The sequence below is a fragment of the Dermacentor andersoni genome, chromosome 11 (assembly GCF_023375885.2).
Source record: "Dermacentor andersoni chromosome 11, qqDerAnde1_hic_scaffold, whole genome shotgun sequence".
NCBI lineage: Eukaryota > Metazoa > Arthropoda > Arachnida > Ixodida > Ixodidae > Dermacentor > Dermacentor andersoni.
In genome coordinates this window covers 115604111-115676199 of record NC_092824.1, presented here as the reverse complement: position 1 = coordinate 115676199, position 72089 = coordinate 115604111, and the positions used below count along the sequence as shown (strand labels likewise).

The 72089-nt window shown below is 44.6% G+C and overlaps 1 protein-coding gene and 1 long non-coding RNA gene across 2 annotated transcripts; one reads left to right on the top strand and one right to left on the bottom strand.

The window, feature by feature from the left end:
* The first annotated feature begins 15799 nt into the window (after window positions 1-15799).
* On the top strand, window positions 15800-48769 carry LOC129386948 (uncharacterized). Its single transcript, XM_055075456.1, has 7 exons — window positions 15800-15872; window positions 22059-22127; window positions 25033-25428; window positions 31163-31352; window positions 34320-34345; window positions 37430-37833; window positions 46079-48769. Exons 3-6 carry the CDS (start codon window positions 25047-25049, stop codon window positions 37456-37458), a joined length of 627 nt encoding a protein of 208 aa, XP_054931431.1. The 5' UTR covers window positions 15800-15872; window positions 22059-22127; window positions 25033-25046; the 3' UTR covers window positions 37459-37833; window positions 46079-48769.
* A 5511-nt stretch (window positions 48770-54280) lies between these two features.
* On the bottom strand, window positions 54281-69707 carry LOC129386947 (uncharacterized). The gene is made up of 3 exons (XR_008614292.2): window positions 68982-69707; window positions 58776-58965; window positions 54281-55992 (listed from the first exon to the last, which is right to left on the bottom strand). It is a non-coding gene; the product is annotated as an uncharacterized lncRNA (long non-coding RNA).
* Between the last annotated feature and the right edge of the window lie 2382 nt (window positions 69708-72089).

The following is a 72089-nucleotide window of genomic DNA, read 5'->3' as shown; positions in this document are numbered from 1 at the left end:
ATAAACAATGTTTAGAAAATCGTTCCGCGAAGATTTTAGGAGCACGAAAGCTAGCAAAACGTGTTTCCTGGGCGCTTCGCAGATACCGGGATTGGGATGTACGCTGGTGCGGCTCACCGCACCAGCGTGATAACCTTCGCCTGAGTGATAATAGAGCTTAATAGAGATCAAGGCTAGACATACAATAATAACACGTTAAATATGTACGTTACGTATCGACAGTGTTCAGAGTTGACTCGCCTCCTACTTCGATCGTGGGCAGAGCTGCGGGAGCGCCTCTAGGCCCGTCGCCGTTTGATATTGCGGCTAGATCGAAGCTAAAAGCTTAGTGATGACCACGTTTTGAAGTTTCGCATTCAGATCAACTTGCTGACACCTCTAGGGAAGTGCGAAAACTTTCTTCTCGTCGTCGACAGCGCGTTCGCCGTGCACTCTGCATCGCAATCTCACATACCAGCATGGCGCCGGACAACAGACGGCGCTGTGATCGCAAAATGGCGATCAAAAAAGAGCATGAAAGAGAACCGGATGGAAAAGGAGCTGGTGCTGATAAATTTCAACTGGAAGAAAGCCTAAGAAAATTCCTAAGCGCATAAGAACAGGGCTAGACGAGGTTTCCGTTAGGCTGATTAATGAACTAGGACCAAAAAGTAAGGAAGCTCTGGTGAGAACAGTGGAAAAAAACTTTAAAAGATAAACGAATACCAAACAGTTGGCGACAAAGTAGAATGAATTTAATTTGTAAAGGTAAGTGGGTGAAAGATAGAATTCACCCGTATAGACCGTTGACCATTACATCGGTAATAGTGCCGATGTAATGATACTGGTAATGATAAATATTATCGGTAATGATTGCCTGCATCGGCTAGCAATGCAGGCAATCAAATTAAAGCTGCAAGCATGGGCAGAGAATAATGGAACTTAGGGGGAACTTAGAATGGCTTCATAATAGGTAGGCGTTTGGATGATAACGTATTTGTTCTTACTCAGTGTATTTAAATATCTAGAGTAGAAAGCAGACCGTTATATGTGGCCTTTTAGACATGACAGGGGCGTATGACAACGTAGACCGCAACATTTTGTGGGATATTCTGGAAGAGGAAGGCTTAGGTGACAACTGTCTACAGCTTTTGAGAGAGATTTACCTAGAAAATACCGTTTGCGTTGAATGGGAAGGGATGAGGAGCGAGGAGAAAGTCGGTATCAACAAGGGACTGAGGCAGGGGTGCCCTTTATCCCCACTGCTGTTTATGATGTACATGGTGAGGGTGGAGAGGATGCTAGAAGGAAATAATATCGGGGTTAATCTCTCATACAGACAGGCGGGTACAGTAACGGAGCAGCAGCTTCCGGGTTTATTTTATGCGGACAACATTGTGTTGCTGGCTAACAAGCAAAGTGAATTGCGACGTCTGGCTAATATCTGGACAGGAAGGCAAGAATTTGGGTTTGAAATTTAGCGTTAGGAAATCGGGTGTTATGGTATTCAATGAAAACAGTGGGCAGTGGCAATACAGAGCCAGGGAATACCTCGGGTAAGAGAATATCCTTGGTATATGGATAAACGAAGGCAATAGATACATGGAAACACAGGAGAAAACAATAACAGTAAAAGGGAAGAGAAATTCAGGGATAATGAAGCACAGAACGCTATGGGGATACAATAGTTACGAGATGCTCCGGGGTATGTGGAAAGGTGTAATGGTTCCAGGATTTTCTTTTGGAAATGCGGTTATTTGCTTGAAATCAGGGGTACAATCAAGACTCGATGGTTACCAAAAGTCAGTGGGTTGCCTCGCATTGGGCGCTCGCGGGAAGACTACAAATGAAGCTGTGCAAGGTGATAATGGCTGGACTAGTTTTGAAGTGAGGTCAAGCTCACAGCAAAATTGATTATGAAGAACTGAGGAATATGGAAGAAAGTAAGTGGGCTGGGAGAGTGTTGAGGTATCTGTACAGGAAAAACATTGATTCACAGTGGAGGGAAAGAACTAGGAACCCGCCGTGGTTGCTCAGTGGCTGTGGTGTTGGGCTGCTGAGCAAGAGGTCGCGGGATCGAATCCCGGCCATGGCGGCCGCATTCCGATGGAGGCGAAATGCGAAAACACCCGTGTACTTACATTTAGGCGCACGTTCAAGATCCCCAGGTGGTCGAATTTTCCCGAGTCCTCCACTATGGCATGCCTCATAATCAGAAAGTGGTTTTGGCACGTAAAACCCTATAATTTAATTTTTAAAGAACTAGTAGCTTACCAGCAAGTAGGCGGCCTGTAGGGAGGCCACACAGCAACAAAGAACGTCAAGCGGAAAGTCAGAGAGACTGGAATAATCTCATGGGTGGCGGCAATGGAAAAGAAACCTGTCATGAGGAACTACTTAAGAGGAAAAAGCGACATCAGGAAAAAGACACTTTATGATAACGCAAAGGGACGCTCATTACTTTTAGAAGCGAGATCAGGATGCAAACATATCTAACACGCACCTATAAAGCGAGATATAAGAAGGAAGAAGAAGCATGTGCTTGCTGTGGTAAAGCTAGAAAAACGATGGAGCATTTTTAATCAGAATGTGAAGACACCTATCCGGCGGTCGATTTAGGCACCACTGGTCTCCTTGAAGCCCTTGTGTCCAGCGAAAGCAGGGGAAAAGTAAACATGTCCGCAGTAGAAATTAGTAAGAGGCGATTGGAAGATGGGTAAAAGAAAAGTAGGGAAACGACAAAAAACGGTGACGCACGAAAGCAGAGTTCGCAATAGGGGATCAGAAAATGTGGTTGTGGGAGTTGACAGTGTTCTTTTCTTCTTTTTCTATCTTTTTTAACTTGGGTAGGACATTAGGCAGTATAATAGCAAGAGCTTGATGGTGTAACCCACCGCCCCGTTCTAAAGGGGATGTCATAACATCCAGCCATCCGTCCGGCGGCGCCCTCAATGAAACGGTCTATACAACCTAGAATTTCGCGCTTTATTCCTTTATTTTTGATTTTCTGTTTGATGAGACATAGTACTTATCCTCGCTTTTTCCAGAATGATTCATTTGGTCGGAGTTGGCGCTATGTTCCTGCGCTTCACTTGCGTTTGCCTGTGCTTCTTTTACTGTCCCTCATTAACCCAGAAGCATATTAATCTCTAACGTCTTGCAAGAAAATAAGTTGGCCTTGCTTTATCTAGGAGTACGTAGGTGAATAACGGTCATCGAGGCACAGACAACCAGTGGTTTGGGAGCAACATCTGGTGTGATCACTTCTCGGCCGATCACTTTCGGAAGTGATCACACCAGATCTCTGCGAGTATACGGCCGAAAGCGTTTATGGATGTGTGCCAAGCTCTCTATTTAATGGTACATAGAAGGTAAAGGTTCCGTGTCTTCGTTTCTTTCACAATGCTTCCTTCTCACATAGTCATGCGATGTCCTTTCTTCTTTTTTCATCGGTGCCGAAAACAAACCGCACGAGATCGACGTGGTCGTGGCCTGCACGCATTTGTCGGGCAATGACGATGGTGGCCTCTCATGCGTCATCACCGAGCCAAGCGTCAGTGCGACACGATGGTCTGCTGTACGAGTCAGGCCGACAAGGTGAGCGCTTCGAAGACGCGACGTATTGCGTCGTAATGTTTCAATTGGTCTTGGCTCTGGCAATTTCCCTTTAAAACAATTTGTCACACTAATATCGAGTATGCCAATGCTTCTTGAATTTCTTAGCAATGAATTGTTAAGAATACGCTATAAATGTTTATTTCCTAATTGTTTACCTTAAAATTAATCAAATAAATGTTTTTAACTAGCGATGACACTGTTCGCCTAAATGACCAATGATATCACTGCCAAAAATTACAAACTGGGTGTGCTGGAACATATCAAATGAAGCAGCGCATGAAAAACATGGTACGAAGAAAATATGAAATGTGTGGTGCCTGACAAGTGAAAGTTAATCGGAAAATAGCGTTAAAGAATCCACGTCGTTCACGTCATGCATGGGGCCGCTACACTCCGAAAATATTCAGTTATTAGCAAACGATCGCCTTGTTCTTGCTGTTTCGTGCTCGCTGCTTCAATGGCTACATTTGTTATTTCCATGTTGTTTATCGACATGGTATTTCTATGCGCGCCCTTCTGATCTGGTGGCCAGCTTATCTAGCGAACTGGTAACTCGGCGCCCGCCCTACAAAAAAGGTGGTCAACTGTTTAGCAGCCTGGTGTTCCTGATGTCCACGCTGCGGATCTGGTGACCAGCTGATCTACCGACGTGGAATCTATGGCCACCCTGCTGACCTGGTGACCAGCTGTTCTAGCAGCGTGGTGTCCTGATGCCCACCTTGCGGATCTGGTACACACCTGTTCTATAAGTCTGGTGTCTTGATCCCCGACTTGTGGATCTGTCGGGCAGCTGATCTAGCGGCCTAGTATCTGGCTGCTCATCCCACTGACCTGGTAGCCAGCCCTTCTAGTTGCATGATCTCTTGTTGCGCACCCTGTTGGTGGACATCCGTTTCTTGTCACGTCCTAAGCCGCTGATCAAAAGATCACGCGTGCGCTGAGGAATCACAGGTGGCAAGAGGCTTTTTATGACAATTTCTGTATCGAAATGACAAGTTCGGCGAATTGTTTAACATACGCAACTTCAGCGTCTGTGTTCGTTCTTAGCGCGCTGTTTGACTTCTCCAATTACTTTGTATTTAGAGACTGTCCTCGCCGCAATAACGAGCGACGTAGCCTGAACCGATATTGCTGGTTTATTTCGGGTTGGCTGCCGTTTTGCCATTAACCATGCACATGGTTGCGCGAAAGAGTGCCCACATGCTTTCGTGAATAGCTTTAACATTTAACGCGCGAACGCAAATCACGCCGTTTTTTTGAACATGCCCCGAATTCGGTGGATAAATGTTCACTGCTCTTTTATGTAGGACATCCCCGTGGTTCTTGGTTCAAAGAACGAGGAGACGGACAGCCGGGCCAAGTTCCGCTTCCTAGCAGACGAGGTAAGCACATTCCTTGCGACTGTGTTGAATTAATTATGGTGAAGTAAAATTTGGTGTAGCAGCCACGCAATGTGCCATCCGCTGCTTTTTGCTGTAAACGCTTCCTCTTTCGTGTTCGTGAAGTTGGCCTATCTGTGCCTGTTCAATGCAGAAAATAATTCAAAGCTGCCTGTTCGATGCATCAAATACCTGAATTTAATGTCGTGCACTTGAAAGAAATAACCTTTTAGTTCCTTATTGTGAAGTGAAATTTAAAGCTTGCTGATACAATTTTCAAGGCATGATGCAGGGTTTACATTTGCTGACGTTTCAGCTCAAATTTGGTCATTTTTGTCGTAGTAGCATCAGTGAAGATTAATGCTCGTCCGACGCACATGTGATAATATATTTGAAGTGAGGCTTTTTTAACAAATGCTATATAGCTAATGGCGATGCGCAGTTGTTCATTTTCATCTTATGCAATTATAGATCCATGCAATGTCTATGTACAATCTTCTCATTGTACTTTCTTTATTTTTGAGAATTTTGCACTAGATCGTTCAGAATAATTCCGACACGCAAACACCAAATCAGGCGGACGCACAGGCTGGGACGTCTGTATAGCGATGTGACGATGACGAAGGCGATGTGTGGTTCTCGTCCAGGTAATAATGCTGATGACAGGCGTGTGAACAGAAGACGCATTTCTAATCGCATGGATTCGGGACATATCTGGGGAATTTCTAATAGTAACATAGCGTGGTTCGGCAGCTATGCGAATGCGATCATTGAGGGCCTTGTACCCTCTGGTGTGACGGAAAAGTCCGCGAGTGTCTTAGAAGAGCGATCTTATCTTTATGGGAAATAATTTCTTCAAAGTTGGTCAACGCACCTTGTTAAAATCAGAAACAATCGCGTTACCCTTGCCCAAGCTACATTATTAGTAAGATCGTTGCACCGTCTGCCGTTTTTTTTTTTTACTGGTAGCGTGTTCCTTTGTTTTGTGTGTGTGCAGATTATCTGAGAAAGTGTTGTCTTCCGTCGCGTACTTTCGCTTATGTGTTCACTTCTGCTAGTAGCTATCGGTAACTCCGTTTCCACGTCTATTGTCCCGTCAATGTTCAGGAGTTCTTCGTGGGCTTCAGTTATTTTGTTACATATTAACCTATAATCATACTAACAATATTCAAAGACACTAACATTCTAAGGACCACAATATTACGAGAGAACGACGTTGACGTGACGGCGTAATGATGAATGTGTGATCGGTGGCGTGAGTGCTTATGTGCCGTGGCGGGAAAGGTTACAACTCTAAACATGCACTGTGCTTGCGTCGCCATTGACGGTGATGCTTATGCAGCAGGGGCGGCGAAAGCAGTAGCGCAAGTTCTAGAATGTTGTTGCAAACTTCTCAGGGAATAGCTCTTTTTGCCTCTTTTGCCCGTTTCCGTGGTTGGCCGGTGGGCAACGGTCGGTGGTCAAATCCGGCAAGTACCCCCCCCTCCCCCTCGTTTGTTCGTTAATTCTTCGTTAATGCGTTCTTTCGTTCGTTCGTTCATTCGTTCGTTCTTATGGTAATCATCGTCGGTAGCAACTGCAAAAGTTTTTCCTTAGACAGCACTTAAGTAATCATGCCACCGACGTCGTCATATCATCGTCATATTACTGTCGTTTTGTAATATTGTGGTTGTCGTGCTCAGCTTGTTGGTGTCATCATCTACGCGTAACTGTATCCATGACGTCATTGTTGTCTTTTCCGTTTTTCAATGTCCTCGTTATTGTGCCGTCTTTTTCACGCCCTTGTATTTATGACATCGCCGTCTTATTGGTGCCAGAGTCAAGCTTGTTCGCAATCATCACCGTTGCGGCCATATTGTCGTTTTGCAGCCGTCGTCTTCGCGTCACCATCGCAGTGTTCGTGTTATAGCTGGCACCATGACCTCCGCAGCATTTTGTCGTGAATCAACCTTGAGTAGTCGTCATCGTGCCGTTGTCCTCTCATTGTCTCTTTTGCACGCACTCCCACAAGCCCACGAACGGACACGCGCACAGTTTTTTTGCCTGGCAATGGCGCTGAAACATCTGATAACACCGTGCGGTATATATAAATATGCATGTGTGTGTTAACGTTACGTGTGCTCCGAGTGAAAGTACGAGCTAATGGGACCCCCGTATGCATACCGTCAAAGTAATGCCAGTGCCCACCTCTGTTCTGCCGAATAGAGAATACGTATATTGCTACATTAAATATTAACATATTGTCACGATTCCCAAGCAGCAGGAACTGATAAATAAGGGCAGGACACTTTAATTGCAGGCCAACCGAAAAACGATCGCGCAGGGACCTCTTCTTCTCTTCCGCAATGCGCGAGAGGCAGCAGTTGCTTACATCGACGAGATTGCGGAATTTGGCGAATGCTTTGCATTACAACAAGGAGAGCAAGACGCTTCGGCACCGTTACCTGTTCTTGACGTGAGCTCGAGTTTATCACCAGCTGAAAGGCAGCGCCTAGTGGACCTGCTTCACCAGTTCTCCTATTGCTTCTCGTCGACATCCAGAGTTGGTCAGACGCCACTGACGAAGCACCGTATTATCACAGAGGAGACAGCGAGACCGATCCGACAAAACCCGTACCGTGTAGCACCAAAAGAACGCGAAGCGATCCGAGAGAAAGTGAAGAAAATGCTCGATGACGACGTTATCCAACCATCAAAAAAGCCCGTGGGCATCGCCGGTAGTGATGGTAAAAAAAAAAAAAAAAAGACGACAGTCTACGTTTTTGTGTTGACTACCGTAAGCTGAACCGGGTGACAAAGAAAGACGTATACCAATTACCGCGTATCGACGATTCTCTCGACAGGCTGAGGCATGCTCGCTACTTCTCGCCGATGGACCTCAAAAGTGGCTATTGGCTAATCGAGGTTGACGAGAGAGAGAGCGAAAAGACTGCTTTCGTAGCGCCTGATGGGCTTTACAAATTCAAGGTCCTGCCTTTCGATTTATGCTCAGCTCCAGCAACTTTTCAGTGACTCATGGATATGGTTCTGTCAGGCCTGAAGTGGCAGGCATGCCTTGTATATCTCGACGACGTCATAGTTTTTTTTTTTTCGGAAACGTTCGAGGAACACCTGAGGTGACTGCTGGCGGTTCTACAAACTATACGGTCCGCCGGCTTAACACTGAAAGCAGAAAAGCGTCATTTTGGTTTCGAGGAACTCCAGTTCTTAGGCCATGTTGATAGTCATCAAGGCGCCCGCCCTGACCCCGACAAGGTCCCGGCCGTCGCAAAGTTTCCAACGCCAACGGATAAGAAGGCAGTGAGGCGTTTCCTATAGGTCCCTGCTCGTATTACCGAAGGTTTATCGCCAATTTTTCACATATATAACTTCACCGTTAACGTGCCTTACAAGAGAAGACGTTACGTTCGTATGGGGCGAAGAACAAGCAGAGTTTAATGATCTACTTAACCACAGAAAAGAAATGCCTTGCGGTGGTATGGGCAGTTATGAAGTTTCGCCCGTACCTCTATGGCCGTTCCTTCAGTGTTGTCAGCGATCATCACTCACTTTGCTGGCTGACGAACTTGAAGGATCCGTGCGGTCGACTAGAGCGTTAGAGCCTAAGGCTTCAAGATATGACAGTGGTGTACAAGTCCGGACAAAGAATTCCGACAGCAGCAGGAAGTCAGAGAAGATGACGAAGACGTGGCTTTTATAGGTGTTCTAGACTAAGCATAATTTCTTGGTCTACGGAAGTACATGTTTATGTTTATGCGGACGATATCGCATTCTTTACATCCGCAAATATTATACATTCACTACAACAGCCTTTGCAAAATTACTTAGGAATGCTGGAGACATGGCTAGAGGGGGTTATGTATGTCATTAAATAGTAGCAAAAGTACGGTCTTAGTATTCCCAATAACTGCACAGGTACATATATCTTTACAATACCGACAGAAAATCATCCCTCAAGTTGACGAAGTCAAGTACCTTGGTGTTATTTACGATGACAAACTCACCTGGCGCAGTCACATTAAACATATTAAAACAAATGCAGAACGAGCCGTAGCTATGCTCCGCCGGCTCAGCCACCGTCGCTCTGAACTACGCAGGGATACCTTACTGATGATTTATAAAATGTATGTTCGGCCCATATTAGAATTCGGCTGCGTAATATCTTCCGGTGGCCCCGCCTACAAAATTAAACCTCATACTTTTAGAACGAGAAGCTCTACGGTCATGGATCGGGCTACCTAGATTTGTTGCCAACGCTGTTCTATATCAGGAAGCTCATATACCCACCCTAGATTGCATGTGCCGCGTGCTTACGGTTCAGACATTTTTAAAAATTTGACTTTTTTAAAAGACGTACGCAATATGCATTTATCACTGAACCGTCTGAGTTTTTTCATGTATCTTGTTCGAGATACCACAGCCCTCAGATATTTGTGCAAGCAGAGTTACAAAAATTGGATTTGTCCATACGCCAAATTTGCCATTCAAATGATGCCTTACCGGACCTCAAAATTGAGTTCGAGGGCATATTTCCAAATCATGCTAAACTATTACCAAGGCGAGATTTATTAAATGTCTCTCACGACCACCTACACCAGCTAACCATTGACAATGTAACAGCTACTGACGCTTCTGTCTGCAATGAGAAGGCAGGAGAGGGGATCTTCTCTGAATCTCTTCAATGGTCCTACTCCCTTCGCCTTCCCGACTTCACACCTATACTTCAAGCAGAATTGGTGGAGCGATTATATTAGCATTACGAAAACTCCCCAAAAACGACCCATTAGCTGTTATTGCGACCGACTCGCTATCTGTATGTACAGCACTAACTGCATCTTTAAATTCAAGAATTCAGAAAACATTTCGTTCGATGGTACCTCCGTACTTACGGAAAATGTTTGCTTTGGGTAGCGGGACATCATGGGTTGCATTTAAATGAAATGGCTGATTCACTCGCACGAGCATCCCTCAACGGCCCTATCCTATGTTTTGCCGACATCAACTTATGTCACCGCGGTATAGGTACATAAATTTCGCTATATCTCAAAACTCTGCACTATCCATGCTAACACCGTCTTCTGAATTCCACTATCTTGACTTCCCATGGAATAATAATTGGTGTCCTTCAAGGCAATTGGAAGTTTACTTTACAAAATTTAGATATCGTATACCTCCTCTAAATTTTTACTTACACAGGTCTAGTCTCGCGATGTCCCCTCTATGTTCTTTTTGCAGTGCACTTGAAGCTATCGAACATTATTTTCTCTCGTGCCGTCGCTTTCTAAGACAAAGAAAACTATTAGAATACTCATTTACCAAGCTTGCGCTATCGCTAACCTCGCCAACCATTCTTTCTTTTGGGGCAACTTCACTGGTATCCAGCCACAGGGATGCTTGTCTTGCAGTTTACAATTTTATTAGAGAGACAAAAAGAGTACCTTGCTGAATTTCTAAAAAAAAATTATCAATAATTTCTATTGGTTCATTTCTTTACGTTAACTTACTTTATCAAAATTCTTAACATTTTTCATTACACTTGTAAATTACAGTTCTATCGTCCCACGCTCCGCTATTCAAATGTAGTTTCGTTTTACTTCTAAGCATATGGAAAACCGCCTGCTTCTTGGCCAATCCCCCATAGTGGGTACGCGCCACTGTTGAGGATACAAGACAAGAAACGGCCACGATTGCTCGTCAGCAGCGGGAAGACAGCGAACTGATTACTTTTATTGAATTTTTAGAAGGCCGGATTGCAGGCGCGCCCAAAACATTCGCAAGGAGCTTGCCATCATTCTGCTTCCGTAATGATGTTCTTTAAAATAAGAACTTCTTTGCCAGCGGAAGCAGGCGCCTGCTTGTCGAAACGTGCCTCGGGACGATGCTCTCTCTGGAGGGAGGCAAACGTCACACCCAGTACGCGGCACGCGGAGGAAGACGAGGATCTCGCGCATTGCGGAAGAGGAGGTCCCTGCGCGATCGTTTTTAGTTGGCCTGTAATTAAAGTGTCCTGCCCTTTTTATCGGTTCCTGCAGCTTGTGAATAGTGACAATATAATATCTGCACAGAAGTATGCCTGAAGCACATAGACATGCTACTGAATTAGCACTTTCTAATAATATGATTCTTTAATTGACTTAATTTTCTTTGAATTATTATTTCGGCATGTTCCACCCAGTGTATGCCACTGTTACACCACAAGTACATAACTCCCAAATGTATATGAGCATGTGTCACGCTTCTCTATACGTTCACGCGTCATCGCCATTCTTGCATCGACAAGCGTAAGTTGCCTTCGTCCTCGTAGATGTCTGCGACTGTGTGTCCGCCTTATTTAGCGTTTGAATTTCGACATAGGTTGCTGACGGTGTAGTCTAAAAATATACAAAAATATTCCATTATATTAAAGTTTTGACCTTTGCAGCGAATAAACAAACATTTTATGGGTTTACGCGCTCAACAGGATGAAAGTGAACACATTTGAACGCATCTTCGGTAGTTTTACAGCCTTTGATTGCGCTCTTCACTTAAACTTCCCTTCGCATAAATTGCAACATGCTGATGAAAATATTTACGACTTGGGCTCGTTGGTAATATTCCACAAATATATTCATAGTGCTTAAATTGTCTAATAGAGGTCAAGCATGCAAAGATAGCGCGATCTTCAAATATATCAAAAATAGGAAAAATACAGTGCTCTGTCCCCCATGCCGGGGTGCTATCACTTCTTGGGATAGAACAACGAATGCCCCGCTCATGTACATTTGCAATGAATGGGTTCTTGAGGGAAAATAAATATCTGCTTTCTCCTAGAGTATTTGTCGCTTAATTTTGTTGGTTATTGCCCAAAACGACCGAGTTGGTTCGTCTGGTTACGATTTACACCTCATTTCATCCATCAGATAAGGTGACCGTAAAAAAAAGTTAAGCAATGTAAATGAAGCGAACCACAAGGGAAAACATAAAGCACTCATAATCATCACTATCAGCCTATTTATGTCCTCTCCCAGCAATTTCCAATAAACATTGCCTTGCGCCTGCTGATTCCATCTTACGCCTGCCAAATTACTAATATTATCACACCACTTAATTTCCTGCCGTCCTCCACTGCACTTCCGTTCCATAGGCACCTATTGCATAAGTGCAACTCTTTTAAAGCCCCGGTTGTCTGCCCTACACATTACATGCCCCATTCTGAGGTTTCTGATTTGCCAGAAGGTAAGCTCAGAAGGTAAAACGCAAAGCCATTTCTTTGTTGGAAAATATAGGCCTCACCAAGATTGTGAAAGATGTAAAACAATGTAAGGTACTTGCTCTAGAGGTTGTCGCCACTAGATACCAAATTCCGGTAGTGTTTTCCGTCTCTCAGAAACTATCAATGTTGTGCAGCCGTATTTCTAAAACAAGTAAAAAACCTGATTGTGAAAAGAACCACGTGAACTTTGTAGATTGCAGCGTCGGTGTGGTTTATAAGATTCCCTTGTCATGTGGCAAAGTGTATGTAGGGCAGTCAGGCCGCTGTGTTAACGAGCGCCTTAGAGAACATGAGCGATCCATACCAACAGGCACAGGTTCCCATTTGACTCAGCATTGTAAAACATGCAAGTGCAAACCCATGTTTCGTGATACCACGATTTTGAAAAAGAGCCGTGACACCACCGCTCGAGAGTTATCGGAAGCATTTTTCATTCAGTCATTGGGGTCACAATGCATTAGTGTGCCTTCCTTAACCTTGTACAGCGCTGAATTTGGTTTTTTGGATTCTCTCGCTTGAGTGCGCTCTTGGGGTCAAATGTTGATGGCGCCACCGCATGGTGCTCACTGCGCATGTTCCTCTGGTTTGAACGGTCTATAAAGGAGTGACGCAATAAAATGATGTCAGTTGAGAGTAGCGCCTTGTCCTGGTCGTCTTTCCTGTGTGTGTCGTTTTGCGCTAAACAAAGTATTCATGGATACGCATTGTGCTTTGGACCTTATAGCGCTACTTCCATAATTCAGTGAGTGCATCCATTTTAAGGATAGCTGTAAGCTCCTGATCATGATTTCAGAATGCGGGCCGTATGCAATCCAACCAATTTTATTTTCCTGTGTTTCCTTCCCTTGATCAGGATCACCTTTGAATAATTTGCCTTGATGTATGTTATTATAGAAGCTCATTACCAATCGCGGATACTCTTCCATTGCAAGGCCGATGAACATCACCTTATATTCTTATGTCTACTAATCTTCCGCTTTATTACTTCATTCCATTGGCTGAGTTATACCTTAATTTTAACACAACCTCTTATAACAGAGAAGAAAATATATTTTATACACGCGAGAATGTCGGCACCAGAAAGATGAAAGGTTATAACCAAGGATTCATTCTTGTAGTAAACCTTATCACACGCAGCGCGGACCTAAGGTGGATGGATGGAAGGTGAGATCTATGTCATTCGACAATCATTAGGCAGACATTACTTAGGGCAAACTGCACGCTGTGTTAAGCAAATGTGGAATTAGCATAAGCCAAACGTCAAGAGAATGTGCTGGTGGCGTCCAGCTTCCAGGCACCCGGCTATTGCCGAAAAACTCAAGGAAGCTCAAATCTTGCAGGTTCATCAAAGTTAACTATTGCGGGAGAGAGAGATACTCGAAATAAAAGAAAAAGAATGTATGATGGTTGAGTTGGTTATACATTATTATCGCATAACAGTGGTCCTTGTCTCTTGCAAAGAATTGCGGCATCATGGAGTGGTAGGCCTAGGCCATTCTGCACAACCTATAATTTTGCGCTTCATTGCTCCGTTTTGATTTGTCGCTGTGGTCATTGTATTTATCGTCGTATTTGAAGGAATGATTCATTTGTTAGGAGTTCGCGATATGTTCGTGTGCTTCGTTTGCCTTTACATGTTATTCTTTTACGGTCCCTGATTTACGGTCCGTTAGCCTATTAATGTTTTGCCAGAAAACAGAACAGCCCGTGCCTTTGCATTTCAGCTGGCGTTGCTGTATACGCAACTACGTAGGTGAAGAACTGTCGTCGGCGCGCGGATAGGGGGTAGTTTGGGATTAGCATTTGTGGTGAAGGATTCTCGGGCGATCACACCGGATCTGTGCGAGTCTACGGCCGAAAGCGTTGCTGGCTCTGTGCCATGCTCGTTGTCCGATGGCGTACAACGGTCAGGGCAGTGGGTGGACAGTGGGGCTAGTTTCAGTATTGGCAATAAAGCGTCGCCATGACAGTGGTTGCCAAAGGAAAATTCAATAACGTTTGCATATGTGGCTCTATATATTCAACATACTTAAAAATAAAATATGGGGTTTTACGCGCCAGAACAACTTTCTTATTATGAGGCGCGCTGTAGTGGAGGACTCCGGAAATCTCGACCACATGAGTTTCTTTAACGTGCACCTAAATCAAAGCACATGGGTGTTTTCGCATTTCGCCTCCATCGAAATGCGGCCGCGGTGGCTGGGATAGTCAACATACGTAGCAGTAAAGTAAAGGGATGCAATTATGTGTAGAATTAAAATGTGCTTTTGGCTATTTTCTTTTTTTTTCGGCGTCTTATATCTTTATTTAGTCGTTTTATTTGTTGCGCCAACGACTAGCGCTCCCGCTCTTATCCATTCAGCTGCCAGTGTGTTCGTTTGCTGCTGCCGCGTTCAATACACGTGCACGTTCTATTTTTCGCATGCTCTGCAGTTAAAAACTTTCTTTCTGTGTCCACGAACGTTCCGGCAATTTCGGAAAAACCGAGGAAAGGGCACAAGGCGTGCTGCGCGGCTGTGTGGTGTGGCAACTCGGGGAGGACGAGCGGGGCGAAATTTTTCCGTTCCCTGCGGAGGAGAGGTAAGCACACTTTTTCTGCAGTCGTTATGAAGAAACAAGCGCTATCGTTATCAAAACACTTATAGAAAAACGAAAGATCTTCCGTGGTTGTTTTCAAGTGAATGCTTTTCTTGGTTTGACGCGGCGCATCTTGCTTCGGCGTTGAAAAACTGAAGCTACTTGTTAGCACTTGCGCAGGGGTCGATTGATGCTAGCTGACGCCCAGGCGGAAATCTCAGTTCGGTATATGTTAGTGGTCAACTTGGGTAACTGAGTATGTGTCACTGGGTAGGCGCCGCATTTCAATGAACCTCTTTCACGCAAACCAGGGTCATTGGGCTGTTATATTGCGGCCCGGTGTCTTGATGCACGCCCTTTGTATTTCGTGGCCAGCTGATATAGCGACCTGGTACCTCGATGCCCAGCCGGATAACCTGGTGACCAGCAGTTCTAGCAGCCTGGTGCCGTGATGCTCGCCCTATGGATCTGGAGGACAGCTAATATGGGGACCTGGTTTAACGATGCCCCCCACGCTGACCGGGTGTCCAGCTCTTCAAGCTATACGCATGCCTTGTTGCGCGCATTGTAGAGCTGCCTCTGAGGCTGCGGATCAGAAGATCACGCGTACGTTAAGGAATCACAGGTGGCAAAAGTTGTTCCTATCACAATTTCTTTATAAAAAAAACAAGCTGGACAAGTTGTTATTTAACATACGAATATTCAGCGTCTGTGTTAACTTCGTTGTTTTCACGCTGTTTGATTTCTTCCGTTACTTCTTATTTAAAGATAGACTTCACTGCAATAACAGGCGATGTAGCCTGAATCGCTATCGCAAGTTGATTTCGTATTGGCCGCCACTTTGCCATTGACCGTGAGTGTGGTTGCGCGAAAGGGTGTTCGCCTACTGTCGTGAATATCTTTAGCCTTCAACGCGTGAACGCAACTTACGTCGCTTTTTTGAAGACACCACTATTTGTATGGACCAATGCTGGCTGCTCCTTCATGTAGGCCCTCCACGTTGGTTTTGGTTCAAACAGCGCTGGAACGGGCAGCCTGGGCAAGTTCCGCTTACTATAGCAGGCGAGGTGAGCACAATCCTTACGACCATCTTGAATTAATTACGCTTAATCAACTTTTGGTGTGGCAACCACACGAAGTGCCTTCCGCTGGAAACTGCTGTAACCGCTTCCTTTTTAGTGCTCGTGAAGTTTGTGTAACTGTCGCTAGACAAATGCTGTTTGTTCAGTGCAGCACATCCTTGAATTTGATGTCGCGTAGTTGAAAGAAACAATCTTTTCGCTCCTTATTCCGAAACATAATTCAAAACTTGCTGATATACTTTTCTAGGAATAATTCAGGTAGGCTTAGATTTGCTGGCGTTTCACGTAGTTTTTATTTTTCTCGTGGCAGCATCAGTGGAGAACAATGCTGACCGAACGCCGATGTTATAATATATTTGAAGCTAATCATTTTAATATACGCCATACAATTAACGGCGATGCTCACGATTGTTCAATTTCATTCAATGCAACACGCTAATTCATGCAATGTTTATGCAGAACATCCATCTCGCACAATTGTTAGATCCCTGCGCTATACCGTTCAGAGGCTATAGTGAAATGCAAACACCAAATAAGGTGGAATGCACCGTGTGAGCCTTCTTCGTAGCGATCTCACGAGGGCGAAAGCGACGTGGCTGCTTGTCAAGGGAAGAATGCCGATGGCAAGTGTGGCCACAGAGAAGTAGGTCACAATTGTAATCACACGTATTCGGGACATATTCAGGGAAATTGTAATTTTCAGAAAGCGCGGTTCTGAAAAAGCATGTAAGGCCACAAATGGTCACGTACCCTCTGCTATGGCGGTTACGGGCTTATGTCCCCGTGTATCTCAAGAGCGATCGTATCAATACGCGAAATAATTTTATAGGCGTTTGTGAAGACCACATTAAAACGAGGAACAACCGTGTTTGCCTTGCCCATGCTGCGCAAGAGCAGTGTATATCGTGAAACTCTATAACGTTCTGTTTCTACCTGTGGCCTCTTTTTGTGGACGATCCTTGAAAGTTTTCTTTGTGTGCAATATGTACTTTCTGTTTTTAGCTAACTTCTGTTTGTAGCTTTCGGGAACTGCGTTTTTATTCTATTGTGCCGTCCAACTTTAAGACTTGATGCTGTACTCTAGCTATTTTGTTAAATGTTGTTGACAATGTATAATACTAGTAATAGTAATAATAACATTCAACGGCGGGGAAATTATAAAGCGTACAATATTACGAAACGATGACGTGGCCATGATGACGTGATGATGACTGTTATCGGTGGCATAACTACTTAACTGCTGTGGCAGAAAAAGTCCAACTCTTAACATCTACAGCGCGAGCAGCAGCACATGCTGTAAGATGTTTATGGTTTCAAACTGCTCAGCGAATAGCTGTTTTTGCCTCTTTCGTCCGTTTTCGTGGTTGGTCGGACTCGGCGGGTAACTCTTCGTTCATCCGTTCTTTCATTCCTTCCCTCGTTAGTTCGTTAGTTCGCATAGTGGGTATTTCGTACTTTCCTTGGTTCGATAATTCGATCATCGTTCTGTCCTTCATCAGTTGGCTCGTTCTATCATTCGTTCAGTCAATGGTTTCTGCATTCTTTCGTTCGCGGTTTAGTTCCCGTTCAGTCATTGATTCCTTGCTTGGTTGGTTGGTTGGTTCGTTCGCTCGCTCGCTCGCTCGCTCGTTCGTTCGTTCGTTCGTTCGTTCGTTCGTTCGCTCCGTTCGTTCGTTCGTTCGTTCGGTCGGTCGGTCGGTCGGTCGGTCGGTCGGTCGGTCGGTCGGTCGGTCGGTCGGTCGGTCGGTCGGTCGGTCGGTCGGTCGGTCGGTCGGTCGGTCGGTCGGTCGGTCGGTCGGTCGGTCGGTCGGTCGGTCGGTCGGTCGGTCGGTCGGTCGGTCGGTCGGTCGGTCGGTCGGTCGGTCGGTCGGTCGGTCGGTCGGTCGGTCGGTCGGTCGGTCGGTCGGTCGGTCGGTCGGTCGGTCGGTCGGTCGGTCGGTCGGTCGGTCGGTCGGTCGGTCGGTCGGTCGGTCGGTCGGTCGGTCGGTCGGTCGGTCGGTCGGTCGGTCGGTCGGTCGGTCGGTCGGTCGGTCGGTCGGTCGGTCGGTCGGTCGGTCGGTCGGTCGGTCGGTCGGTCGGTCGGTCGGTCGGTCGGTCGGTCGGTCGGTCGGTCGGTCGGTCGGTCGGTCGGTCGGTCGGTCGGTCGGTCGGTCGGTCGGTCGGTCGGTCGGTCGGTCGGTCGGTCGGTCGGTCGGTCGGTCGGTCGGTCGGTCGGTCGGTCGGTCGGTCGGTCGGTCGGTCGGTCGGTCGGTCGGTCTATCCGCTTACGTTGGAAACGATTGTCGATGGGTCTACACAATTTTTTTTCCTGCGAAAGCACTTAAGTAGTCATGCCGCCAAAGTCAGTCACCATGACACAGTCGTCATATCGATGCCGTATTGTAATCTTGTGGTTGTTGTGCTAAGCATGTCGGTGTCGTCATCTACGTGCCAACTTGTCAATGTCGCCGCGTCGTCGTCGTTGTCGTTTCCTTATCCCACTGTCTTTGGTGTTGTGCTGTCTTCGTCAAACCCCTGTACTGGTTATATGTCTTCGCCTTCATGTAGGCGGCATAGTCAAGCTTCGTCGCATTCAGCAACACCGTTACCGCCATGTCATTGTTGTGCCGCGGTCATCTTCGTGACATCATCATGGTGTTCGAGTTATCGCTTGTACCGTGACGTCCGCGTCATTTTTGTCGCTCAACGTTGTCTTGTCGTCTTCGTACCATTGTCTCTTTCGCACGCGTACACAAAATGTATTGCCAATAGGATGAAGCATCCGGTAACACAGTGCGGGGCTATTAGGGTTCGAGATAGGTAGCCATGCAGGTAGCTAAACACACAATGGAGAATACTGTGACCCTAACCTAAACCACATTAGCAATATAAAGGAGAAGCTTAGATAAGCGCACGCCGCTGTCAAAGATAGGTCTATATAGTTTAATGCAAAGCTTTTTTTGCTTGTCCTGCCATGCTTGTCGTTGTCACGTCAGCTGTTGGGCCGGTCAGTATGTCGGTGTTATATGTGCGTCAAATGCGAGTACCAGTGAGTGGGCTTGTATAACCCTTGTAAGCTCATCGGCAAAGTAGTGCCTGTAAGCGCACCTCTGTTATGTGTAATAAAAGGATAATTCCTACATAAAAACTCCTCATATAACATAGGCACACAGTTGCACACATTAAAGCACGTGGACGTCCTTATGCATTACAATAACTTGGTTGTTTGATATATGTATTCGATATATATGTGTAATAAAAGCATAATTCCTACATAAAAGCTCCTCATATAATATAGGCACACAGTTGCACACATTAAAGCACGTGGACGTCCTTATGCATTACAATAACTTGGTTGTTTGATATAACCTATTCGCTATGTGCGTATCGGTAACTGCCAATATCTTGGGCAATCCTCCGAATAACACTAACTAGCGATGAAGCTATAAGGGCCTTGCAAGGCATGTCCCGGGGAAAAGCTGCAAAGGAAGATGGAATAATAGTCGAGTTATTTAAATATTGAGGATATATTATGCTTGAAAAGCTTGCGGTCCTTCGCGCTCAGTGCCTCACGATTTGAAGTGTACCAGGGAGCTGGAAGAATGCCAAATCTATATGAATCTGTAAGAAGGAAGACGTTAAAGAATGAGAAAAAAATAGGCCCATCAGCTTGATTTATACGTTGTATAAAATATTCAATAAGATAATTTCCAATAGAATCAGGGCAACACTTGACATCGATCAACCATGAGAACAGGATGTCTTCTGGAAGGGATATGCTACAATGGATCCCATCCATGTCCTTATCCAGATATTTGAGAAGCCTGCGAAGTACAATCAATCTCTAATATGGCTTTCAACCTCCACCATATATCAACCTTCATCATCTATATCGACCTCCACCAATATCTTAAGGGTTGTTGGGAGATTAGACAGACTGTATTTACAATTTTAGCATTGCCATTTGTTGGGCGTGTTGGTAAATTGAAAGCATATTTAGCGCCAGCAACAAGGACGTAAGGGAGACGACAACACAAGGCGCATTGTGTTGTCGTCTCCCTTACGTCCTTGTTGCTGGCGCTAAATATGCTTTGTATTTACAATGTATGTACAAGCATAGACAGTGAAGTACAATCAACCTCTATATATGGCTTTCAACCTCCACCATATATCAACCTTCATCATCTATATCAACCTCCACCAATATCTTACGGGTTGTTGGGAGATTAGACAGACTGTATTTGCAATGTATGTACAAGCATAGTCAGTGGGGTTGAGATGGCTGACGAACAACACGCAGCAGCCAGCGTCTCGCGATCTTCTTCTTCCTCTGTCTTCTTTTATCCTTCCGTAACAATATTATCAAAAGCCATTTTATTCGGTAGACGTATCAGCAGTCACGAGGCGTTGCGTAATCAAGATGTACAGGAAGCATACGGGAATATCATGGAAAATATCTACAAATTCCACAACTACCTTGGTTCTCCACAGGAAAACTATAAAAGTAACTATCAAGAAAGGAGTCACACGAAGACGCGTTATCTCTCCAATACTGTTCACTGCATACTTAGAAGTATTCAAGCTATTAAACTGGCAAGGCTTAGGAGTGACCATCAACGGCGAATATCTCAACAACCTTCGGTTTGCTGATGACATTGTCCTGTTCAGCAACACTGGGGATGAAATTGCTACAAATGATTGAGGACCTTAACCAGGAAAGTGTGAGTAGTGTTGAAGATTAATATGAAGGATGCAAAGTCAATGCTCAATAATGTGACAAGAAAACAAGAATTCATGACCGCCCCTCTGTCTCTAGAGTCTGCGCAGGAGTAAGTTTATCTAGGTCAATTACTCAAGGGACACTGATCATAAAAAGGAAATTTCCAGAAGAATAAAAATTGTGTGGGATGCATACGTCAGACATTGACAAATACTGATTGACAGCGTGCAACTGTCGTTGAAAAAGAATGTGTACAATCATTGTGTTCTACTGGTGCCAACATATGGGGTAGAAACTTGGCTGTTAACAACGAAGCTCATGAACAAGTTAAGGAGCGCGCAAAGACCGATGGAACGAAAAATGTTCGGCGTAACTCTAAAAGGCAGAAAGAGTGCGGCGTGGATTATAGAGCAAACGTGAATTTGAGATACTATAGTTGACATAAAGAGAAAATAATGGTGCTGGGCAGCCCATGTAATGCGCAGGGCACGTAACCTGTGGGCCATGAGAATCAGAGATTGCGTGCTGAGGGAAGGGAAGCGCAGTCAGAGACGGCAGAAAATAAGGTGGGGTGATGAAATGGGGAAATTCGCAAGTGCAAGTTGACATCAGCTAGGGCAAGACAGCGTTCATTGGAGATCGCCGGGAGAGGCGTTCGTTCTGCAGCGTACATAAAAATAGGCTGCTAGTGCTGCTGCTGCTGTTGATGATGATGGTGATGAGCTATTAAAGAATGCAAAAAATAAAAACGGCCAAATATCCATAAGCTTATTCATTTCTCGCCATAGAACAGGAAGGCAGGTGGCCTTGCATCTCAACTGGCCTAAGTGTGTGAGGCGCTCGTAGGTGAACAACTCTCACCAAGGCACGGAACGATGTTTCTAAGATTCCGAAGAAACGCACGGGTTTGAAAGTGAGAACGCAATAATAAAAACAGTTCACCGATGGCGGGCGTAAGCGGGGCTCATCGCACTGTCGTTTCCGCCGCTAGAATAGCTGTTTACGCATCCAATCACGAGGCAGACGCCAATAAAAGTGGCGATGACTTTCTCGACCGCGTTAGACTTGCCAAACGCCACCACGTGTTAGACTTTTTTTTTCGTACTCAGGACTTTGCTTTGGACATCCGTTTAAACAGTGGTCTAGTCTCCCATGAAGCGAGGCTATAGATGATGTCCTGGACATTCAGAAGATACGCTATACTGTTGAATTCACCATCTTTCATGGTGTGATTGGCTCAAAGGACGGCTGCGCCCTCTGATTGTCCGGGGAAAATCATGGCGGAATTAGAGAACATAGTGGAGTTTGATGGTATCTAGATGAGCAGCCCAGGGCCTCGGATCACCACATTTCTTTTGCTGTGCTTGTCACATACGCTTGCTGTGTTTTGCTTTTTTATGTCGTTCATCGTTGGCGTGAACGGCCGGCACATGATGGACCTGGTCGTGTCGTGCACCCAACTGTCGCGCAAGGACGAGGCCGGTGTTTTGTGCAACGTCATCAGGTTCACCGTGGCCTGCTACAGCAGCCAGAGCGGCAAGGTGAGCTCATCGGAGACGGGTCTTGTTGTGTCGTAATTTTTCCATTGGATATCGCTCGGCGAGGTTAATTGGCCGTATAAATGATTTAACAAAACTCTAAACTGGAGCCCTCTATTCTTGGAATAATTAGCAATAATTCTAGAACATGGCGATATAATATCTAGCTTATGTAACCTATAACCTAATATTTATATCTAGCGCAGCCACAGTTATTCTTCCCGGCTAATATTATCACCACAGAAACTTCCGAACTAAGAACAAGGTACGAAGAAATATAGCAAACGTGCGCTGTCGCGCAATTGAATATTCATTGGAAAATGGTGGGAAATCTGTGTACTCCATTATATGTATTTGACGCCACGTTATAAGTGACGGTCCTTTCCAATAAAATTTCAGATGTCAGATGAGGGAAGACTTGATACTTCGTGTGCGCTGCTTCAATGGCAATAGTTACCGCTACAGCATCCCAGCAGTCTGTTTTGCCTATTTACTTCGCATTTCCATTGTGTAGTGTTCAGTAAAAATTAGTCCGGAGCAACATATTACGGCGTCCCGCTTGATGGCTGAGTTGCTTTGAAATGTTATACCCCATAAATTAAAGCTGCAGCAAAATGAAGGAGGATGTGGTCGACCGAGCTCCTCCCTGAACGATGCGGGTGCAATCCCCGTCGGACTAAAGCTGCTGCGCGTACTCACTATTGCGCGTTCTTGCTTCATGATAATTGAAGCTGCGCATTTTATAACAAGGACGCGAGAATGACGAATACATGGCTGTAATTTACGTGGGCCTAGGATTGACTCAAGCACATGAGCCCACAGACTCAACACTTGCAGTATAATCTAAACGCTGACGTTGAGACGCAAGGCTTAAACAGGATAAATTTGCAGTTATGTGTCCTTTAGGGTAATGAAATTGACCTTCCATATTGTTGACTCAGTATTCCTAACGTTTTTTTTTTACATATCCGTTACCGTTCGTTGGTAATGACCCTAGAGTTTCCTAAAAAAATTACTGGAGGTAAATTTGGGGACAAATCAATATTTTAACAGTTCGTTAAAACATTTATTTGTCTAATCTTCGTGCTTACGATTGCAAGCGTTCTTGTTACACTACTTACTCCGCTTTGAATTTATAAATTCCAAACACCCAATAGTTTTCTAAACGCCATAAGGCAATTAGTCTGTGCAAATCTGTAAAAACTGCAAATTTTGATATTTTCGATGTGATGCTTTGTTGAAGATGATGTATTTGCAAAGACGCGAACCAAAAACCAGAAGGATGAAGTTACGCGAATCTATATTTACTAATAATAGTTTCTATGCTATGGTGCCATGCTTGCCGAACCGCACCGCGCGCAGCTCCCGCACACATTAACGCACCACAGTTCAGTGTGGTAAGTTTTGTAGGAAACTGTGATAACGACCAGTAGACTTGACGAAACATGGCAAAACTCATTATTCTGGTCGTTTTGACACGTATATACATGAGGCCCTGTATGGTAACACTGTAGGTTTTACCACCACTCGCCCATTGCTACCATACAAAGTTAACAAAGTAAGCAACAGGTTTTGCTGCGTTACTTCGACCATCCCTGTCTTCTATCTCGTGTATTCCCAGGGTCTAAAAATTAATCTGCAGAAAACTAAAGTAATGTTTAACAGTGTCGGAAGAGAACAGCAGTTTACAATAGGTAGCGAGGCACTGGAAGTGGTAAGGGAATACATTTACTTATGGCAGGTAGTGAAGGCGGGGCGGATCCGGATCATGAGACGGAAATAAGAAGAAGAATAAGAATGGGCTGTGGTGCGTTTGGCAGACATTCTCAGATCATGAACAGCAGGTTGCCATTATCCCTCAAGAGAAAAGTGTATAATAGCTGTGTCTTACCAGTACTCACCTACGGGGCAGAAACCTGGAGGCTTACGAAAAGGGTTCTACTTAAATTGAGGACGACTCAACGAGCTATGGAAAGAAGAATGATGGGCGTAACGTTAAGGGATAAGAAAAGAGCAGATTGGGTGAGGGAACAAACGCGAGTTAATGACATCTTAGTTGAAGTCAAGAAAAAGAAATGGGCATGGGCAGGACATGTAATGAGGAGGGAAGATAACCGATGGTCATTAAGGGTTACGGACTGGATTCCAAGGGAAGGGAAGCGTAGCAGGGGGCGGCAGAAAGTTAGGTGGGCGGATGAGATTAAGAAGCTTGCAGGGACGACATGGCCACAATTAGTACATGACCGGGGTTGTTGGAGAAGTACGGGAGAGGCCTTTGCCCTGCAGTGGGCGTAACCAGGCTGATGATGATGATGATGATGATGATGATTCCTAGAGGATTCTCGACTCGAAACAATTCCGCCACTCCAACCAGGTCAGCACAGCGCCGTCATTCGGCCCAAGAAGACGCTACGCTACTCGAGAATTGCCGTGAGGTATTCATGAAGCGGCATTAATCACTTCTGTCAATGGGTGGCGCAGACATCCACTTTCCCGAGTCGATGTGGAGCTGCGTTCTAGAAAAAGAAGTAGAAGGGGCCCTAATGGAAAATATTAAGTCGAGGTAGATTTAAGAAATAGCTTATCAGCCTTCATCACGTAACCCAACTGATATTATTTGTTGACTCTGAATACTAACCAGGCAAAGGTGGTGTAAACTGTACAGTGGTTAATATCAATGAATGAAACGAGATAATGCAACTGTATAACCATCAGGTCATATCTTTCTCTGTTGGAATGCTGGAAATCTTTTTTTGTTAAAGGTCTACAGGAGCAAGCGCGAGGGGCTGATCGCACATTTCCACTATCCCTCGATGTGCGTCAGTTTTAATGCATCGCTGAACACAAAGTTCAGATGACTAAATGATCAAGCTTTAGCTCTTAGCAATTGCTTTCTTGTCTTTTCAAGCGTGGCGTACAAGCATGTCCGCTCACCTGAGTGCCGTTCTGCTGCAAGACCACCTGACCCCGGCGGAGTCGTACACGAGCTTCGCGCTACCGGCGAACTTGACCATGGCGAGCTGCTCGAGCGTCCAGCGCAGTGGCCACACCCACTGTAGCCACGAGGTGACCAGCGACAGGGGCCACGAGTTGGAACGCGTAGCCGCCGCCCAGGCAGAACACCAGCAGCGCCAGGTCCAGAAAGGCGGCCGCACGCTGCCGTCGGGAAGGTCCGTGCCGATGTCATGGCGACGGTCAGCACGGTCAGCAGGCAGAGTAGCGCGTAGTCCAGTTGCGCGTCTCCTCACGCTGAGGCAGACCCGTCATGGAGTCAGTGGCAAACATGGGCACTACCGTAAAGGCGGTACGTGAATTGTGAAGGGAATATATTTTATAGTTATTTGTGGGCCGGTGAGCTAGAATTAAGGTAATCATCTAGGGAGTTGTGGCATAATGCTGGTTAAAATGGCAAGAGTTTGTCGGGCTGTCATTGCGGACGCGGAAAGTTGTGCGCTGTGGTGATCGCAGTGGCCGTCGGTGCATGGATAGTGGGATATCCGAGGACTTGCAGTACCACAGTCTGAGAATCGGGGTGTCGAATGCAATACGCTTCATCTGTAGAGAGACTGTGGAAGTTGGTTGTCAAGTGACAAGGTTAAAAACTAATTACGAAGGAGGCACAAACTACAGTGCCTCCTTTAAACTCAAAAGGACCGTGAGAATCCGTCTATATATTACCAAAGTTTGTGTAAACAGAATGAGTGATTCGCAAAACTCGAAATCCATTTCTGGTGCACCTAAATATTCATAGCACAAAATCAATGAAACAACAATAAACACGGAATGCATACTTGAAAGAACACTTACTGACTTTGTAACGTGCAAAATAATGTGCACTGTTGCTTGATCAATTGAATTATTCTTGCTTGCTGGCACTGCACTACTTTATGCGCTGTCACAAAAGCGATTTCGCCTATCTTGCTCAGAAATTCACTGCCCTCTTGTTGTTGAAACGAAAACGCGCCCAAGTATTCAGGCTTTTATCAGTTATATTATGTTTGGAGACCGCTGTTTCTTGCACATCATGGGCAGTCTCCTTGCTATAATTATCAGTCTGCAATTGCACCTTGAGGACCTTCGACAAAATTATTTCTATGGCATCAGCTGTGGTATAAATGCAGCATTAGCTGTTCATGTCCACAGAAACGGCATTTGCATCTCATGTAGCAGTGATACTTTAACAGCAGGCATTAGTGGTGTCTACAAAAGGCTAGCTCAAACAAGCTAGACGGTCACGTTAAGTAGACTTTTTTCCCTAGAGTATGTGGCAAACAATCTAAATAGTGACTCAATGTAACTGAACCGGGTTCGTCTTAAAGGGCTTTTGCTGTATTACACCAAGCAATGGCCACGGCTTTTGAAAAGCTGCGAGCTTAGACCTTAACAAATAGTTGCAACAAGGACATATAGAATATTATTAACTGAATTTGTATGCATTCACACTTGACGGCCATAAAATGGCACTGGCCACTGGGAGGCTGCAGTTATGCTGCACATCGAGTTCCAGTTAATAAATAAACGACGAGGCAACGAGGCAAAAAAAAAAAAAAAGGGCAAGCACGGTGTTGCATAGGGAACTTTAGTGAAGCGTTAACCTAAATACAGTCAACAGCAGTCAACATCATTAAGAATTCAGCGAGAAGCACGCACAGCACTGGGACTGCCACAACTGTCACAATGCAGTATATGTGTGGTGTGGATCAGCATTGATGGAATCTGTGGCCGGAAGGCAAAGTGGATTAGTCTATTCTTTTTCCAGGGAGCTTTAATGCAGTGTTGATTCAAATGAACTAGTTTGCAGGCCTTTTGCCGAGCACGTCAGCAGCACGACCTGTCTGTCTTGCTGAATGAAGCAGTTGACTTGTTTGTTGCAAATTGGTCTCCGTTATAGGCACAAAGGTAAGATACGTGCTACATCGCTTCTGGACTTTGACTCAGCAGCCCATTTGGCATCATGGAGTAAATCGCAAGCGCGAGCTACAGGTTGTGCCAATATTAGAAAATTTCGAATTGCAGTTTTGAATATTGTCCTATTAATTCAGTCTTCAAATTGAATTGTCTTTCATCCTAAGTACGAAAATATTTCGACTATCTTTCTAGTGCTTTAAATCGTCAACTGTGTGACCAAATGTCATATTTGAGGAACAGTACGGCAAAGTTCATCACCGCAGTCAATTAGGCATGCAAGTGAAGTTACTCAATGTAGCAGGCTACGCCGCTCGAGGAGCCAGATTCTGCCGCTTTTGACAACTTAATATTGTCGAAGTTGATAAAAAAGAACCGATAGCTGAACTTTGATATGATGTATACAATGGTATTGCAGAAACGTTCTTTGATATTTTGTGACACGCACACCTCGCCAAACTGGTATGACAGTTTGGTATGGCAGTTTGGTATGGCAGTTTGGTATGGCAGTTTGGTATGGCAGTTTGGTATGGCAGTTTGGTATGGCAGTTTGGTATGGCAGTTTGGTATGGCAGTTTGGTGTGACAAACTGGTATGATATCTGCGGTCTGAACCACTGTAGCTGTAGGTGATCGGCACGCGAGTCAATTTTCACAACTTATGTCAGATTGGTGGGAAAGCACTGTAAATGGACTTGTTACAATATAAAATTTGTTTTCATGCATGATACCGCTCTCTGAGAGCCACATATAGCGCCGTAGTATGCCAGCTATCCGTTTTAATGAAAACATGTTTATTAAAGATCTGACCTGGTAGATATTACAACTCTGTCACATCGGCTATTTTACTTAAAGAGCTACACACTACTTGCAAAACAAATTGTAGGGTGGTATTACTTAACGAAATGCCATGACTAAATTATGATAGAGTAAATGTTCTACTTGTGGAATTCAATCAGTGCATGTAATGAAGTAACGTTACTTTCACAATAACCCCTGAGGTTCGCACTAGAAATAAGAAATATCTGGGGTTAAATGCATTGATTATCTTCTTGAAACTTTTTTGCACTCCATTTTCCGCATTGTTTACAGTGCGAACTGGAGCGCCAATGCATTTCACCGCAGATTACTAAGAAATAAATATTTGCTCAAATATTTACTTTATTCTTCTTCAGCTTCAATTTCTCACTTTAATCATGTGCACTAAAGTTCACTAACCTCACTAATTACAATACTAATATTACCAAGCTAACTTCACTAATTACAAAGTTAACAAGTAGGGTTTTGTTACAGAGTTAATATCACTTTGTAATTTGTATTGCAAGTATTGTCCACCTGTTCAAGTAATCTATCCGATGTGGTTAACTTGAGATATGTACCACAGGACACCTTTAGGTCATCTTATAGAGACATAGATAATCCTGTGTAACCAAACAGGGTTTTCAGTTATATGTAACTCTATACTTTGAAGTCAAAACCATCAGTATAAGTATAAATCTGCTGCCATGTTCAGCATGCTACTGAACATTGTACTAAACGGAGGCAGAGTTATAAGCCGTAGGAATGTTTCCTGATAATGCCACACATGTGACATAGAATCAGGATAGGTGACACGGGTACTGTCTTCTTACCGTCTGTGATGACGCCAAGTAGATGTGACCAGAGACAAAGACCGAGGAATGCATAGTGAAAGCCGAGCCAATCCAAGACGTGCTCCTGGTCGAGCCCCTCCCTTACATTCCAGAAGATGGCTCGCAGATGCACGGAGGTGTAGGCGCTAAGGAACAGACGACAAAAAGAAGGGCGCAACGTTGTATTGGAAAGTAGAGGTCAGTGCCTGTGTGTGCAAAGAGAAAGAAACAAGGGAGGACACCAGAAGCTATATTATGTAATGTTTCTTTGCCTTCGAGTACATTTATAATTTTATTTATGATCGGCATCACCCTTTGTAGAAAGTCGCTCAGTTGTACTGCTAGTGGCTACGGCATTGCGTTTTGAGCTCGAGGTTGTGTGTTAGATACGTGTGGCAGTGACCATATTTCGACAGAGGCGAAATGAGAAACACGCGTACTTAGGTTTATGTCCACGCTAGAGAAGCACAGGTGGGCAAAATTAACCCGTAGTCTCCCACTACAGTGTGCCTTATAATAAGATAGTGGTCACGACAAATAAGGCTCCACAATTTAATATTTTACACCGAAGTTGTCTATGGCTAAGATCCCGGGATTTTTTCGTGGCGTAACGTCGACAGAAAATTATGGCTCATATCCTCAAAGGTAATGACTCATACCGCCGTAAGGCAGAGGCTACGAGCACTCAGCAAGGCGAGGCGAACTGCGCGTACATTCTTTGTAATCAGATACAACACACAGAACAGCATACGCTACCATAAATAACAAACTCAAAACAAATACCAGAGCCACATAGTTGATAAGGCGCTCCTTTGCCTACATGCAATGCGAAGCACGTAGCCCTTCAATTATGTTTCCTGGTAATGATTACTGTTGAGCAAGCTGCCGCGGCGACGGTAACTTGACTGCAGCGTACGAAGCAGGGAGTGATGTTACTATACTTTCGTACGTAAAAGAACCCGCCTAGCAACTAATTTGTGTTGTGAAAGTGTTATGGGAAGGCAACGTAAGTGAGGACTACCGGAGAGTAACGTTCATAGTAGACGCGACGAATTTCTCTTCTTTCTTGTCCACACTTTGTAGGTGCACGAAGTTGCCGCGCGAGCCAATTGGCAGGCCGTCGAAACATCTTAGGCTAATAATTAGGTGATGTCATATCAATGTTGCCAAGTGAACAATTCCAACCTACATCGCAATGGGTACTCGTCATAGTTGTCGTTTAAGCTTCGTTGTCCAACCACCTTCACAGCTTAGAGTGAAGGTGGTTTTTTCCCAGCAAGTGGTCGATACTGCTAGTAACAAAGGTTTAATGCCATGCCAGCCAATTACGGACCAAAAGAACAAAAAAGCACTAGGCTTGTTACTTTATATTAGCGCAGGATGCATATGTCAGTATTGTATTTGGGAGTTGATATTGTGCCAATCAAAGGCGTCAGAGCAAAGGCTACACCATGCAAATCACTAGGCAAAATAAATGCAAAGAAAATGTTGAACAAAAATGAAGTGTCCTTTCTTTGCATATCCTTGTTTCTCAGTACCAGATATACCACAAGCTTCACTCAAACCTAACCAATGCGCTTGCAAGCAATGTTAACCTAGATTGTATGCTAGGGACATAACTACGCGCAAGTAGTTTATTAAGTATTAAGAATTGAAAGAATTGGTTATTGCAGATGTGTGAGTTTAAACAGAACTTTCTGATTACTACTAAGCGATAATTGTGAACAAGGATGGGTCAGGTGAGACTTCATTATTGCAACGTGAACACTACATGCAGAAAAATTGTATTTGACGGTAAATATGTTTAAATAAGCAGATCATGGTATGAGCAAAAAGTGAGCTCGCCATATGATTGGCTTGGAAATGGCTATACAAGTGTCCAAAGGACCATAGGCATGGGCCATTTTTAATTAAGTCTGGCTCCAATATTTTTGTAGACTAGTGCATTCGATCATAATGAAATATTCAAAAAATTTGAATGTCAAATTCTTGGACAATTTGTTTCCACGCAATATTACATTGAATTTGGATTCAATATTTCAATTGTTCATGCACTCGCACAAGTTAAACAAGTGCTTGTAAGACTAAAGTAGTACTGTTGAATGATTTATTTTCCATGGCTTTAAAAGCACCTGCAATTCGAAATTGGGATAAGGAGGTGGCTGCCTGAGCTGAGTGATGACAAAATAATGCAGACAAGTATCTCTTGGTGACCAAAATAAGGAACAATCCCTGTCACCCCAGTGCTGATACGCGTATGTAGAAAGTAAATATCTTTTTCAAACATAAAAAAGCATCTTTTGACGATCTTTCTTTTCTTTAAAGAAAGAAAGAAGAAAAGAAAAGATTCTTTTGACGATCCTTTATTGATTATTTATACACAGTCGTGCAAAGCGTTCGGGAAGGTAGGTTTTACGGAAAGTTAACACGGATTGTCATAAATATCTGAGACTGGGAGATCGTAGAAAGATTGTCGTTACAAAGCATGCACTCACATCCACAGGGCCAACGTCTGTCCAAAGAATCCCGGCCTTTAGACGTCCATGGGGGCGTTTCCCGGAGGAACCGGGTCGGAGAGCGCCCCTTGTCAGCGCCTTAACACCTCGACCAAGTTCTGGAGTCGCTGACTGGAGTCGAGCATCGTCTCTGGAGATATATTGTCCAGCTTGTCCAGGTCGACTGCGGTGTGCAAGGTACACTGTAGAATCCTTTATGCGTCATTGTTTTACTTTATCCTCCTTAATTTGTTCTTCGTTCCCCCTTTCCTGCCCTTTCTTTTGGCTTTGCTGCTGTCATTCGCGCTCATCAATGAGTCACAGTAAGCGAATAAACCACTTATGTGCTCCGAATGCTTCATTTTGGGCATTTAATAAACTGCGCTTCAAAGCGTGCAATTTAATCAGAGGAATTTAGTAATGGGAGTATATTTGGATTTGAGTACCACTCTATATTTATGGTGAAAAGGGAAGTTCCTCATGCCAGAACTATTTGAATTTTGCTTCTGACACTATCCGATTCGTATTTGATATATTTTTTTAAAAATTACTGCTCGCATACTCCAAGTGAAAGTCAAATACAAGGAAAATAGTGAACAAGAAAGACGAAGGTGGATGTTACGATTGTCCGCAAAATATAGTAGGCACCAATCGTTCCCATTCAAAACTCGTTCAACGACTGCCTGTGACTTGGTGCGCCATTAGCTTTTAGTGGCGCTAGTTTTCATAGCCACATATTTTAATTGCGGAAAGCAACGTAGGCTCACGGTAGCAGTCGGAGGGGTTCTTGAAAGCCGGACAAGGATATTTGATGTAGGAGAAATACGGGAGCAGGCAACGTTGCTTGGCGTGGTATATCATGCGACCCGTCGATATTGTGGCCACTAGAATATCAAACAGACGGTAACAATGTAGAACTTGACCCTTTTATTTTTAGAATTGGCTAGATGAAAACTATGAAAGCACTGAGTACCTATCTAAATATTTGTGGCTGCTTGCATTACTGAACTACATTTAGCCATTTGTCCTAGTTGTAAGACTCCACACAATTATATTTACTGTTCGCCTTACATGGGCTGCAAGAGAATAAAATTAAACCTATGAAGAAACTTTGCGGGTAAACAAACCTAACATGGTAACCAAAAGTTATAATGACGTTGGGGGAAGACTTCATGTTTACACCAAGTCAGGCGCATCGAAATATTGAATGCTCACTATGACTGATCAGGCCCAACATTTAAGTTGCAAGGCTACCTACAGACAACCAGTACATATGTAAATAAAACGGGCATTGCTGCAAATGGCGCATCAGAGTTTCTTTTTGTATTATTGTGCGCTTTCTCGTTTGCATGTCAAATAAGAGTAAACTTGTAAAATCATATTAACCGTACTATTAATGCGCCGTCTTACATTTCGTGCAATGAGGTCGTTTGCAAATAAAGTTGATCTAGGCTATGACATGTAAAACGTCAAAATGGAACCCTATACTTTGAAGGAAATGTTCACACACTGTGTGTTACTTCATCGTGGTGTTATTGCATTCTCGTCTTGCGAAGACTGTGAAGGCCGAGGACCATGAATAAGTTGTTCTGATTTCTTAATTTTCCAAAATTTAAAACCGATTTGCATTCGCAGAACCAGGAGGTTCCCTTTCCTTTTTTTTGTACGCTTTTCAGTATGTACCAATGAAACAGAACATCCTGGCATTGAATAACTGTGGGTTTCTATATGAATTTAGCAGAGCTGGTTGACTCTAGAGACAAGGACCCCTCCCTTTCTTCTGCAACTAAACATCAATAGGTAAAACATGCACCTGGATTTCTTGGCATCAAGAGCAGATCGATTCAACAACTATACATTCCTGACTAATTCCCACTATCAGTTACAATACAAGTCTAATGACTTGCAGTCTTTCAACGAAGCTCGTCCAACTGAAATTTATTGCTTTAATCATAGCCGCAGCCTTATCTGTGCATATGATGCAGTCAAGGTTCTTTGCCCAATCGGCAACACAGTTGGCAGTGTATTACCGCATTCTCCCGATATCGCATATTGCAGATAGTCGACACGGCTGTATGCTGCAGACGGCGATCTACCTTGTGCGTTCTTGGTGAAGATCGTAGGTGGGTGGGTGGACGTGGTCATGATGAAGATGCGACCGCTGGCAGCCCACTGTCATAGACAGTCAATGAGGAAGAAGCTGTCGAGGATGTCTATGCCAAAAATAGGCTGGTCTAGCAACACCACATTTGCATCGGGAAATGAGAAGTTGCTGTGTGGACGATATACTCGTAGACATCATTGCAGTTGATAAGTGTGTTACTATCCGCAGGGATCTTTAGTGGACAACATTGCGGATTGAAAAGCGGGCGAGTTAGGAGCTATCCAATCTTGGGCACCGCACACACAAACGAATTAGGAGAAAGAAGACAGGACAAGTACTAGTCTAACAATTGAAAGGGTTTATTCTAGGAAAAAGATTATTTACCCAACATCCATGAGTACGCTTATGAGCGCTCATCATACGCTTATGAGCGATCCCTGGACGTGATCTCTTCATTTGATCTCTTTCTCGTATTTCGTTTTCGTGTACGCTGCCCAAGAATGGAGAACGTATGGTGCCATTGAATGTCAACGAGTGTGCCTTAGCGCTGACAGTTTTGCCCAGAGCTCGTGTGATTGTCTAGCATGGAGCCATGTCGTATGGCTCCCATTTGTACATCGGATAGGCGGGTTTCATAGACTACCCACAGGTGTCGCACTTTCGTATAGCATTGCATTTCTCCCCGCCACGTTTCAAAGCGGATGCCAAATAATCATCAGCATCATCATCATGGAAGGAACCAGGGGCTCGCATGTTTCATACCGGTTATACTATAGAACACGAATGACGATTGCTAAGGTACAGGATAATCATGGAAAGACGAAACTAAAGGTGCAGCGCTCTTGCACCAATTTCTATATGTGCTCATGTTGCACCTTTTCCCAGTCAATGTAGTAGCGTAGTGGCAATTTATTGTTTGTTGAAATAAGTACAGGAATGAAAGGCAGGATATTACTGCTTACTGCACTGTAACATGGCTGTAACTGTTTCGATAATGAATCGAAAAACTCATGAAGATACGTAGGCTGCGATTCTCACTCTGCCTTTGGTGTCCCTCCCAGGTCCAACTGGCTCCTGGAGCAGCGAGGTAAACAGCATCCGCAGCCTCACGTTCATGTCATGCCACAGGTGCCAGTTGCGGGCGATGCAGGCGAGACAGTGCCTTGCCGGTGGCATGAACAGCCAGTTGAAGATGTCTCCGTGCAAACGACCACTCTAGCTGGGATCTTAGTTGGCGAAGATGTCAAGACGGCTGGAAACTTCTTGCTCTGCATGTCCAAGTGCAAAGATATGTAACGAACTATCAGATATAACAAATAATTGGATATAACGAGGTGATTAAAATTCTGTTTGCTTATAACGAATATCACACACAACAAAGGTGGTGTCGTGTCGAGCGGTATGTTATGACGAAGTTCGACCGTATCATACGACCACATTATTTGTAGACGTCGTCACACTGTGCTACGAAGTTGTGCCAGTAATTATTTTTTCTACAGACATTGCCATTGTTTTCCTGCAGGGATTCTATTAAAATAATCCATAACCTTTAGAATTCATGACCATGAATTCCTTTGAATATGATTAAAATCAAGGCTCATAAAAATATTAGCAGGTATGATATAGCATATGTGCTCATATAAACACAAGTTCAGTGAATTTTTGACTTTCTTCGTCGTATTGAATACAATAAAGCCTTTCTATAGCAAAGTCGGAGAAAGGAGCAGAATTAGTTTGTCATATCCACTACTTGGTCATATCAATTATTGCATGTACTGCACTATGAATTTATCCAGGGGATTTCAAAGCAAATTTCACTTCGTTACAGCCATTATTTCGTTGTATTCTGTTTCGTCATAATGTTTTACTAATGACTTGTATACTTGCCTATTGTAATGAGCTTCAACCGTATTTACCAAGCTACTATCTAGCACATTTTCAAATGTTTTCCATGCCGCTACCATCCTACGGATCATTATCATCATCCTTACCTTATTATCTCCACTGGGCAGGACGAAGGCCTCCCCGAACGATCTATAATTGCCCCTGTCTTGCGCTAGCTTATTTCAACTTGCGCCTGCAAATATACTAATGGCATTCTCCCACCTAAAGTTATGCCGTCCTTGACTGCGACACCCTTCCCTTAATACCGATTCAGCAACTGCAATATTACACCTGTTATCTATGCTACGCACAACATGACCTGCCTAACTGAATTTTTTTTCTCTTAATCTCAACCAGAATATCAGCTATCCTTCTTTGCTTTCTGACACACATCGCTCTCTTCTGATAGCTTGACGGTGCGTCCAACATTTTTCGTTCCATCGCTCTTTCCGTGCTCCTTGTTCTCGAGCTTCTTTATTAACCTCCAAGTTTATGCGCCACATGTTAGCACCTGTAGAATTAACTGATTGTACACTTTTAAACAAGAGTGGTAAGCTCCCAGTCAGGATTTGGTAATGTCTGCCGTATGCACTCGAACCCATTTTTATTCTTCTGTGAATTTCCTTCGCGGGGTCCGGGTCCCCATGGCAAATGAGCAAAATAAGCGTACTCCTGTGCAGACTCTAGATGTGGACTGACAATCATGAATGCTTGTTTGCTTTGTCAGGTTATTTAGCGTTACCTTTGTCTTCTGCATATTAATCTGCAACCCCCTCTTTTTCTCTGATAAAGATGCCCTACTGGTTCCTAGTAATCTTCACGCAACCAATGTGAAAAATTTGCGCAACTTTTGCAATATGTGCCAATACTTGAGTAAGGTATAATGTGACTTTGTCTCCTTCGCTCATGGTGTCAACACGTGAAGACGCAGTTAGCTTCAGTTCATTTTGGGCTAGCTGTAGCAAGAAAAAAAGTGCGAACAAGGGCTACGAGTTAAGTAGCACCCTCTGGTGATGACGAGCTGCATTCGCGTGAAAGGTTAGTACTCACAGTAACGAACCCTCCTGCTTTCACTATCCCATTGCAATGTTAGAAGAGAAAGCTACTGTACCCGCCGTTCTTGCTCAGTGACTATAGTTTTGGGCTGCTGAGCACAAGGTCGCGGGATCGAATCCCGGCCACGGCAGCCGCATTTCGATGGGGGCAAAATGAGAATACACCCGTGTACTTAGATTTAGGTTCACGTTAAAGAACTCCAGGTGGTCGAAATTTTCGGAGTCCTCCACTATGGCGTGCCTCATAATCAGGAAGTGCTTTTGGCACGTAAAACTCTATAATTTCAAAGCTACTGAAACTTTCCTGTATTTACTCGAACAGTTCTGAATACATCAGAAGCCACTAGAGAATTTATGAGGGTTCTGCATCTGATCTGCATGATCATCTAAAGATACGCGTTTCTCACGGCGTGACTGCGCATGCGCCCTGCAAGTAATGTGAGCTCGGCCGTGCGGCCCGATGTCGGGGGGAAAGTCCCCGGAAAGCAAAAGCGCGCGAACGCGAACTGCAGCCAACAATCGTGCCGTGTAGCGCATTGCAACTGCGCTGCCGACTCGACGTCGGTGATTCAGCTCAGAATTCACGGAGCACATCGGTTGCGCTGAGCGTTTTTCACCGAACACCAAATATACGCACGTGCTCTCGCGCAAGAACGTTGCGGCGTTCTTTGAAGGTTTAGATAACGTGTTCGGTTGTCTAGTTTGTTTCAACTGTAGTATCTGTGTTCTTGCTTGACCGGAAGCATTGTGATTATAATAATTATTCTTTCGTGCATAGCTTAGCGCATGTTGTAACTTATTTTTCGCGTGTTATGATTCCTGGTAATTTCACTGTCACTTTGCTTTTTACAGCACACATGTATCATATATGTGTTTTTCTGCACTTGACCCTATGTTATCCATAACAGAAAGCCTCCCGTACACTACCCTCGGATAAAGAGCCTGTAATCTGTAAATAAATAAAATAAATAAATAAATAAATAAATAAATAAATAAATAAATAAATAAATAAATAAATTGTATTATAGTTGAGATGCTGTTGTCGGCGTTCCGTAAGTAGCGTTAGAAACCGAGGTCTGTAAATTTCGTCTTCCCGCGGTCTGTAGCAGCGACTGTCTTTCGAACAGCATGCAAGTTGCTGAAAACCGAGTCAAACATGCGACAACTACGTATTTCTGCCTGAAGGAGTTGCCAGCCCTCTCATATATTTGTTTCTTTTTCAACTGTTCCAGGGCGACGTGCTCGCCGGAAGTGGCGATGATGGCGAGGATGTCCCCATCGCGGACTTCGGACGAGACTCCGTAGAGCAGGAGCAACTTGGTGCGCGTTCAGCCCCACAGGCGCTGACCCAGGCTGTAGAGCTTGAGCCCTAACTTCAGGTCTCGAACCTGTGTCAGAGCGGCCACATTGCCATCATGACGACGTAGCCATTGGCACCATTGCCCGCAATTCTTGGCAAAAGCGTACCTTGGCGTTTCTTGGCATTCTTAGAAAACGCGGCCCGGTGTGTTGCTGACTCCCCTGCGGACATAGAGGACAGGCCATCTAGCACGATGGTGTCTGGCGACCCGCCCTGCCAACCTGGTGGCTTGGTGTCCCGGTGCCCACCCTGTGGAACCTACTGACCATCTTGACGGTACGCCCAACATTTTTTTTGTCACCATCTAGTGACATGGTACCTCGCTGCCCGACCTGCTGAACTGGTGTCCAGCGATTCTATCTGCGCGATGTCTTGCTGCGCAGCCTGTAGACCTGGTGGTTAGCTGTTATTTTCGCCTGCTACGCTGCTGATCATAAGATCATGCGTGCATGGAGGAATCACAGCTGGCAAAGGTTTTTTTCTACTACAATTTCATTGTCAAAAAGACAATTTGGGCGAGTTGTTTAACATACGCAAAATCAACCTCTGTGTTAACTTCATTCTTTTCGCGCAGTTTGATTTTTGTCATTACTTTGTATTTAAAGGTTGTCTTCATTGCAATAACGGGAGATGTAGCGAGAATCGATATCGGGCGCTGATTTCGCGTTGGCTGTCATTTTGCCATTGACCGTGCATGTGGTTGCGCAAATGAATGCTCACATCCTGTCGTGAATAGAGTTAGCTTTTAACGCGTTGACGCAATTCAAGCCACGTTTTTGAAGACATATCTCGAATTGGATGAATTAATGCTCTTTTATGCAAGACATATTCGCGGATTTTTTTTTCAAACAACGCGGGGGGCGGGAAAGCCGGGCCAAGTTCGTCTTCCCAGCAGACGACGTAAGCACCATCCTTGCGACTGTTACCAAATTATTACGCTTAGTCAAGTTTTGGTGTGGCAACCACGCAATGTAACCTCCATTGCTATAACTGCTTTGTCTTTCGTTTCGTGCTCGTGTAGTTGGCGTATCTGTTGTTAGCCAAATGGACTACACCTATTTGTTCAGTGTAGCACGTCCTTGAATAAGATGTCCCGTAGTTTAAAGAAATAATCGGTTCGCTACTTATTCGAAAACACAATTCAAAACTTGCTGACACGGTATTTTAGAAATATTGCAGGCAGGTTTACATTTGCTGGCGTTTCACATTGTTTTTGATTTTTTTCTCTCGTGGCAGCATCAGTGGAGAATAATGCTGACCACACGCAGATGTTATAATCGACTTAAAACAAAGTTTTTTAATAGGTGATATGCAATTAACGGTGATGCGCACAAGTTGATTTTTCCTATGCAACGCTCAATCTATGCAATATTTATGGACAACCTTCTTCTACAATTTTTAGAATTTTGGACTACACCGATCTGAATCATTCTAAATGCGAACACCAAATAAGGCGGATGCAAAGCATGAGATACCTCTGTAGCGATGTGATGAGGACGAAGGCGATGTGTGATGCTTGCCTGGGAAGAATGATGATGACCGTTGTGTTCACAGACAAGCAGGACGCATTTCTAATATGTATTCTGGGCATATCCAGGGAAATTGCAATCTTGAGGAAGCGCAATTAGAGAACTTTATGAAGACAGTCACCGAGGGCCATCTACTCTGTTGTGATGGCTACGTCCTTATGTCCCTGAGTATCTGAAGAGCGATGGTAACATAGGGCAACATAGGATTTCTCCAGCGTTGGTTAAGGAACCTAATTAATATGAGAAACAATCGCGTTTGCCTTGACCACGCAGCATTATTAGTGAGATCAGTTTATCTTCTATCATTGTTACCTCCCGTGCATGTTTTTGACTTTCTTTGTGGACGATCCCTGAAAGTTTTCTTTGTGTGCGAAATGTACCATCTGTAATTTCTCCCCTTCTGTTTGTAGCTTTGTAGAACTCCGTTTTCACTTCTACTGTCGCTTCATACTTTAGAAGCGAAATGTGGACCAAGGATTTCATAATAATGATAATGTCATTCTAAGGACCAGATTGCGACACAACGACCTTGACATGAGGACGTGATTTTGAATATGTCAATGCTGGCATGACTACTTAACTGCTTTGGGAGGTTAGAGCTGGAACTCTACACATGTTCGGCGCGTGCGTCGTCGTTGACGTTGATGCAGCAGCGGCGGTGGAAGCAGCAGCGCGCTGTACAATGCTCATGGTTGCAAACTTCTGAGCGAATAGCTTCTTGGGTTTTTTCGTCTGTTCTCGTGGTTGGTCGGTGGTCCCACTCGGCAAGGAATTCTTCGTTTTTTCGTTCAATTGTTGTTCGTTGGTTCGTTCGTTAGCTAATTCTCGGTGAAATCGTATATTCCTTCGTTCGTCCGCTCGTTCAGGCATTCGTTCGTTCGTTTTTGCTGTTGGCTTACATTGAGAATCGTACAATTTTTTTGCGACAGCACTTAAGTAGTCATGCCACCGATGTCATAGTTCACCATTAAACAGTCCTCATATCGCTTTATTTTTCAATCTTGTGCTTGTCATGCTGAGCATGTCGGTGTCGTCGTTATCACCGTGCCACTGTCGCCATGTCGTCATCGTTGTCGTACTGACTGTCCTAGTTATTGTCCTGTCTTCGTAGCAGACCAGTCAGCTTCGCCGCAGTCATCACCTTTACGACCATGTCGCCGTTTTGCAACCTCGTCTTCGCAACATCATCTTGGTGTTCGTGTCATCGCTGGCAGCATTACGTCCTCGTCATTTTTGTCGCGATTCATTGTTGTCTAGTTATCGTACCATTGTTTTGGGATTGTATTTTTGTATTGTACGTACACGCGCACGCACATTTGCCTGTCAAAAAATGGCTGTGGCTTAGCTAAGGTTAAGCCCAGGATGCGAAGCATACTAGCCTTTATTTTAGTTGTTGAACCACTGTTTAGCCTGGTGAACTGCTGTTGCTTGGCTATATTTGGTTCGGCTAGACGAAGAAACAACTCATGCGTTACTCTGCTTCGCCTTCAAGAGTGGAACGCGACAGCGTTCCCGTCGACCCGCCAAGGGGTGTAAGACAATGGGCTACGGCGCAGAGACTACGCGCCCCGCATTGGACGCGGTGAGCGTCGAGCAACGCAGCGTTCGGCGCGGCAACGAAATGTGCGCCTGAGCAAGCGACGCACGCCTGAGCCTTAGAAACAGCTCGTTTCTAAGGCAACACCGCATTCACTAGAGGCGCTTTTGTACCGCTTTGAAGCATCGTACTCGTGGCTCAGTGGTAGCGTCTCCGTCTCACACTTCGGAGACCCTGGTTCGATTCCTACCCAGCCCATCTTGCAAGAGTTGAGCCAAAGCCACCTAGAAAATCAGTCTCTGTAGCACGCCGCAACCTTCGCTTCTCATTCCAACGAGCAGCTCTGTCTCCAGGAGGCATCTCACCTCGTGAGTGTCTAGCAGAGGCAAGCGCAGCTGCTTGTATACAGCCGCGACGCCGCGAGCGACGGCGCGAGTTGGAGCCCCGTTTCTCCTCTGTCGTGACGTCACGGTGTCACGTGGTATTGAAGGCGACACCGCCGCGCCTGAGGAGCTGGGTTGAGCTCTCGTAATATGCTTCGCATAAGAGGATGAGGTATGTCGTAAGGCGTTGCTGAGCTAGTGGTTAGTGTGCAAGATGGGTAGCCAGAAAGGTAGCCACCCGCAGAGTGGAGAATAGCGTAACATTAGCTTAAGCCACATAATCAATATAACAGGAGCAGCTATGATGAGCAACGCCATTATTTCATCAATTATTAAGATACCTATACGATTTAATACGAAGCTTTGTTCAACTACCTTGCCATGCTTGGCGTGACCACTACTGCCTCTGGGTCGGCCATTATCTCGATTGGTGCATTTGTGGATGTATATGCGAAGGATATACGTGCGCCGAATGCAAGTACCTGGGATTGGGCTTGTGACAACCCTTGTACGCTGATCGACGAAGTAGCGCCAGTAGGCGCACCTCTCTTGGGCGTAATAAAAAAATAATTAATGTGTATCATACATGCATAGAAATAAGTATCACCGAAGCGCACAGGCGTCCTAATGAATTAGCACGTTATAATCAATCTATTCCTTCGTGCCCTTGATTTTCCTTGAGTTAGCCATTCTGCATGTTCAACTAGGGTTGCGCCATTTCTTCGCCGATTCTGCAGAATGGTTCAGTGCCACTATCGGCCCAAGGGTTACGAAATCCTAAATGTTAAACACGTGTCGTACTTCTCTGTGCATACACTTATCATCGCCATTCATGCATCGCTAAACATAAGCTGTCTTTGTCCTCATGGCATCACTTATGAACGGTGTAGTCTACAAATACAAAAAAATTGCTTGGAATTAAGGTTATGACCTTTGTGGTGGATAAACATCATATGGATTACACGCTCCACACGATGAATATAAGTATTTATCGATGTGTTTGAATGCACGCTTCCTTTAAGCTTCGGAAAATTGCAACGTATGTGTAAGGTTTGCATTAATTTGTTTTCACGTGGCCTACATCAGACATATCACATGACTACTTTGGGCCAACTTAGATATTAGGTTCTACAGCGGCGTGGCGATACGGGAAGGAGAATTATACTCCGGTCCAACCATTCAGATTCTGTACTTCATTATTTGTCATATGCCTCGTTCGTTCTATATAAGTCAGTAATATATATGCTGCACCGTTTTGAACAAAAGTATCAGCTGATGGGCTGCGCAGGCATTTATCCTCTTCTCTCAACATTGCTATTCCAGATACCATGTTAATTTACTCAATTTTTGAATCCATGTACTTACAATGTACTTGTACTTGCCTTCTCGCAAGTACAAACTACTGATAAAGGTATTTGCGACTTGGACTATCTGGTAATATAGAAGATATATTCTGATAGTGCATAGACGGAATAGTATAAGCGAAGCACGCAAGCATTGCTCGATCTTCTATCAACATAAATAAAAAAATAGACAAACACCCTGCTATATGTCATCCGTTCCGAGATATCACAACTCTTTACACGATAGCGTTACTAATGGAGCGCTGACGCTCGATAAGAACCAGCCAGAAAATCTGCAATGTGATGCCCTTTCGGGGTCACTAAATTATAGTAAATGATATGTCCTTTCTTCTCTAGTACCTATCGCTTAATTTTGTTTGTTATTGCTCGAACTTACGGCATTTTTTTTTCGCTTGGTTACCTATTGCACTTCATTGCGTCTATCAGCGAACGTGACCCTAAAATGTGAACAAATGAAAGAGGAAGCTAACTTCAAGAAAAAAATAATAATACCGTCATCATCATCACCAGCAGTTTCCCAGCACATCAGCAATTTAATATAACCCTTGCCTTACACGAACTGATTTTATCTTATGCCTGCCAAAATTGCTATATTTAACAATCCACGTAATTGCCTACTGTTCTCGATAGCACTTCACTTGGCACCCATTGTGTAACTCGAATTAACCACCGGTTATCTGCACGACGTATTACGCGGCCCCGCCGCCTCCATGATTTCCTCTAATTGTCGACCAAAATAACGGCTAGCCCGAAAAATCCACTCGGCTGTCTTCCTGTGACTGAACGAGAGGTCCAACATTTTTATTCCCAAGGTTCTTTGTTGATCCCAAAGTTTCTGCTCAATATGTTAGCACCTGCAGAAAACAATCATGTACACATCTACAAGATACCGCTAAGCTGCTGGTTATGATTTCGTGATGCGTGCCGTACACGTTGCAGCCGATTTTATTTTCCTGTAAATTGTCTTCCTTTGGTCACGGCTGCCTTTGACTGATTGGCCTTTTATATGCGTTTAAACTCACCGATTGTTGAGACTGACTATTAATCGCAAATTGACATTCTGTTGCTATGCAACGTAACAGTAGCTTCATCATCATCATCATCATCATCATCGTCGTCGTCGTCGTCGTCGTCGTCATCGTCATCATCATCATCATCATCACCATCATCACCACCACCACCACCACCACCATCATCATCATCATCATCATCATCATCATCAGCCTATGTTTATGTCCACTGCCAGGACGAAGGCCTCCTACTGCGGTCTCCAATTTATTAGGTCTTTATCAGTCTTTATCAAGTCCTTTACTACTTGGGAGAGCTTGCCATCTGATTGCCTTGGTGCCTTGGCTCCCGCTTCAATTGCCGCCTCTGAAGCCAGCCTCGTTACGGTTTCATTCATTACCTCTATGTCATCGTCATCATCTCTGTTCTAAGGCTGCATATTTGTTTGCAAGTGCCAGCCTAAATTTCTCTGCTTTTACCCTTACTGCCTCTAAGTTGACCTGTTTCTTCTTGACCAATTTGACTCTTTCTCTGTTCAAATTGAGGTGAATCCTAGCCCTCACTAACCTATGATCACGGCAATTTACCCTACCTATCGCTTCTACATCCTGCACTACGCTGGAATCGGCAGAAAGTGTTAAATTAATTTAATTTCTTGTTTCACCATAAGGGCTTCTCGAAGTACATACTCTGTTGCTATGCTTCCTGAAAAAGGTGTGCGTTATTCTCAGTTTATTCCTTTCTGCGAATTCTATTAGCATCTCTAGCGTTTCTAGAATCGACGCCGTAGTTGCCAATTGCTTGTTCACTCGCCTGCTTTTCTCCCACTTTTTCATTGAAGTCACCCATTACTACAGTATACGGAGTTTTCATTTTTCTCATCGCTTATTCAACCTTTTCATAAAACTGATTTATTTCCTCATCGTCGTGACTGGATGTTGGAGCATAGGCTTGTGCTACCTTTAATGTATAATTCTTATTAAGTTTAATTACGACTAGTGCTACCCTCTCATTAATGCTGCAGAATTCGTCAATGTTTCCCGCTATGTCCTTGTGGATTAGGAATCCTACCACGTATTGCTTCTTATCTGGGAGAACTGTACAGCAGAGGACATGGCCGTTATTCAGCAATGTATAAGCTTCAGCAAGTAACGCCGGAAGAAGTAAAGAAAGCCTTGGGAGATATGCAAAGGGGGAAGGCAGCTGGTGAGGATCAGGTAACAGTAGATTTGTTGAAGGATGGTGGGCAGATTGTTCTAGAAAAACTGGCCACCCTGTATACGCAATGCCTCATGACCTCGACCGTACCGGCATCTTGGAAGAACGCCAACATAATCTTAATCCATAAGAAAGGGGACGCCAAAGACTTGAAAAATTAAAGACAGATCAGCTTACTGTTCGTTGCCTACAAAGTATTCAGTGAGGTAATCGCAAATAGAATCAGGAGCACCTTAGACTTCTGTCAACCAAAGGACCAGGCAGGATTTCGCGAAAGCTACTCAACAATAGACCATATTCACACTATCAATCAGGTGATAGAGAAATGTGCGGAATATAAACGACCCTTATATATAGCTTTGATTGATTACGAGACAGCGTTTGATTCAGTCGAAACTTCAGCAGTCATGCAGGCATTACGAAATCAGGGTGTAGACGAGCCGTATGTAAACATACTGAAAGATATCTATAGCGGATCCACAGCCACCGTAGTCCTCCATAAAGAAAGCAACAAAATCCCAATAAAGAAGGGCGTCAGGCAGGGAGATACGATCTCTTCAATGCTATTCACAGCGTGTTTACAGGAGGTATTCAGAGACCTGGATTGGGAAGAATTGGGAATAAGAGTTAATGGAGAATACCTTAGTAACTTGTGATTCGCTGATGACAGTGCCTTGCTTAGTAACTCAGGGGACCAATTGCAATGCATGCTCACTGACCTGGAGAGGCAAAGTAGAAGGGTGGGTCTAAAAATTAATCTGCAGCAAACTAAAGTAATGATTAAAAGTCTCGGAAGAGAACAGCAGATTACGATAGGTAGCGAGGCACTGGAAGTTGTAAGGGAATACATCTACTTAGGGCAGGTAGTGACGGCGGATCCGGATCATGAGACTGAAATAATCAGAAGAATAAGAATGGGATGGGGTGCGTTTGGCAGGCATTCTCACATAATGAACACAGGCTGCCATTATCCCTCAAAAGAAAAGTGTATAATAGCTGTGTCTTACCAGTACTCACCTACGGGGCACAAACCTGGAGGCTTACGAAAAGGGTTCTACTTAAATTCAGGACGACGCAACGAGCTATGGAAAGAAGAATGATGGGTGTAACGTTAAGGGATAAGAAAAGAGCAGATTGGGTGAGGGAACAAACGCGAGTTAATGACACCGTAGTTGAAATCAAGAAAAAGAAATGGGCATGAGCTGGACACGTAATGAGGAGGGAAGATAACCGATGGTCATTAAGTGTTACGGACTGGATTCCAAGAGAAGGAAAGCGTAGCAGGGAGCGGCAGAAAGTTAAGTGGGCGGATGAGATTAAGAAGTTTGCATGGAAGGCATGGCCACAATTAGTACATGACCGGGGTTGTTGGAGAAGTATGGGAGAGGCCTTTGCTCTGCAGTGGGCGTAACCAGGCTGATGATGATGATGATGATGTTGCCGGTACTCGAATTTTTTTCTATTTTTTTTACATTTCTACAGCGGCGTGCTCACCGGAAGCGGCGATGATGGCGAGGATCTCCCCACCATGGACTTAGAATGGCTGTCCCTGGATTTGGAGCGAAACATCCGAACAGCCACTGAGCCCGGCTGGAGAGATTCAGCTACGCGTGGTTACGCAAACACAAAAATAAAAAGGCTCAACACAGCGCTGGCCATAGGGCCAGAAGAGAACGACGATGGCGGCGTGTAACGCCGATGACGTGCAAGACGACTCGTTCTTCGTGTACCACTAGTCGAACTAATAGTGCTAATGGTGTTTGCGGAGTAGTTCCTGAGAAGCATAAGGAGAGTTTTGGGGGGTGTAATCTAAATAGAGCACCGATAACAGGCGGCTTACGAAGTTATCGTGTTGGTAATGGCAGAGGAAACACGAGTGTAATGTTGGTGGATGCCATGAATAGCCCAAAGAACGGAAAACCACGCACGGCGGGAAAATGTGGTGGAGTTCTTCACAGCAGCCTATTCTGTTAGCGTACCGTGTTTTTCACCAAGGTGGTTCGGGACCCTTTTCGCCCTGTAATGCACAACGCACATTCTATATTGCACGCCGTTTGTTACGTCGTAATTTAAATGTGCGCGTGCGGAACACAAGTGGCGATATTAATTCATCAGCCTATTTTTACGTCCACTACATGACGAAGTCCTCTCCCAACGATCTCCAATTACCGCTATCCTGTGCCAACTATTTCCAACTTGCACCTGCGAATTTTCTCATCATCCCACCTCGACTGCACTTCCCTTTTCTTGGCACCCATTTGGTAACTCTAACGGTCTACCGGTTATCCATCCTACGCATTACATAGCCTGCCCAGCTCTATTTTTTCTAATTATGTCGATTAGAACATCGGCTATTCCTGTTTACCCTTTGATCAAAAAGTGCTCTTTTCCTGTCTCGTAACGGTACGCCTAACATTCTTCGTCCCATTGCTCTTCTCGCGGTTTTGTTCTCGAGTTTCTTTGTGAGTCTCCAAGTCTCTGCCCCTTATGTCAGCACCGATAAAATGCACTGATTGTAGACCTTTTTCTGCGATAGTGTTAAGCTCCCAGTCAGGACCTGGCAATGCCTGCCGTATGCATTCCAGCCTATTTTTACTCTTCTGTCAATTTCCCTCTCTTGGTCAGTGTCCTATGTGACTTTTGACCTAGTTAAACGGGCTCCTTCACAGACTACAGTATGAGTGGCGATCCTGAAAGTTTGTTCCATTGCCAGACTTGATTTTCAAGCATTTTCACAATCTATAAAAGCATTTTAGAGGGGCTTATTGTACTCTGATGTACTGCTGAACAACCCTTCATGAAGCAAGCCTGTTTTCTTAGTTTACTGAAATGTGGCCCTTATTGGAAAGCATCTTCGTGATTTAGCTGGAGCCAACTGTAGTTCCGGTTAGCTTCGGAATCTAATTAGAAAGTAGAGTGATAGCTATCTCTACTCATGCGACCTATTGCTTTTAGTAAAAATGGGCGCTCCATGGCAATAAATGAAGGAAATTATAGGAATTTTTTTTATGTAGACCTGTGTTTATGCATTACGAGGTTAAATACTGCCCAATACTATTGGTGCCAGTGTTACTTTGCAGAGTTTGCTGTTCGAAACATGTATTCCAGAACTTCAGCCACCAGCGGCCTCGTTAGCGGACAACGAAGCCTGAACTGACTCTTCACTTCTGCTATTCATAGCGCATCTTCAAGACCCCAGGCTGAGTACGTTGAAAAAAATCTCGTGACATGACTCGCGGGCCTGAACTGGCGCTTGAGTATTTGTTGTGCAGCAGAAAAAGTTAACCGTGCCGTTGGCATTTGGGTGAGCTCGGCAACCGTCGTATATCGAATCAAGTTTATTTTTCCATAAAGAAATGAAGGGAGGGCTGAACAAAATGTAAAATGTTGAAGGTTTCGGCCCCCGTTTACATGACAACCAGCCGTGGTGACCAGAGGAAAAATGCACTTAGCAATACAATTAAGTCGCAATTATACGAGTGATACAACCGGTATGAGTAACATGAAGGGATGCAAAAGAATATGAAGGACATAGCGATGTGAATGAGTAATTTAAGAGAATTGTATTTGCAATCTCGTTCTCATGCAGATAATTCAGAAAAAAAAAAGGGGGGGGGGGGGGAATGAGGTCGAAGCAACTGCGTAGAAAATGAAGAGCCACTTAACTGTCGCATGTACTTTCGTGCTGTTCTGCAGTTTTATCGCGTACTATGGTGCTCCGCCATCTATTAGAACGAACAGCTGTGCGCTTATGCTTAGCCGAAGGCTTCCTTGAAGCTGTTTCAAATATTCTACCTCAACAATCGAAATTGCTTTCTCGGGCGGCTACCGCGTTTCGGCTCTTGCAAAAGTTCTTGACAATTTACGAGTTACCGCTGTGAGGTTCTGAAACTTCATTTCCCGGCCAGCGGTAATTCTGACCTGCATACTTTCGATATACTTCAGATTCCTGGCAGATATTTGCTAAATAATGAAGTCGATATTTTTGAGATTCAGAATTTCGTATTTTCGCAATTCCGACTGCATAAAGTGAAAGCTGAGAAAACTACTCTATAGACAGTCTCCTCTTGATGTTATTGGCGTGTGGGTGCTTAAAGCAGCACACACGCACGCATACGTCACCTCGTTTAAGAACGTCCACGAGCTTGGAAATAAACTTTGAATTTCTTTCTTGAATAAACTTTCTTTGAATTAACGCCGTGTCTAGTCTCACTGTTTTCCTGATGAACAGTCTGTATCGCATACGAATGACTCGTTCACTACCTACAAAATAACGTCTGTACTTGCGTTGCCGTGTAGATAAGTTTTCTTGCAGCGTGGACAAGCAGCAGAATGTCACTAATGAACTGGCAACTACATCAATTCGTTTTATGAGCTAACCCCAGGCGCCCCATAGACAGAGCAACTGAACGGCGTCTTATCACCGCACATCGCAGCGCGTCACCGACCTATCAAACCGGGTGACGGATGTAAATGTAATTGAAGCGCGCTTAATTATTCGGCGGCATTAAAGTTGCGGCGCAGTTATGCCACGCCGCTGCACGGTGAACGACGCAGAGTCATGCGTCGCCGCTCAGCCAGCGTGACTGGCGGATTCCTGTGCGCATGAGCGTTGCCAGAGCGGGGATGTCCTCAGAACGAACTGCGAGAGCGTAGGCCGCGATAACGTCCTAGCTGGCCAAGCTACTGGTCGAGAAATAAACAGCACTCGATGTGCCGTTCCGGTAGCCGAGTGGCTTGAGTGTTCAACTCGCATCCTTCAAGACGGTGGTTCGATTCCCGCTACTTGCATCGTTGTGGAAAAAAAAAATCACGGCGATGCGGGTGTCGAGGCTCGAGCTATCGTGAGGACGGCAGTTCGAATCCCGGTGCCTGCATTGCTGAAAAAAAAAAAGGCAGTGATGCGGATGCCGGGTCTCGAAGTGTCGTCCACGAAGGGTCGAGGTGGACGCGATGCTGGGTCCCGGACCCCAGAGGACCACTTGCATCCTAGTACCGGCGTACGCATGGCCAGTGCGCGGATTGAAGGCGATGCGGATGTCGGCAGTAGGACGCAGATGACCCCCTGGCAGTTCCGGCACCCAGCTGTACTCTCGGCCACCGGAATGTGGCGGATAAGAGGGAGTTTTGTGTCATGGTGCACACTATTTCCTCTCGCTATCCCCCGGGTATCCTAAGAGGGTGGATACCTGTTGCTTTTGGAGCTAGTGCCGAGCGAACCAAACCACAGACCCGCGAAGACAGCGGAAATACCCGCGAAAAATAGACGAACCCCGACCCCCCCCCCGCTGCCAAAACCAAAAAAAGCCCCGGCCGACCTCTAAGAGCCCGACCCGCCGCGCGTTCTCTATAGAGGTCGACCTCTATAGAGAACGCGCGGCGCGCCGGGGTCAGGGCTTTTTTTTTTGGGGGGGGTCGGGGTTTGTCTCTTACTGGTGGGCCGTGATTTCTTTTTTTCTCCCTTGGGGGGGGGTTCTCTTCGGCGGTCTGTGTCACTCGTAGGGTCCGCTCCGCACTAGCTCCAAAAGCAACAGGTATCCACCCTCTTAGGATACCCGGGGGATAGCGAGAGGAAATAGTGTGCACCATGACACAAAACTCCCTCTTATCCGCCACATTCCGGTGGCCGAGAGTACAGCTGGGTGCCGGAACTGCCAGGGGGTCATCTGCGTCCTACTGCCGACATCCGCATCGCCTTCAATCCGCGCACTGGCCATGCGTACGCCGGTACTAGGATGCAAGTGGTCCTCTGGGGTCCGGGACCCAGCATCGCGTCCACCTCGACCCTTCGTGGACGACACTTCGAGACCCGGCATCCGCATCACTGCCTTTTTTTTTTTCAGCAATGCAGGCACCGGGATTCGAACTGCCGTCCTCACGATAGCTCGAGCCTCGACACCCGCATCGCCGTGATTTTTTTTTTCCACAACGATGCAAGTAGCGGGAATCGAACCACCGTCTTGAAGGATGCGAGTTGAACACTCAAGCCACTCGGCTACCGGAACGGCACATCGAGTGCTGTTTATTTCTCGACCAGTAGCTTGGCCAGCTAGGACGTTATCGCGGCCTACGCTCTCGCAGTTCGTTCTGAGGACATCCCCGCTCTGGCAACGCTCATGCGCACAGGAATCCGCCAGTCACGCTGGCTGAGCGGCGACGCATGACTCTGCGTCGTTCACCGTGCAGCGGCGTGGCATAACTGCGCCGCTACTTTAATGCCGGGGAGTCATTGAACACGCTCCAATTGCTTTTCAATCCTTGAAGCGGTTTGGTAGCGCTGTGACGTGCGGTTATATGGTGCTGTTCAATTGCTCAAATGAACAGACAGGTAGTGAACGCGTCATTCGTGATACACTATTCACGAGGAAAACGACGCGAGACCATAGACGCACGGCGTTAATTCACGCAAGTTTATTTCCAAGTTCGTAAACATTCTTACATGGGGGCAAAACATTTCTCTGGGCTTGTAAAACACACCCACACATACAAATAAAATCAAGAGGAGAGTATGTATAAGCCAACTAATCCTCTCGCGTTTTAGTTTGCGCAGTCTACATGCGCGCACATGTCGCAATCACGATGGCACTGTGCACAGCTGTTCGTTCCAAGAGAAAGAGGGTGGAGCGCCCGAGAAAAGTACGCGGAAAAAATACAGAACGGCACTAAAGTACGTGCGATATTCAAGTGGCCCTTCATTCTTATACGGCGGTTGCTTAGCCTACGAATAATCCGAATGGCGTGCGTACCTGTTCCTGCTAAACAATAGAGACGCCAATTGAGAGGGGTGCGTGATAAGTCATACCGATACTTTCTTTAACGTACTTAAGCTGTGGTATGTCTTCAATATGCGCAGTGAATATTGCAGAAGAATTCACGCGTCATTTCAGGCTTCGTTGTCCATTGCCGCAGTTTTCAAATATTGAGTGTGAGTTTCGAAGAGTTCGCTGTTGAGAGCATCGAACAACACTACCACAAACAGTATTGGGGACAGATTTAACCCCGTAATGCCTAAACCGGTACTACATAAGAATTCCACAAATTTTCTTCATTTCTCGCCGTGAAGTGCAAATTTGCTCTATAAATAAAATTCGCGAGTAAAGGTTATTACCACTGCAATTAGTAATTCGATTCCGAAACTATTCGAACACATCACTCCAGCCAATATCGCTACTTCAGCTTCACGTGCACAAATTTGGATTTTGAAGTCTCGAACGGCGCAGTATACAGGAGGTGCGTTATGCTTTGCAGGGTTGAAAGGATCCTGAACCACCATGGTGAAAAACTCAATAGGCGAATAGCTTACGCTGCTGTGAACATTTTGTCAAAATTTGCAGTCTTACGTGGTTCCCAGTGTGGAAAATGTCACTGCTGTAAGAATCCGCCAGATTATGTAGCGCAAGCCGAAGAATGGCATTGACGTTAGGGTAAATTCCATTGTCCCACGTGTCCAGGGTCAATGCCTGAACACATCGGGGTACGGGAGGTAACGAGGTGGTGCATGGCTTTGCCACCTCACAGCCTGTGGTCTACCTTAGTCTCTAGAACCTTACTTACGCGGGTCTGACAATCTTGGTGACCACTCCTATGCGGTTTTGCTGCCCAACTCACACTTCGAAATGGCACGAATACGCCGCATCCTCAAGTACACGAACAGGGAGAAAACAATCTCGCCCCCTCCTCGCATGTTTAGGGACCTCGCCCTCACCTGATACCGGGAAATATTCGTAATGAACTTACCAACACAGACACTACCCCTGACGTAATTCACAAATGGCCTTCGTTGGCTGACCATAAGGGCATTGACGCCTCTGCCACCGCATATGCGCCTTCTCCCACTCCGCATGCGAAGCCAACTTGCAGCGTCTCATTTTACACTGTCCCACGTTCAATAATTGTCAAGACGGTGGCAATGTTTTTTTTTTTTTTTTTCTACATTGCCATATCGAAGCTTTACAGAACGAAATTCTCGAAAACCTCGATCACCCAGTAAAGTCAGCCCACTTTGGCGTTGCAGCGGCCTGGCTGCCGCGACTTAGTGGGTGTCTACCTCTCCTTCGTATGTCCCTCCTCCCCACCAGCGACATTCGTTCCTTCTTTTCCTTATTAGAGAAGGATTGATTGATTCATTCAGTCCTTTAAGATGTCGATGCAATCCACCAACATTTCACTTCTTTGCTATGTCTTTGCCATCTCGATAACTAGAAAAGCCTCCGTGTTATTGATGCTCTATTTCGATGACCTGCCACCAAATATTCTTAGGCTACGCAGGATCTACTTTGCAAGTGCTTATAATTAGTTAGACTGAAGGTAAATGAAGTGTGAATCGTCTCGCACGTCCTGGGCGTTGCACGTCGCCATCGTCGTCGTCTTCTGGCCTTATGGCCTGCGCTGTTTTCGGTATTTTTATTTGTGTGTGTGTTTGACCACGCGTTTGTCGGAATTTTCAGCCACGGTGCAAATGGCCAAGTCGTCGTTGCCTGACGTTTCAAGTGAACCTCTCCAGCCTGGGTCAGCGGCTGTTTGGTAGTCTCGCACCAAGTTGCTCCCGATCTTGGTATTGTCGTTGCAAGTCCGGTGCGGGGAGATCCTCACCATCATCGCCACTTCTCGTGAGCACGCTGCTCTGGAAATACAAAAAAGAAAAATTGAGAGGGACGGCAACTCCTTCTGGCAGAAACAAATGCTTGTCGCGTGTTTTACTCATTTATCGGAAATTTACATACTGTTGACGGACAGCCGATGCTACGGACAGCAGCAAGACGAAATTTACGAACCCTGGTTCCTAGCGCCGCTTACGGCACCGACCACGGCATCCAAACTAATCATAGTAAAATTTAACTAACTAACTAACTAACTAACTAACTAACTAACTAACTAACTAACTAACTAACTAACTAACTAACTAACTAACTAACTAACTAACTAACTAACTAACTAACTAACTAACTAACTAACTAACTAACTAACTAACCAACTAACCAACTAACCAACTAACCAACTAACTAACAAACTAACAAACTAACTAACTAACTAAATAACTTATTATCAAATTAATTAATTAATTACTTCGTCACATTATAAATTTTCAGTACGTTACAGGCTCCTCGTGAGAACAATGCTTTACATTGTTCATTAGAATATATAGTGACACGCACAAGAAAAACATGATACACAATGTGCGGTAAAAAGCGAAGTTACACTCAAAATAAAATGCATTAAAGCGTTCGAAACAGAAGAACATCCCCTAAGTTGTCTACGAAAAAAAATACGTATAATCAGAATGCGCATCGTCAAGCAAGGATACAAGTACTACAGTTCATATAAAATAAACGAAATATTAACCTAACTCTTCGAACACCACGAAGTTCTCGCGCGGGTGCGCGTGCGTATAGTTGGCGTTCGCTGACAAGCAGTGGCGTAGCTAGCTCGTCTGGCACCCGGGGCCCTTAGCTCTTCTGTCACCCCCCCCCCCCTCCCCCCCTGGTGTAGTCGAGGAAGGCGACGATATCAACAATTGTCGGGTGTCTTCAGACGTATATGACACCCCCCCCCCCCCCCTACTGGCCCCGTGCACCCGGGGCCCACGGCCCCTCGGCCCCCCCTGTTGCTACGCCACTGCTGACAAGAGTGCAGCGCAACCCACGCGCTCCATGCGGGACAATTCTAGCCTGAAAAATTAAGCCATATTAATAATAAATAAATTATGGGGTTTTACGTGCCAAAACCACTTTCTGATTATGAGGCACGCCGTAGTGGAGGACTCCGGAAATTTCGACCACCTGGGGTTCTTTAACGTGCACCTAAATCTAAGCACACGGGTGTTTTCGCATTTCGCCCCCATCGAAATGCGGCCGCCGTGGCCGGGATTCGATCCCGCGACCTTGTGCTCAGCAGCCTAACACCATAGCCACTGAGCAACCACGGCGGGTAAGCCATATTATGGCCCGTCTTTTTAATTGCACAGAACTCAATGGTTCAAATATTGACCTGTGAATTGCAGACTACTGCTTTGTCAAGGCAACCAAAGTTTGCCGAAAACATGAGTCCAAGGAATAATCGGCACATTATGTGCATTATGATACTGACGCGTGCTTATTTGCTCCGATTGCAAGGTACACATGAAGTTAGCCTAACCAAACGGTGTGCATGGAGTACCGACATTTGGATACCATCAAAATGAAGGCCTATTCTTTTTTGTTTTTTGCAAATTGGCTATAATTCCCATTAGAATCCCTGTACCATTATCATAGATAGAAACATGACCAGGTAATAACCGATTCGAGTGCCTGTTAACCTAATTGCACGGAATCTAATTGATGTGTAGGCAGCTAAGTATGCAGTAGTAGTGTCGAGTTTTCGTTTTGAAGTATCAATCAGAAGCACATTTACAAATGCAGGTGAACCTGGAAACGGAAAGAAATGTGTTCGAACAGTTTCAGAATTGTTCGCGTTTGAATTTACGCTGATGTTGCCTCCCATTGTGCTTTATGAAGTTCAGCACTAGCAGACTGTCCGGAAACGCACGATTAGTCCGAAAGCGTCCAGCTCACAAAAGAAAAATAGTTTATAGTTTACAGCATGCTTCCGATACTAATCCGCCTTTTTCCATTTTGCTCTGGTACCGTCTGTCGCATGCCACTGGCAACGCTTAGGAAGGGAGCAGGGGCTTTCACCCGTTGATTTCTGTACCACCGCCCATGTTCAGTGCGCGTCGTTAATGCGCTTCGTACATCGTGTTTGGCTTCCCCTGGGAAGCATGTCGTAGCTGGAAGGCATGCCGCACTAACCGACCACTGGATGAGCAAACCACAGCGTGCTGTTGCGTCATAGTGCGGCCGTTAAAGGCACGCCGAGTTCCTTCTGCATACGCGGCTGTCTTGTAGTTTGTTCTTGGAGATTTCCGCACTTGGAACTCGCTTTTTCTGTCGTTTTACACATTCTTTAGAGATTTAGCATATTCAGTGCGTCTTAGAGCGCAGCCTTGCGCGTCGGATTAAACATAGCGGTGCATTTTTTTGCGTCTACATATACAGCGACAGATCATCAATTGTGAGCTTCAAATATTGTGGAAACGGCGCATCGCTGACATGAAATAATGTCAGAACGTAGCAAAACATACATATCTGCCCATATGAGTAGCCGAGCCACTTGAACAAAATATATATACATTTGCACTTCAACATGCAGAGCAAGACGGTTACACCCTGCTGGACATCTTGGCCGAGAGACATCCAAAGGGGAGCAGCCGGCTGCGCGGACACATCGCCGACTGTTCATGCCACCGGCAAGGCTGGAGCACTGTGTCACCTACGTTGCTCGCATTGGGCACCTGTGGCCTGACATGAGCGTGAGGCTGCGGATGCTGTTCATCTCACTGCCCCTGTAGTCAGGTGAACCTGGGAGTGATACCAAGGCCAGAGTGAGAATCGCAGCCTTCGTGACATGATGAGCTTAATGATTTATTCTACGCGAGAAACAGTTCCAGCCACCTTACAGCACAGTCAGCATTATTTTCGTGCCCTTCATTCCTTAAATAATTTATTTCATCATGATCATCATAATTTATTATCCACTCTAAGGCCCCTGCTTGGGTCATTGCATAAGGGAGGGGAAGTACATTTACCGAACAATACTAAATCTGGTCCGTAAACAAAGCGCGGAAAAACGGGAGAGGTCATTCAATGAATAAAAATCAGTCAATAAAGAACGGGATACACATAATGAAACAGGGGTTACTAAGACATACTAGAAAAAGAATATTACACGGCATACACACGGTGGAGTGAAATTCAAGAACGCTCGGTACAGAGAATAAAATTGTAAACAAAGCATGATTTAAACGAACGAAAAGCAAGGTGAACTGTACATAATACAGGGATTACATAGGTTGTGTGGATCATAAATGACGAAATTTTACACCATCACGTTCGAGGACGATCAATTCGGGAAGCTTATTCCATTCCGCTATTGCAGTAGGCAAGAACGAGTTGTTAAAGGCGTTAGTAGAACCGTGAAGACGCTGAACGCTCAATGAATGGAAAAGACGACGAAAAGTGCGGATCGGCGGGAGGAGCGTTCCATGCAAATGCGGGAATGTGTAAAATATTCTGTCGAATAAACAGAGTAGGGTGATTCCACGTCGGTATGCTAGAGAAGAGACACTGAGGGAGTTCCTTATTTGACTGATGCTGTGCTTGTAGTCACAATTACAACATGTAAATCGTACTGCACGGTTTTGGACTGCTTCAATGGTGTTAATGAGGTAAATTCGGCGGGTGTTCGAAATAAACGCAGCATATTCAGGCTTAGTGCGTATATATGTTTCGTAGGCCAGTTGTCTATAGATTTATTCTGATGAATCCCAGTTACCTCGATGTGTTTGCTGCAACCTTTCTTGTGTGTTCTGCCCAGGTTTGTTTTGCAGTATTTAAGAGTCCAAAGTACCGATGTTCCTGTAATTGCGATACTGGTGTCGAGTACAACGAGTATGTATAGATGGAGTTAAAGCGTTTTACCGACACCTGCATAAGTTTACATTTAGAAACATTAAGCTTCATCATCCACTTTGAGCACCAGCTTTTAGTTAGGTTTAAGTTAATCTGCGTAAGGTTGCTTGACTTTATGTATATATGCTTGAAGAGCGAAAGATCAACTTCATTTGCAAAGAACCTCTTCGAGCGGAATTTAATATTGCACATTAGTAAAACGTGACTAATAGGATTTTTCGAGATTACTCGTACTTAACGTGCAAACAAAAAGCGCACAATAAAACCAAAAGAAACTCTCATGCACCATTTTCAGCAACGCCTTTTTGTTTAGATACGTACTGGCCGTCAGTAAGTAGCCTTGTGAATTGAACTTTGGGATTGATCCGCCTTAGTGAGTGTTAAATCTTTAGATGCGCCAGACTTGTTTAAAATATGAAGCCTTCCCTCAATGTCCCTATAACTTTTGCTGACCATGTCAGGTTTTCTTACCAGCAAAGTTTCTTCCTAGACGTAGATTTAGGCTTGCCTCGCAGCACATGCAAGGCAATCAATGAAATTATGGGGTTTTACGTGCCAAAACCACTTTCTGATTATGAGGCACGCCGTAGTGGGAGACTCCGGAATGTTCGACCACCTGGTGTCCTTTAACGTGCACCTAAATCTAAGTACACGGGTGTTTTCGCATTTCCCCCCCATTGAAATGCGGCCGCCGTGGCCGGGATTCGATCCTGCGACCTCGTGCTTAGCAGCCCAACACCATAGCCACTAAGCAACCACGGCGGGTGTGCAAGGCAAGCAGTATATATACATTGCGCGCAGTATTACAACTAGTACTAATTGTGAACTGTACTTCAGTGACGCAAGCAGCCTGGAATATTTGGATGTATACTAAGGGCTTTTATAGTTTGCCTTAAACCAAGTGACTAATCAAAAGTCGTTCTACGTCTCTATCTTCTCTTTCTTCTTCCAGTGGCCATGATATCCAAGAGCCGCATGGTGAACCACGGCAAGGGACATGGCCTGCCTTTCCTTGTCCGGCTTTCCAGAACCCCTCCGACTACACCGTGAGTCTACGTTGCTTCCAGCTATTAACATTTACGCCTCTGGAAACTAGCCCCACTGACAGCTATATTCGTTAATATTGTCGTTATTAAATGTTCGTGGGTGCCGCCCCAGGTCGTAGGCAATCATTACACGAACTTTGAATGAGCGCGATGGGCGCCTCCTATATTTTGGGGACAATCATAGCACCCACCTTCATCTTCCTGATTAACTATTTTGCTTGTATGGGACTCTCAACAGGGGCGTGTGAGTAGTAATTTTCAAAACCGAAGCAAATACTAATCGAATAGTGTCAGAAGCGAGAGTAATCGCAGATAAATAGTATTCGAATAGTTCTCGAGCGAGGAACTTCCATTTCCACCATTGATATGAAGCAGTCTTCACATCCCTATATGTTCACGATAGTACTAAATTTGCGTGAATAGATTGCACATTTAGAATTGCAGCTTATTGAAACAACAGCTGTAGCAATAAGAGCGAATAACCAGTTTTTTCACGTACTCTGGACTCACAGAAGAGTGCGAAACGGGTCTAGCCAGAAAAAGAAGCGAGAGAAACGGAAAGAAAGGACAAGACACATTAAAGAGGCTAAGGTAAAACATTGATACGTAAAGGATTTAACACTATACCTTGCACACCGCAGTCTCCCGAGTGGCGCCGGACAACCCGTCACCAGAGGCAATGTTCGAGTCCAGGCAGCGGATGAAGAACTGGGTCTTAGTGTTCCGCTGCCGGCAAGAGACGCTCTCTGACCAGGGCTTCCCGGACCATGCGCCCATGGACGCCTACAAGGCGCGATTCTTCGGACAGATGCTGGCCCTGTGGGCGTGAGTGCACGATCTCATAATCACAATATTTCTATGATGTCCCGCTCTGTGATCTTTATGAAAACCCTTCTTAACTTTTCCGTAAAACCTACCTTCCTGAACAATATATAAAGGATAGCCAAAAACTTTTTTTTTGTCTGAAATAGATTTATAGTTTATACATAAACGCGTCAACACTAAGGTGACATAAATTGCTACATAATTTAGCCACCACGAGATACTTCTTTGCATATACTGTGTCGTCACACCCCCCAGGCAACCACCATCACATACCATAGCCTCATCCCAGCTTCAAATTGCAAGTGCTTCTAAAACCATGGAGAATAAATATTTCAAGTGTACTCGTTTAGTTCTTCAAGCACTTGTTTATATTGTGCAAGCGCATGAACAATCGAAATTCTGAATCCAAGTTGAATGCGATACTATACCGAAACAAAGTATGATGGAATATTGCAGCCAGACTTCCATAAAAAATGGCCCATGCCTACGGCCCACTGGAGACTCGTCTAGCCATTCCCAAGCCAACCATATATAGTGGAGAGCGCACTTCTTTCCTCGTGAATGATCTGCCTATTTGAACAGAGTTACGTTCAAATGGAATTTGTGGGCATTTTGTTTTCACGTTGAAATTAGTCAAGTTTCACCTGCCCCATCCTTTTTCACCATGGTAGCTTAGTAGTCTTAAGAAATTTCTGTTCAGACTCTACACTTCTGCAACAACTAGTTCTTGAAATTTGAGTAGGCGTTCCTTTTCATATTGAGCCCACCTGTCCGGAGTCGTATCCCTTACATATCACCTAGGCTAACTTCACTTGTAAACGTGCTGTGTACCTCTTTTTTTGTGAAGTGAAGGTGTTCCTCTATTACTAAGAAAAAAAGAATGAAAAAGGCACTTAATTTTTCTTCAATTATATTTTCATAAGCTATTCCTAGTAATTTGCACGTTATAACGTTTGCTCTGTTGCATTTTAGGATTGGGACATTGCACAGCAACAAACATAACACTGACTTTGTATTCTACGGTGATATCATGTAACAATCTGTCATTTTCGGTTTTTTGGTCCATCATTGTCTGGCATGACACTAAGTCCTTGCCATTAGTAGTATCGGCCACTTCCTGCAAAAAAAAAATTATGTAGTGGTGCGTTAAGAACACAATCTAATTATGAGGCACACCGTAGTGGGAGACAGGAATAACTTTGCCCACATGGGGTTTTCTAGCGTGTACATAAATATAAGTACACGAGAGTTTTTGCAATTTGCCTCTGTCGAAATATGGCTACTGCCGCTGGGACCTAACCCACAGCCTCGATGAGGATAGCTGTAGGGGCTTGCTGGTGCCGCATTTCCTACTTTGTTGCTGCGCAAGTTGGACGAAAAGGACAACAGAAAGGCCCATTTGACACTACACAGAGCTGTGTGTGTGTGTCAAGTGTCCCTTTCTATTGTCATTGCCGTTCAGCTACAACAAAACACGACACAACCTCGAGCTCCATAGCCGGTAGCCAATAGCGTAGCCACTAGCTATAACCATTAAGCTACTTGCTACAATGGGTGATGCTGCTTCAAAATAAAATTATAAACAGAAACGAAGGCAAATAATCGTAACATAAAATAGCCCCTGGTGTCCTGCCTTGATTCTTTGTCTTTGGCCAGATGGGCACTGATTTACACTTTCCCACACTACGTAATACCATTCCTTCGTCGTCTGTTGGTTGCCGCCACCATCTGCCTGCTTCTGGGAGCCATCTTCTGGAATATAAGGGCTCCAGGAGCACGTCTTGAATGGACTCGGCTTTCACTATGCATTCCTCGGTCTATGTCTCTGGCCACTTCTGCATGCTATTCACAGCGTGTTTACACGAGGTATTCAGAGACCTGGATTGGGAAGAATTGGGGATAAAAGTAAATAGAGAATACCTTAGTAACTTGCGATTCCCTGATGATATTGCCTTGCTTAGTAATTCAGGGGACCAATTGCAATGCATGCTCACTGACCTGGAGAGGCAAAGCAGAAGAGAACTAAAGTAATGTTTAACAGTCTCGGAAGAGAACAGCAATATACAATAGGTAGCGAGACACTGGAAGTGGTAAGGGAATACATCTGCTTAGGGCTGGTAGTGACGGTGGATCCGGATCCTGAGAGGGAAATAATCAGAAGAATAAGAATGGGCTGGGGTGCGTTTGGTAGGCATTCTCAAATCATGAACAGCAGGTTGCCGCTATCCCTCAAGAGGAAAGTGTATAACAGCTGTGTGTTACCAGTATTCACCTACGGGGCAGAAACCTGGAGGCTTACGAAAAGGGTTCTGCTGAAATTGAGGACGACGCAACAAGCTATGGAAAGAAGAATGATAGGTGTAACGTTAAGGGATAGGAAAAGAGCCGATTGGGTGAGGGAACAAACGCGAGTTAATGACATATTAGTTGAAATCAAGAAAAAGAAATGGGCATGGGCAGGACATGTAATGAGGAGGGAAGATAACCGATGGTCATTAAGGGTTACGGACTGGATTCCAAGGTAAGGGAAGCGTAGCAGGGGGCGGCATAAAGTTAGGTGGGCGGATGATATTAAGAAGTTTCCAGGGACGACATGGCCACAATTAGTACATGACCGGGGTTCTTGGAGAAGTATGGGAGAGGCCTTTGCCCTGCAGTGGGCGTAACCTGGCTGATGATGATGATGACTTCTGAATGGCTATATCGCAGACAGTAAGAAGACAGTACTCAAGTCACCAATCGGTAATGCTATGTAACAAGTGTGGCATTATCACGAAACATTCCTTCTTCAGGTTATAACTGCTACAGAGCTTACATTCAGTACAATATTCATTTGGATGTTGGACATGACAGCAGCTATACAGCCATGCTGATATTTTGGACCTAAATGTGTAGAATTAGAACTATCTGATAAACACGTTTAGTTTAGGCTTAAAGTCCCCTGTGGTAAATATCTCAATATTGCAGAATCAGTTATATTATTGAAGATGTGGGCAATACTTGCAATACAAATACAGAGTGATGTTAACTCAATAACAAAACCCCACTTGCTAACTTTCAAGTTAGTGAAGTTAGGTTGATAATTTTAGGATTGGAATTAGTGAGGTTAGCGAACTTTAGTGCACACATTTAAATTGAGAAATTGAAGTGGAACAGGAGCAAAGCCATATTTGAGGAAATAGTATTTGCTTGGCAATCTGTCATGAAATGCATTGACGCTTAAGTTCGCACTGTGAACATAGCAAAAAGTGGACTGCTTACAAGTTTCAATAAGATAATCAATGCTTTTCGCCGCAGATATTTCATAAAAACTAGTGCTAACCACAGGGGCTCTTGCTGAACTAAGGTTGCTTCATTACTTGCATTAATTCAATTCCACAATTAGGACATGTACTCTAAAATCGTTAGTTAACTTTAGTTATGGCATTTTGTCAGCTAATACCACATTGAAATTTGTTTTGCAAGTACTCCGTACTCTTCAAGTAGCATAGGCGATGTGACATAATTGGTATATTCACCAGAGGTGATCTTTAATGGACTTGTTTACATTAAAACAGATAACCCGGCATACTACGGGGTATATGTTGTTGGAAACTATGGCATCGATTCTAAGAACACTAGAGGAGAGATGCTAGTAGAATTCGCGGGAAGCAATAAGCTCCGAATAAGGAATAACTTCTCCAGGAAACGTAGCAGCAGAAAATGGATCTGGAAAAGTCCTAATGGATAAACAAGAAATAAAATAGACTTCCTACTTTCTGCCGATACCATCATAGTGCAGGATGTAGAAGTATTAGGTAGGATGAAGTGCAGCGATCATGGGTTAGTGAGGTCGGTCATTTACCTCAGTATGAAGGGAGAGAGCGAGATTAGTCCAGAAGAAGTAGGCCAACATAGGCGCAGGAAAGATAAAAGCAGAGCAGTTCAGGCTGGTGCTTGCAGACAAATAGCCTTAGAACAGAGGTATGAAGAGGACATAGAGATTATGAACGAAACCGTAACTATAGACTAGCCTCAGAAGCAGCACTTGATGTAGAAGGTAAGGCACCAAGGAAACCAGCAGGTAAGCTCTTCCGAGCAACGACGGACCTCATAAAGAAACGACAAAGAAAGAAAGTGTCCAACTGAAGACGTCATATAGAAGTTGCGGAACTGTCAAAACTGATCAACAAAGAGAAAGTAAGGGATATTTGAAATTATAACATAAGAAGGACTGATGAAGCAGTAAAGGTACTGAAGGAAGCTTGGCATAGGACAAGCTAAAATATATGCACTGAAATATAAGCAGGGTAATATAAGCAATTTAGATTATATCCTAAAATCAGCAGAAGAGTCCATACTGACCTGTACATGCCCAGAGCAGCCACGCTACCTCCATTCGAAGTACTAATCAACAGAGTACAGAGGTCCCTCCTATAACAATGGATTAAGTTAGAAGGGCCTTGCAAGACGTGAACCGGGTGAAAGCGGCGAAAGAAAGTGGAATAACAGTGGATTTATTCAAAGATGGACGAGGTACCATGCTAAGAAATACGGCCCTTTGTACGAAATGTCACACAGCTTCTCCCGAGAACCCGAAGAATGCAAACAGTATACTAATCCGTAAAAAGGGAGACGTTAAATAATGCAAAAACTACAGGCCCATTAGCTTACTTCCAGTATTTTATAAAATATTCACCAAGATAATTTCCAATAAAATAAGGGCCACACTTCAGTCAACCAAGAGAAGAGGCAGACTTGAGGAAGGGATACTCTACAAAGGACCCCACCCACGTCGTCAACCAGGTAGTCGAGAAATCTGCAGAATACAATTAAGCTCTCTATATGGCTTTGATTATGAAAAAGCATTTGATTCAGTAGATATACCAGCAGTCATAGATGTATTACGTAATCAAGGAGTACAGGAGGCATACGTGAATATCTTGGAAGCTATCTACAAATATTCCACAGCTACCTTGATCCTCCACAAGAGTGAAATATACCTTTAAAGAAAGGGGTCATGCAAGGTGACACAGTCTCTCCAATGTTATTCACTGCATGCATGAAAGTAGTATTAAAGCTACTAAACTGGAAAGGCTTAGGAGTGAGGATAAACGGCGAATATCGCAGCAACCTTCGGTTTGCAGATGACATTGTCCTGTTCAACAAGACTGGGGTCAAATTACAACAAATCATTGAGGACCTTCAGAGAGAGAGAGTAAGAGTGGGGTTGAAGTATATTATGCAGAAGATAAAGATAATGCTCAATAGCCTGGCAAGGGAGCAAGAGTTCAAGATCGTGAGTCAGTCTTTAGAGTCTTTGAAGGCGTACGTTTACCTAGGTCAATTACTCACAGGGGATCCTGTTCATGAGAAGGAAATTTACAGAAGAATAAAAACGTGTTGGTGTGCATACGGCAGATATCGCCATATCCCACTGGAGGCCTTACCATTGTTATTGAAAAGAAATGTGTACAATCAATGCATGCTTCCGGTGCGCAAACTTGGAGTTTGACAAAGGAGCTCGCGATCAAGTTAAGGTCCGTGGAAAGAGCGATGAAACGAAGAACGTTAGGCGTAACATTAAGATACAGGAAGAAAACTATGTGGATAAGAGAGCAAACGGGAATAGCCGATGTTAAAAGTGACATTAACAGAACAAAATGGAGCGGGGCAGGTCATCTAATGTGTAGGTTAGACAACCGGTGGGCCATTAGCTTTACAGAATGGGTGCGAAGTGAAGGGAAGCGCAATTGAGGACGGCAGAGGGCTAGGTAGGGAATCTAAGGTGGGTAGAAGACTAGGTGGCGTTATCTCAGCAACCTTCGGTTGCTGAGGTATTCGCCGTTGATCCTCACTTATAAGCCTTCCCAATTTAATAGCTTGAATACTTCTACCAAGCATGCAGTGAATAGTATTGGAGAGATTATGTCACCTTGTCTGACCCTCTTCTTATAGGTACCTTTGTACATTATTTTTGAGAATTAAAGCAGCCGTGGAATCTCTGGAGATATTTTCCAAGATAATTACGCAACCATCCTGTAGTTCTTGAATACTTAATGCCTCTATAATTGCTACGGTCTCTACTGAATGAGTGAGTGAGTGAGTGAGTGAGTGAGTGAGTGAGTGAGTGAGAGAGTGAGTGAGAAAACTGTATTTCGAATCAGAACGGTTCGCGTCCATCGAGTTAGTGGGCTGGGGCACGCGCCCAGGTCACGGCCAAGAGTTCTTGCCTCTCGGCGGCTTCCTTGGCCCGCTGGACTGCCCAGAGTTGGTCTTCCAGGTCCGAGCTGAGCAGCGCGGCCTGCCATCGCGCGCGGAGGCTGTCAATGGAGGCTTCGCTCTCATTGTCCTGTATTAGTCCCTGGCATTCACATAGCATGTGTTCTAGCGTGGCTCTGGTGCCACACACGTTGCATCTATCTGTTGTGCATATGTCTGGGCAAATAGCGTGCATTAGTATCGGACTCTTGTATGATTTGGTTTGTAGTTGTCAGCACTGAACAGCTTGCGATCTACTGAATTGGGGATGGGGTGGTGGATAAGTGCATCTTTGCATCCTGTAATGGTTGGTGATGTAGTTGAACCTGGTCATTCTGTTTTCCCATTCCCATACTTCGGAGGTCCCTGTGGAGGGGTCTATGTTCGTCGCAGCTCGGAAAGTGAATCCTCGAGCTACGTTGTGTGCCGCCGTGTTGGGGTTGTCCTCTCCCGTTGCGTCGGTGGTGTGGGCTGGTAACCATAGGGTGTGGATGCATCTGTCTTCCCTTGTTGTTTTGCCTTTTCTGAGTATGAGATCCGGCCGTTCGCGAACTTGCGTACTACCGTCTGGGAATCGCTGATTAAATAGTATGCGTTGGTTTGTGCTATGGCTAACGCTATAGCCGCTTCCTCCGCCGTTTCGATGCGTGTCGTATTTATAGTCAAGCTTGTGCAGCATTAGTTGTTGTGATTAAGTACTCCTGCAACAAAGCTGTGTTTGTAACGTGCAGCGTTTACAAAGACCACGTCCTTGTTTCTTCCGTAGTTCTTCGCCACGTTCATTGCCCTGCTTTTTCTCCTGCCCTCGTGGTGTACAGGATGCATATATTTGAGTAAGGGGGGTACCGTGACTTTGGCCCTTATTTCCTTGGGTATGTCCCATTTGTCTCCGTGTTGTATGTGGTAGCGGATCCCTAATTTATCCAGGATGTGTCTGCTTGCCGTCGTCTTGGAGAGGCGTACGTATTGCGCTATACGTTGCGCTTATATTGCCTCCTAGCGTGTTGTGCAGTCCCAATTCTAGGAGTTTCGCCGTGCCCGTGCTTAGCATGAGTCCAATCGCTTGTTTATATATCTTTCTAATCAGGCCGTCTACCTTTTCTGCGGCGCACCATCTGTGGTACGCCGCCACATACGTGATCTGACTTATGACCAATGCCTGGATGATTCTCATGACACTTGCTTCTTTCATTCCCTCGTGCCTGTTGGTGATTCTCTTGATCAATCGCATAGTCTGAGAAACTTTGTCTTCGCTTTTGCGAATGGTTTCTCCGTTGGTGCCCTTGGCTTCTATGATCATTCCCAATACGCTTATCTTCTCGACTTTGGGTATGGGTTGTCTATCTTGGGTCATGAGTTGTATGTCTTTGTAGGTTTGTGTGTTGTCGTTCTTGGGAGGTCTCCCCTTTAGCGTTGGTCTGTACAGCAAGAGCTCAGATTTTTCGGCCGAGCACGTTAGACTGGTGCATTCTACGTATTTCTCGACTGTTTCAACTACTTCTTGCAGTCTCTGTTCAATTAATACATCACTGCCATCGTTTATCCAAAGCGGGATGTCGTCTGCATAGAATGTGTGGTTAAGTCCTTCGATTCTTTGTAATTTGCTAGGAAGACCAATCAGAGCCAGGTTAAAGAGCATAGGCGATATAATCGATCCCTGCGGTGTGCCTGCACTGCCAGTAGGCACTTTCTCGGACGTCAGATCTCCTACCGTGATTTTTGCTTCTCTATCCGTTATGAACATTCGTATATAGTTGTACGTCCGCTCGCCCAAGCCAAGGTTGCTGATGTGATGCAGTATGGTTTGGTGTGCCACATTGTCGAATGCCTTCTTGAGATCTAGCCCGAGGATGGCTCGAGGCGACCTCCCTGGCTTTTCTATTAATTGGTGCTTCAGTTGCAGCATGGCGTCTTGTGTACACACGTTTCTTAGGAATTCTATCATCGTGTTTGGGAGTAAGTCATTGTCTTCTATGTAGTTGGTGAGCCACGCGAGGAAGGCGTGCTTCATCAGTTTGCCGCGCAGTAAGTTAAAGACATAGATTCCCAATACCCTCGGCAATCTAAGACATAGTCTTAGATTCCCGACTTGTAGATGTTTGCCAGGCTTTGGTATTAGGATTACTTGTGCCGTCTTCCACTGCTGCATTATCTTTCCTTGTTTCCAAGCCTTTTCGTAATATATTAAAGCTATATAGAGAGGCTGATTGCACTCTGCAGATTTCTCGATTAGCTGATGTATGGCATGGATTGGATCCATTGTAGAGTATACCTTCGTGAAGCCACCTTGTTCTTTTGGCTTACTGAATTACAGTGTTGCCCTTATTCTATTGGAAATTAGCCTTGTGAATATTTCATACTATACTGGAAGTAAGCTAATGGGCCTATAATTTTTCAATTCTTTAAGGTCTTTTTTTTTTTTGCGGATAAGTATATAGTTAGCATCCTTCGAGTTCTCTGGACCCCTTGAAGTCGTGAGACATTTCAAATAAAAATCCGCCAGCCTTTCAAGCATGATGCCGCCTCCATCTTCGATTAAATCGACTGTTATTTCATCTTCTGCCGTTTTTCCCCGATTCATGTCTTGCAAGGCCCTTCTAACTTCATCGCAAGTTATAGAAGGATCCTCTGCAACCAGTTCATTACTGCTACGAATGGAGGTATCGTGCCTCCTCTGGGTACTGTACAGGTCAATATAGGGTTCTTCCGGTTCTTTTACTGCAGTTTCGAAATTGGTGATGATAATAGCCTGCTTATCTTTCAGTGCATACGTCTTAGCTATTCCTATGCCAATTTTTCTTTTCACTGATTTTATGATGCGTCCATTTTTTGCTGGTTCCTCAGTCTTTCTTACATTTTAATTTCGAATATCCCTTATTGTCTTCTTGTTGATCAGTTTTGACAGTTCCGCGAATTGAACGTCGCCCCCACGCCCGTCGGCCCTAAAGCGGTGAAGGCACTTTTGTGCTTCTTAAGGACGACGGGCTTGTGCGAGCATCTGTGACTATTAATGCAACTTCTGTAAGACCACACGCGTCAGCGAACTCACCGAAATTTCCTTCTTTCCTTCCCTTCTCTCTCTCCCTGTGATCTTTGTTTTCTTCTTTCCCATTGCCCTGGTGTAGGGTAGCCAACCGGACGTTATTCTGGTTAACCTCCCTGCCTTCTGCTTTTCTCTTTGCTCCTTCCCTGCTTCCGCGAATTCTATCTGATGTCTTGAGTTGTATACTTTCATTCTTTGTCTTTTCCTTATTATGTCCTTCCTTACTTGGGAGTGCTTACCTACTGGTTGTCTTGGTGCCTTACCTCCCACTTCAATTGCGGCTTCTGAAGCCAGCCTAGTTACGGTTTCATTCATTACCTCTATGCCATCCTCTCTCTGTTCTAAGGCCTGCATATTTGTTTGAAATTACCAGCCTGAGTCTGCTTTTATCCTTACCCTTACTATTTTCTTCGTACCATGTTCTTAACGCGCTACTTCATTGCATAAGTTCCAGTTCATCTAGTTCGCAATTTTTCGTGGTGATAGCATTTGTCATGTAAGATAATTGTTTCATCGCTAGCTGTAACTACTTTAACGATTAGATTTTATTTTAAAAAATATGAAGCAAAGGTTTATAGCGTTTTGGTCGCACTTCATTGTTAGAATAACAAGAAGCATTTGCGTGCTCCGGTTAAGTGAGCATCGTTTTATATGTGATTACTTTGGCAGAGTGAAAGGCGATGGAAAGATTACGACGCTACACGTCACATCTTCGATGCGCTCACCTCGCTGGTTTGACTTGTGCAGTCGCCCCCTGTGCTGCCTCCCCCGCTTCACCTGGTCGTGACGCTCGAAAGGCCAGTATCGTCTTTGCCCGAAAGATAGGTGCAGGACACGAACATGTCGAACTCGTGCCATTCGTCCCCGGTGCCAATGAAAAAGAAGACAACGCACACCTATGTGAGAAACATGGTGAAGGAGGTGAGGGCACCAAACGTTGACCGTCTATTCTGTACACCATTCAGATAGCGAGCTTGGCACAGGACCAGAAACGCACAGATCCGGCATGATCGTCTCTGAAAATGATCGCCCGAGAAGTGATTGCCCCAGATGTTGCTTACCGAAATTACCCCGTGTATATCCCTGCGCTGTGCTACCTTTCTTTTTCTATTATCACATTTGGTGTTACACGTAAGATATGATCTTTATGGTAAGACCAAGTCGACAGAATAGAAGAGTAAGGTTGACTATTAATAAGCAGCAGACTAAGGTAATGTTCAATTGCCGAGCAAGAGAATGAAAATGTGCGCTTGTTAGTCAACCTCAAGAATCGGCGAAAGAATACGCACATCGAAGTCGATTAGTCAAGGGTGACCGCGATCATGAAAATGAAATTGAAAGAAAGAACAAAATCGGCTGGAACGCGTACGGCGCGAATTACGAAATCATGACCGGCAGATTACCGGTACCTTTGAAGTATGTGCAATCACTGTTTTGTGCGGGTGCGAAGATACTTAACAGAAACTTTGGGATCGACAAGGAACCTTGAGAAGAAAACCATTGCATCCCTCGTTCAGGGACAAGAAGAGAGCGAAGTGGATTGTTAGGGCTAACCGTTATTCTAGTTGACATTTAGAGGAAAAGATGGAGCTGGGTGGGTCATTAATGCGTAGGGCAGAAAAACGGTGGTTCATAAGTGCTATCGAGGACGACAGTCAGTTAGGTGGTGTGATAAGGTTAGGAAGTTGGCATGCGTAATACAGAATGTAAGATGTCTGTAACAGGCAGCCAAGGCCAAGTCAAATCTACCGCCTTTTGCCTTGGCTTCTCCTTCCGTTTGAAAGAAATAAACATCAAATCAAATCAAATCAGCTGTGCAAGGCGAGGGTTATTGGAAATTGCAGGGAGATGACATAAATAGGCTATTGGTGATGATGATGACGGCTTTATTTTCCCCTTGAGGTTAGCTTTCTTTTTCATTGCTTAACTTTTTACTGTCACGCTGGCTGATAGACGCAATGAAGTGCAATAGATAAGCAGACCAACCAACGTGGTAAGTTTGGGTAGTAACCAACAAAATTAGACGACGTATACTCGAGAAGAAAGGAAATATCATTTGTTGTCATTTAATGACTGCGATGGGGCATTATATTTTATTTGTGCGTTGTTTTTTTGTCGTGCATGAGCGCGGCATTAGTTGCCCTATCTCGTAAAGAGTTATGGTATCTCGGAATGGATGAGAAGTAGGATTATGTTTGTCCTATTTTTGATTTATTTTGTTAGGAGATCGCGCTATGCTTGCGGGCTTCGCTTCTATTCGTCATTTTATGCACTATCAGTATATATGTACTATATTACCCACGAGCCTAAATCTTAAATATCTTTTTGAGCAGTTTTATATATGCGACAAGGCAAGTACAAGTACATAAAATAGATGGAGTCGAGAATTGAGCAAGATAGCGTAGTAACGTAACATAGATAACGTAATATACCGACAGGATAATTTAGTCAAGTGCACTAAAGAATCTATTATATTGTGCTAATTTATTAGGATATGTGCCTGCATTAGGGATACTTATGTGCAGATATTATATGTGTATATTTTATTAGGAATATACGCATTTTTCATTACGTAGAACAGAGGTTCGCACTGCCACTGCTTTACTGTTAATCATAACGAGGTTATATAATACCCAGTTTGCTGGTAATACCATGCGACGCACATGTAACGTTAGCACATCTTATGACTATGACCAAACTTGACTATGCCACCTTCTTGGTGGTGATTACATAACTACAGGATTGGGAAGAAAACAGTAGTGACGAGGACAGTGAGATACAGGAACGACAACAACGACGCCAACGCGACAGTAACACGTAAACGATGACACCGACATGCTAAATATGACAGTATAATGACGACTATACGATCGTGACTATGATGGTGCTGGCATGACCACTTAAGTGGTGTTGCAGGGAAAACATTGTGCACGTACCATCGACGATAACTGCGAAATAACCGAACGATCGAAGGGGCAAACTAGTTTACGAAAGAAGGACTGATCCAACCATTGAATGAACGAACAATTGAAGTCGAGAACTAACGAACCACTGAACGAGCGAACGAACGAACCAAAGAAATAATTTAGCATGAATGAACGGAACGAACGAACGAAGGTTTTTTTGCCGAGTTGAACCACCGACCGTTGCCCATCGACCAACCAGAAAAACGGGCGAAAGAGAAAAAATAAGCTATTTGCTCAGAAACTTGCAACCATAAACATTGTAGAGCGTGCGCTGCTCCTTAAGCATCGTCATCAATGGCGACGCACCTGCAGTACATGTTTACAGTTGTAACATTTTCCTGATGCAACACTTAGGCAGTCATACCACCAATCACACATTCATCATCACGTCGTAACGTCAACATCGTTCTCTCATGATCTCGTTGTCCTTAGAATGTCGCTGTCTTCGATTATTATTAGTATAACTATAGGTTAACATGCAATAAAATAAACTCCTAACGTTTGACGGGACAATAAAAGTGAAAGCGGAGTACGCGACAGCTCGGAACAGAAGGGAAGAAAAAAAGCAAAGTAGATGTTGCGGACAAAAAAAAAAAAAACTTTCAAAGATCATCCGCAAAAAAAAAAAAAAAAAGAACACGCTACTGGTAGAAAGTGATGCACACGTCTCACTAATAATGTAACATGAGCAAGGGTAACACGATTGTTCCTCATTTTAACAAGGTGCGTTAGATAACGCTGGAGAAATGCTTCCCCATAACGATAATAATAAATTAATTGTGGGGTTGTACGTGTCAAACCACTTTCTGATTATGAGGCACGCCGTAGTGGAGGACTCCGGGAACTTCGACCACCTGGGGCTCTTTA

Coding starts and splice junctions, on each gene's coding strand:
- LOC129386948 (XM_055075456.1), top strand. CDS start 25,047: ATGTCCGCTCACCTGAGTGCCGTTCTGCTGCAAGACCACCTGACCCCG. Junction 25,429..31,162: donor TGGGCACTACCGTAAAGGCG/GTACGTGAATTG, acceptor TCACATCCACAG/GGCCAACGTCTGTCCAAAGA. Junction 34,346..37,429: donor CTGGCTCCTGGAGCAGCGAG/GTAAACAGCATC, acceptor CAACTGTTCCAG/GGCGACGTGCTCGCCGGAAG.